Genomic DNA, 72,089 nt, shown 5'->3' on the forward strand with positions numbered 1-72,089 from the left:
CCCCATAGTTCCCTGATACATGTTTGGAGATTTTGATCACTCCCATCCATTGCATGATCCCAATACTTGTGTGCACAATATGCTCCCCATGAATGATGTGCCATATAATTGCATGCTAAATTTGTTCCCCCATTGTTTTATACATAATAACTATTCTTTCATGATGGATGACATGTTTTTATACCATGCATCAAATTTCTTTGAGCATTTGTTATCTTTTGCTAACTCACACGTGCACATACACATCATGATGGATGACGTGTACATTTACCACACACATAGTTTGTTTGGTTTGTGTCTCATTTAGGTACCCATGAATACTTGTAAACCTCACAATCCCATGAGTTGACAAAGCGAGCTCTAGAGAGAAATGATGACTTGGGATCCCATGGATTAGTTTTCCCACCGCTAGCTTCACGCAAAGACTTCGCACATTTCTTCTACACGGCCCTCACTTGGCTATGAGTTATTGTCCATTACATATTATATGCCCATCTTGCCATGTTCACTTTGCATGACATGCTTATTCATATACCTTTACCATGCATTTGTGACCCATGCTTTGCATTACACATGAGGATTGATTCTACTACTTGTATGTGTATTTGCAAGCTTGGTGGAGATATTGCTTGTTATTGCCATGTTCCATTTGTGACCCATACCTATGATGATACTTTGACCATGATTTGCCTTCGTGCTTGTGATATGTCATGTGCATTTCCTATATCCACCATTTGCTAACATGACATGATTGCCATGATTTCCTCTAGTATGTTGCATACTCTCACTACTAGCTTACATGACTTGATTACTATGATCACTAGCCTTGTTGCATCACCGATGATTCACACTTGCTCGTTTCATGCGGTTGATGACAACCATCTACATGCTTTGCACATGATTGTTATTGCTTATTGTCATATATCTCCATATGTTGCCTCTCTCATGCTAGATGATTTGCCATGTATTGAGTGCAACAATGATTTTAGTCTTGCTAATGAGATTGCCCCCATAGCATTCACATATATTTGGATCTTTTGACATATTTCTGTGAAGCATGCTTGCCTTACTTCTTTGCACCATATACCTAGTGCCATGAATATTGCCATTGTTGCATCATATTATTCATGCACTTGTGCTTCTAATAGTTATGTGCAAGAGAAGAGAATCATCATGATGGATGATGTGTTTATCTACCATGTGCATACGTTCTTTCTTTTGTTGTGTGCATGTGTAGGATAGTTGGACTTCATGTCGACTTCCACTTCACTTGAGTTAACCATCAGAGCTCTTGAGAGTGAGCCTCATACATTCTACCCTGACTCGCTTCTACATCGCACTTGCTTGTCTTTAGGCATTGTGAAGGACACACAAGGACATACTTTCGAGGAGATATCCTTCTCTCTTGAGACCCCCGACACCATGAGGAAGAATATTGTGGATCATACTACTTGTGTTGCTTGCACCATGAGACTTATTGGTCATCTTGGACTATTTGATTGTGCACATGTTAGAGATCTTGCTTCCACTTGTCATTTTCTCCTTTCCATGCCTCGTGACATATATACCTTGTGTGTTGCATCCAATTCTTGGATTAGTTGCTCCTATCATATATTCGGATGCAACAATGTCATTTCTTCACATATGCCATGTCCAATTGATCGCTACATGCTTGACATGATTGCCTCACACATGATGAACAATTTCTCTTTTCTATTTTGTTGAGTGCCACAATATTTTCACCACACCCTATGCACGTTATGCTTGGAATGTCTTGCACTTGACCCATGTGTTTAGACACTTCATTTTATTTGATGTTGTGAAATGCTTCTTATGCCTACCATAGACCTTTCATTGAGCGATGTGTGCATGTTTGCTATGACATTGAGGAAGATGTGTAATCTCTCGTTATACATATTTGCATCACTACCTCACATTTACATGCTTGTTCACATGATGACCTTGATTGTGCTCAAATTATATGCTTACATGCCATGTCACAATCCTTTGTCACAGCATATGCTATGCTTGATGACGACACTTGTTGGGTGAATCATCGCTTGAATGCTTGGTTTTGCACTAACGCTAACCACATTTGTTTTCCAAGTGTTTGTTGTCCTTGATCCTTTTGAAGGAACCACACAACGGTGCAACATTGAGTACTTGGTGATCATCCTCTACAACACGGAGACACCATCTCTTTCCCATGGTGATTTGGTTTTTGATACGAGGTCAGATCTTTCCCAAGGTGGAGGGGATGATGCGAAGCATCTGATGTCTACTACGCAACTTTATTCTTGTAGACTCGTGTTGGGCCTCCAAGTGCAGAGTTTTGTAGGACAATAGAAATTTCCCTCAAGTGGATGACCTAAGGCTTATCAATCCGTGGGAGGCATAGGATGAAGATGGTCTCTCTCAAACAACCCTGCAATCAAATACAAGAAATCTCTTGTGTCCCCAACACACCCAATACAATGGCAAATTATATAGGTGCACTAGTTCGTCAAAGAGATGGTGATAAAAGTGTAATATTGATGATAGAAACATATTTTTATAATCTGAATAAATAAAAACAGCAAGGTAGAAAATAGTAAACATGCGCAAAAACGGTATTGCAATGCTTGAAAATGAGGCCTAGGGTCCGTACTTTCGCTAGTGCAATCTCTCAACAATGCTAATATAATTGGATCATATAACTACCCCTCAAAGTGCGGTGAAAAATCACTCCAAAGTTCCTATCTAGCGGATAACATATGAAGAAATCGTTTGTAGGGTACGAAACCACCTCGAAGCTATTCTTTTCGATCGATCTATCCAAGAGTTCGTACTAAAATAACACCAAATAATTTCAGATTCGTAATACTCAATCCAACACAAAGAACCTGAAAGAGTGCCCCAAGATTTCTACCAGAGAAACAAAAGACGAGAACGTGCATCAACCCCTATGCATAGATTACCCCAATGTCACTGCGGGAATCTGCGAGTTGAATGCCAAAACACATATCATGTGAATCAATATGATACCCCATTGTCACCACGAGTATTCATATGCAAGACATATATCAAGTGCTCTCAAATCCATAAAAGTATTCAATCCGATAACAACGAAATCTCAAAGGAAAAAACTCAATTCATCACAACAAGATAGATAGGGGAAAACAACATATGATCCGACTATATTAACATAGACCGCGATACATCAAGATCGTGACATCTCAAGAACACAAGAGAGAGAGAGAGAGAGATATTAAACACATAGCTACTGGTACAAACCCTCAGCCCCGAGGGTGGACTACTCCCTCCTCATCGTGGTGGCCGCCATGGATGCTGAAGATGGCCACCGGTGATGATTCCCCCCTCTGACTGGGTGCCGGAACAGGGTCTAGATTGGTTTTCGGTGGCTACAGAGCCTTCCGGCGGCGGAACTTCTGATCTAGGTTAGCCCCGAGGGATTCTGGTATTTTTGGGAATTTATAGGGTAAAGAGTGGGTGAGGGAGGCCACCGAGGTGGGCACAACCCACTTGGGCGCGCGTGGGCCCCCGGCGCTCCCTCGTGGGTTGTGCCCCCTCGGGGTACCTCCAGGTGCTGCTCTGGCCCATCCTAGGTGTTCTGGTCCATAAAAATTCTCCAAAAAGTTTAGCGGTGTTTGGACTCCGTTTGATATTGATTTCCTGCGATGTAAAAAACAAGCAAAAAACCGCAACTGGCACTAGGCACTGGGTCAATAGGTTAGTCCCAAAAAATGATATAAAGTTGCTACAAAATGATTGTAAAACATCCAAGAATGATAATATAATAGCATGAATACTTCATAAATTATAGATACATTGGATACGTATCGGCATCCGCAAGCTTAACTCCTACTCGTCCTCGAGTAGATAAATGATAAAAGAAATAATTTATGAAGTGTGAATGCTAGCAAAGTGCATAAGTTTGATCAATGATAATTTCAATCACTTTTCCTAGCATCATAACAACAATTATTTCGTATAAACTTCTCATGTTGTAGTAGCAACCAATTCACATGTGAAGGTTCAAACAATGAATTATCATGAAACTCAACAACCTATGTTCTTAGTCACCAAGCAATTGCAATTCAACTTATTCAATGGAGTTTAAGTAAGAGCTTCACATACTCAACCATCATATAGTCTTCTATGATTGCTAACACTCACCGCATACACATGAGCAACATGTTTCTACCGGACACACGGAAAGATAGGGGATTATTGTTTTGCCTCCCAACGTATTCACCTCAAGGGTGATGTCAACAATAATAACTCATGCTACCCATATTCAACTGGACATATGTGCCTAGATCTTTCCTCACCACATGATGCTTGCCAAAGGGAAAAAATAAAAAGGAATAGAGAGAAAAACTTTGACTCTTGCATGAAAGTAAATACATAAAAGTAAAAGACAGGCCCTTCATAGAGGGAAGCAGAGGTTGCCATGCGCTTATTTGTTTGTATGCTCAACCTCTTAGTGCAAAAGAATGTCACGTTATATTGCCCCTTATGATAGCAACCTTTATTATGCAGTATGTCGCTTTTATTCTTTGCCATCACAAGTTTGTACAACACTCAATTTTCTCTTAGACTAAATGATATAACACTTTTAGAAGCAATTTTTATTGCCGTATTGTAGTGATGACAACTTACTTGAAGGATCTTGCTCAATCCTTAGATAGGTATGGTGGACTCTTGAAGATAAGATTTGGGTTTAAGGGATTTTTGGATGGACAAGTAGTATCTCTACTTTCTGCGGAATTTTTGGCTAGAAAAGATGGGGGGCAAGCACCACATGTTGAAGGATCTATGACAATATAACTTCTATGTGAATATGAACAAACATAAACCATTACGTTGTCTTCCTTGTCCAACGTCAACAATTTTGGCACATAATATTTTGACGGGGGCTCACAATCACAAAAGATTTCCAAGATAGTGTATTTGCATGTGAAAGTTCTCTTCCTTATACTAATTATTCGTGAATTGTGTGTATCACCAATATTGTGATTGTCAAGCCTCAAAAGATTTCACTTTCTAAACCCAATGTGAAGCTACCACTAGGCATGATATGATTTAAACTTCATGACATTCAATTTATTCAACAGTCTACTCATAGCATATAGGTGAAGCACAAGAGTAAATGACAAGCTACTCCAAAAAGATATAAATGAAGATCATGGGCATAATATTTCTTTCTCTCAAATTAATTTAGGTGAATCAATAGAGAATTTCTTCAAAAATACTAAAGCACACCATGCTCAAAAATATATAAGTGAAGCACTAGAGCAATTCCAGAGAAAAGAGCTTCGTTGACGGGATGTGAATGCCACTTACCTAGCCTCCCTGGCAACTATTTGGGGACTCTATTTTATTTAAAAAATTTAAGTATTTTATTAAAACAGCAAGCAAAATGAAAATAAAATGACATTCTAAGAATAGCACAACTCATGTGAAGAAGCAAAAACTTAGGATCAACTGATACTAACCGATAATTGTTGAAGAGGAAAGGTGGGATGCCTATCGGGGCATCCCCAAGCTTAGATGCTTGAGACTTCTTGAAATATTATCTTGGGATTCCTTGGGCATCCCCAAGCTTGAGATTTTGTGTCCCCTTAATTCTTCTCATATCATGGTTTTCCTAAATCTCAAAAGCTTCATCCACACAAAACTCAACAAGGACTCATGAGATAAGTTAGTATATAGCAATGCAAAAACCTTATCATACTCTACTGTAGCAAATCACTAAAATTATTATTCAACATTGCACACTAAACGCCTTTGCATATTTAATAATCCTATCCTCAAATAGAATCATTAAACAAGCAAACATGACAGCAGTCTGCCAAAACAGTACAGTCTGTAAAGAATGCAAGAGTATGAATACTTCCCTAACTCCAAAAGTTATGAAATTTTGCCACACTGTAGAAAATTTATCAGAGCTCATTTTGCAAAATGTTTCAAAATTTTATCACATTATGACTTTTCTAGGGAATTTTTGCAACAGCAACTTTCTGTTTTCAAACAACAACATGTATACTTGCAAAATAAGAATGTCAAAGGCTATACTTGATATTTTTATTGAAAATAAAGATGCAAAACATTATTCTAAATAACAGAAAGCAAATACTAACAAAATAAAATGATGCTCCAAGCAAAACACATATCATGTGACGAATGAAAACATAGCTCCGAGTGAGGTTACCGATAATGTTGGGGACGAAAGAGGGGATGCCTTCCGGGGCATCCCCAGGCTTAGTTGCTTGGATCTTCCTTGGATATTAACTTGGGGTGCCTTGGGCATCCCTAATCTTAGATTCTTTTCACTCCTTATTCCCCTCATATCGATATCTCACCCAAAACTTGAAAACTTCAATCACACAAAACTTAACAGAACTTTGTGAGATAGGTTACTATGATAAAGAGCAAACCATTTCACTTTGGTACTATCAAAGACAAGATTCATAATTGTTTCCAGACAATGTCTACTGTAGCATATCATTTCTAAAATTTGTATTGAGCAATATAAGCCATAGAAACTAGAAAACAAGCAAACTATACATTGAAAAAAGAATCTGTCAAAAACAGAACAGTCTGTAGTAATCTGTACTCCAACCATACTTCTGCTACTCCGAAAATCCTGAAAAATAGGAAAACCTGGCAATTTTGTGTATTAATCTTGTGCAAAAATAATCAGCATTTTATCACACTTTTGTTAAAAATGAGAATTGTTTTGCTGAGTGAAAAAATTATTGTTTTTAGCAAGATCAAATCGACTATCACCGTAAGCCATCCCAAAGGTCTTACTTGGCACTTTATTGAAACGAAAGCAATAAAACATGATTAATACATTAGCCTAATCATGTGAACACACAAAAACAGTAGGTAAAAGTTTTGGCTTATCTCCCAACAAGCGCTTTTCATTAATGCCTTTTAGCCAGACATGATGGTTTCAATGATGTTTTGCATAAAAGATAAGAACTGAAACACAAAGAGAGCATCATGAAGCACATGACTAGCACATTTAAGTATAACCCACTTCCTATGCATAGGATTTTGTGAGTAAATAATTTATGGGAGCAAGAATCATCTAGCATAGGAAGGCAAAACAAGCAAAACATCAAGATTTTCAACACATAGAGAGGAAACTTGAGATTATTGAGATATCTAGAAGCATATGTTCCTCTCTCATAATAATTTTCAATAGCATCATGAATGAATTCAACAATATAACTATCACATAAAGTATTATTTTCATGATCCACAAGCATAGAAATTTTCTTACTCTCCACATAAGCAAATGTATTCTCATGAATAGTAGTGGGAGCAAACTCAACAAAATAACTATCATGAGATTAAAAATTAAAATCACGATGACAAGTTTCATGCTTATAATTATTCTCTATAACATATATGTCATCACCATAATCATCATAGATAGCAACTTTGTTTTCATAATAAATTGAAACCTCTTCCAAAATAGTGGATTCATCATTAAATAAAGTTATGTCCTCTGCAAATCCACTTTCATCAATATAATCATCATAAATAGGAGGCATGCAATCATTATAACAAATTTGCACATCAAATCTTGGGGGACTAAAAATATCATCTTCATCAAATATAGCATCCCCAAGCTTATGGCTTTCCATATCATTAGCATCATGGATCAAAGAATTCATACTAACACCATTGCAATCATGCTCACCATTTATACCAAACATTCTATTGAATTCTTCTTCTATCAATTGAGCACAATTTTCATTTCCATCATTTTCATGAAAGCCATTATAAAGATGAATAATATGATGCAACCTCAATTCCATTTTTTTGTAGTTTTCTTTTGTAAACCAAACTAGTGATAAAACAAGAAACTAAAAGATTCAATTGCAAGATCTAAAGATATACCTTCATGCACTCACCTCCCCGGCAATGGCGCCAGAAAAGAGCTTGATGTCTACTACGCAACTTTATTCTTGTAGACTCGTGTTGGGCCTCCAAGCGCAGAGTTTTGTAGGACAGTAACAATTTCCCCTCAAGTGAATGACCTAAGGTTTATCAATCCGTGGGAGGCATAGGATGAAAATGGTATCTCTCAAACAACCCTGCAATCAAATACAAGAATCTCTTGTGTCCCCAACACACCCAATACATTGGCAAATTGTATAGGTGCACTAGTTCGGCGAAGAGATGGTGATAAAAGTGTAATATTGATGGTAGAAATATATTTTTATAATCTGAATAAATAAAAACATCAAGGTAGAAAATAGTAAATGGGCACAAAAACGGTATTGCAATGCTTGAAAATGAGGCCTAGGGTCCGTACTTTCGCTAGTGCAATCTCTCAATAATGCTAATATGATTGGATCATATAAACACCCCTCAAAGTGCGATGAAGAATCTTTCCCTAATAATAAAGCACAGATTGACTCCGTCGGTTTCACTGTCGCTTTCCTTTAATAAAGTGATAAATAATTACCCACCACTGCCATCCATATAGGTGAAAAAACCGATTCATTAATATGTAATTACAAAAGTTCATCCCTCATTGTCCCGATGAACCTCGATATGCCTCGACCAGCTTGCATGGGCCTCAGCCCATCAAACGATCGGGCAAATAATAGAACAGGCGGGCGGAAGTGGGCGTACGAACAGAACCAACTAATGATCGTGTGCAAGAAAGAGGATTTGATCATCTGCTACATAATCCCGCCTCGCTACCTTATAGTAAAATAAACCAATTTAAATACTGCTGCAAGTTGAAATCAATAAACCAGCTGGGATCAATAGGAAAGGGTGGGCAAAGAAATTAATACTGAGGAAGAAGGTGATCAAGATTTGAAATCTCAAAAGAAGGAAGATGGATGGATGGAAGATTCTGAGAAAAACAGATATGCGATGGTGAAGCAGAGGCATGGCGGTGTGCAGGGACGGGATAGCGGTGAACTCCAGTGGATCCTATGTGGGGGTGGGTCTCAGAAAGAGATGTGAAACGGGAGGAAGAAATGGGAAAAAGGACAGAGGGCGTAGAAGGGCGCCGCGGTGGGGAGAGCCCATGATGTTCTTTCTTTATTATTTGGGATGTGGATGTGGAACTGACATGGTAGCTAGCGCTAACGCACACATGTTGAGGGGATGGATACTGATACGTCTCCAACGTATCTATAATTTTTGATTGTTCCATGCTATTATATTATCTGTTTTGGATGTTTAATGGGCTTTAATATGCTCCTTTATATTATTTTTTGGCACTAACCTATTAACCGGAGGCCCAATGCCCGTTTCTGTTTTTTGCCTATTTTAGTGTTTCACATAAAAGGAATATCAAACAGAATCCAAACGGAACAAAACCTTCGCGAGGATCTTTCTGGGAACAAATGCAAACCAGGAGACTTGGAGTGGAAGTCTGGAACTCCGTGAAGCTTCCATGAGGTAGGAGGGCGCGCCCAGGGGGGTAGGCGCATCCCCACCCTCATGGGCCCCATGGAGCTCCACCAACGTACTTATATCACCTATATATACTCTTATACCCTAAAAACATCACGGGGAGCCACAAAACCACTTCTCCACTGCCGCAACCTTCTGTACCCGTTAGATCCCATCTGGGCCTTTTCCGGCAATATATAGGAGGGGGATTCGATCATGGAGGGCTTCTACATCAACACCATAGCCTCTCGTGATGTGTGAGTATTTTACCACAGACCTTTAGGTCCATAGTTATTAGCTAGATGGCTTCTTCTCTCTCTTTGGTTCTCAATACAAAGTTCTCCTCGATGTTCTTGGAGATCTATTCGATGTAATACTTTTTGCGGTGTGTTTACCGAGATCCAATGAATTGTGGATTTATCATCAAATTTATCTATGAACAATATTTGGTTCTTCTCTGAATTCTTATATGCATGATTTGATATCTTTGCAAGTCTCTTCGAATCATCGGTTTAGTTTGGCCTACTAGATTGATCGTTCTTGCAATGGGAGAAGTGCTTAGCTTTGGGTTCAATCTTGTGGTGTCCTTTCCTAGCGACAGTAGGGGTAGCAAGGCACGTATTGTATTGTTGCCATCAAGGATAAAAAGATGGGGTTTATATCATATTGCTTGAGTTTATCCCTCTACATCATGTCATTTTGCCTAAAGCATTACTTTGTTCTTATGAAGTTAATACTCTAGATGCATGCTGGATAGCGATCGATGTGTGAAGTAATAGTAGTAGATGCAGAATCATTTCGGTCTACTTAATACGGACGTGATGCCTATATTTCATAATCATTGCCTAGATATTCTCATAACTATGCACTCTTCTATCAATTGCTCGGCAGTAATTTGTTCACCCACCGTAATACTTGCTATCATGAGAGAAGCCACTAGTGAAACCTATGGCCCCCGGGTCTCTTCCTTATTATATTGCATCTTTTTATTATCGCATCTCGTTTACTATTTTGCAATCTTTACTTTCCAATCTATACAACAAAATACCAAAAATATTTATCTTACTATCTTTATCATATCACACTTTCGTAAGTGACCGTGAAGGGCTTGACAACCCCTTTATCACCTTGGTTGCGAGGTTCTCGATTGTTTGTGCAGGTACTAGGTGACTTTCATGTTATCTCCTACTGGATTGATACCTTGGTTCTCAAAAACTGAGGGAAATACTTACACTACTTTGCTGCATCACCCTTTCCTCTTCAAGGGAAAACCAACGCATGCTCAAGAGGTAGCAAGAAGGATTTCTGGCGCCGTTGCCGGGGAGATCTACGCTCAAGTCAAGACATACTAAGTACCCAGCATAAACTCTTCTCCCTCACATTACATTGCTTGCCATTTGCCTCTCGTTTTCCTCTCCCCCACTTCACCTTTGCCGTTTTATTCGCCCCTTTTCCGTTCGCCTCTTTTCGCTCGCTTCTTGTGTGCTTGTGTGTTAGTGATAGAGGCGAGGGTCCCGATCTTTCGATGAGATGATAACTATCGATTTGGTGGAGACGACTTTGACGATCCGACTACAAACGTGCACGACGTTGCGCCTTAGCAATCGCTAAACCAACCCCGAGAGGTTATTGACCACGCAGGAGCACGATCAACCTGACCACGAAGGTCTATTCCTGTAAGCAATCGAAGAACAAGCAAGAATATGATTAAGCAATCTGAATATTGCGAATATGGATGAAGTATTGATTAAAGTGGGGTTTCATAAGCGGTCTTGGTCTGGTCATTGGACACAAACGAAGTACACGAAGTTGCAGCGATGGCTAACTTTTAACTAAATAAAACCCAAGTCTAAACGAAGCCTTAAGGGCTATATATATAGGGAAAAGAGAGGGGATTTTGTCCACCCTTGGCAAGGTGGGACTAAAACACCTCCTAAGTCGTTTCCCCTATAATATGGACTCTAAAAATAGATTACATGGGCCTGGCCCAAAATAAGGTGGCGCAACACCAATAATAAGCTATGGAGGAAATTTATGAAAGGCCATCTTGTATATTTCGTCCATCTTCTTGTATGTCATCATGGTGGCTTCAAAGTCCGGAAATCTCCACTTGAACCTCCGTTCTTGTTCTCTTTGCACGCACCTTCATCTCCGTGCTTGACCATGCTCCAATGTTCATCCTTCTTGTCCATGCTAGGCCCTTCAATTGCAAGCAACACAAATGTATCTAAGTTAGGCAGCATCATATTCTCATGAACACTAGAAACATTACCAAGAAACAAAAGTACCTGATAATTTAATTGGCGTATCTGAGCTCTAGCAACTGTTCCAAGAGGTAAAACAACAGGGGATATGGGTGTAACTTTGGTAGCCATGTCCTCATTAGTTAGATCGTTTATTTTCCCTCATGGCTAGTTCTCCTATCATTGTTAACACTCCCGATAATGAAGTTCTTAATTTTAAACAAAGGGAGGGAGAAAACCTAAAAGATGCTTGGTACAGAATTTGCAGTGCTCAAAATAGATCTACTAAAAAACAATCTACTTCCGTTCTTCTTCGCAATTTTTACGTAGGCATCACTCCTTTGTATAGATATGTTCTTGACACCATTACTGAAGGGAATTTCTTAGGAAGCAATACTTTTGATTCTTATAATGCTATGATAGATTTGTTAGTCCCACCACCTCTTTTGGTCAATGGAACTATTTTAACTTTGGAACATGTGATGCAAAAGGCTTGATATTATCGAAAATAAAATTGCCACTGTAGAGTTAATCAAAAATTTGGATAAAAAGATCCACAACCAAATTACTCAATATGGATCTAAGGTAGGAGTTACTCTGAAAAATCTGAAGGAAAAGGAACCCATAGTCAATGAGAAGATAGATCAAGATTCCACTAGAATTGATAAGCTCAAAGATATTATTAGCAACTTGGGGTCCGCTTTCTCTGCCGTTAAAAATACCTCAAGTCCTCCTCCTACCAAAGTTGCCAAATTTATCTATGTTCCTAAAAATAAGGGTGAATCTTCTAGTAAGAAAAATGAAGATCTCAAATCAATAAGTGTTCACCCCAACTTTTTATATATCATTAAGGAACCTTTTGCTACAAATGAATTTCTTGATTTCCTACCTAGGAGTTTGATCATTAGCAAAAACAAAGAACCTCCTAAGGGTTATAAGTGTTCAATTGAAGAATTGCATACCGAAGATGACAATACCTAGATATATTCTTACCTTTATGCCTAGCTAGGGGCGTTAAACGATAGCGCTTGTTTGGTAGCAACCTAATTTTATTTTTGTTCTTTACTTTTTGTTCCTGTTTAGTTATAAATAATTTATCTTGCTTCTGTTATGATTGTGTTTTTTATGTTTTAATTAGTGTTTGTTCCAAGTAAAGCCTTTAGGATCTTCTTGGGTGATTGTTGTTTGATCTTGCTGAAAAAAACAGAAAGTATGTGCTCACGAAAATAATTTTCATTTTTTTCTAGAGAGCGATAAAATACCAATTCCAACTACAGTAGATCAATATACAAATTATTTAGGTCATCCTAATTTTCAGAATTGTTGGAGTTACAGAAGTATTTGAAACCTCCAGATTGCTACAGACTATTATGTTTTGACAGATTCTGTTTTTTTCGTGTGTTGTTTGCTTATTTTGATGAATCTATGGCTAGTATCGGGAGGTATGAACCATAGAGAAGTTGTAAGTCAGTAGGTTTAACACCAATATAAATAAATAATGAGTTAATTACAGTACATTAAAGTGGTGGTTTGCTTTCTTATACTAACGGAGCTCATGAGATTTTCTGTTGAGTTTTGTGTTGTGAAGTTTTCAATTTTTTAGGTAAATATTTGATGGATTTTGGAACAAGGAGTGGCAAGAGCCTAAGCTTGGGGATGCCCAAGGCACCCCAAGGTAAAATTCAAGGACAACCAAAATCCTAATCTTTGGGATGCCCCGGAAGGCATCCCCTCTTTCGTCTTCATCTATTAGTAACATGAAGTGTTTTGCTTGAGGCTATATTTTTATTCACCACATGATATGTGTTTTGCTTGGAGCATCTTGCATGATTTGAGTCTTTGTTTTTTAGTTTATCACAATAACCCTTGCTGTACACATCTTTTGGGAGAGACACACATGAATCGGAATTTATTGGAATACTCTATGTGCTTCAGTTATATCTTTTGAGCTAGATAATTTTGCTCTAGTGCTTCACTTATATCTTTTTATAGCACGGTGGTGGTTTTATTTTATAGAAATTATTGATCTCTCATGCTTCACTTATATTATTTTGAGAGTCTTTTAGAACAGCATGGTAATTTGCTTTGGTTATGCAATTAGTCCTAATATGATGGGCATCCAAGATGGGTATAATAAAAACTTTCATATAGAGTGCATTAAAAACTATGAGAAGTTTGATACTTGATAATTGTTTTGAGATATAAAGATGGTGATATTAGAGTCGTGCTAGTTGAGTAATTGTGAAATTGAGAAATACTTGTGTTGAGGTTTGCAAGTCGCGTAGCATGCACGTATGGTAACTGTTGTGTGACAAATTTGAAGCATGAGGTGTTCTCTGAGTGCCGTCCTTAAGAGTGGCGGTCGGGGACGAGCGATGGTCTTTTCCTACCAATCTATCCCCCTAGGAGCATGCGCGTAGTGCTTGGTTTTGATGACTTGTAGATTTTTGCAATAAGTATGTGAGTTCTTTATGACTAATGTTGAGTTCATGGATTATACGCACTCTCACCCTTCCACCATTGCTAGCCTCTGTTGTGCCGCGAAACTTTCGCCGGTACCATAAACCCACCATTCACCATCCTCAAAATAGCCACCATACCTACCTATTATGGCATTTCCATAGCCATTCTGAGATATATTGCCATGCAACTTTCCACCGTTCCATTTGTTATGACACGCTTCATCATAGTCATATTGCTTTGCATGATCATGTAGTTGACATCGTATTTGTGGCATGGCCACCTTTCACAATTTTTTATACATGTCACTCTTGATTCATTGCAAATCCCGGTACACCGCCGGAGGCATTCACATAGAGTCATATCTTGTTCTAAGTATCGAGTTGTAATTCTTGAGTTGTAAGTAAATAAAAGTGTGATGATCTTCATTATTAGAGCATTGTCCCATGTGAGGAAAGGATGATGGAGACTATGATTCCCCTACAAGTCAGGATGAGACTCCAGACGAAAAAAAAGAGGCCATGAAAAAAGGAGAAGGCCCAAACAAAAAAAGAAAAAAATAAATAAATGAGAGAAAAAGAGAGAAGGGGCAATGTTACTATCCTTTTTCCACACTTGTGCTTCAAAGTAGCACCCTGGTCTTCATGATAGAGAGTCTCTTATGTTGTCACTTTCATATACTAGTGGGAATTTTTCATTATAGAACTTGGCTTGTATATTCCAATGATGGGCTTCCTCAATTTTCCCTAGGTCTTGGTGAGCAAGCAAGTTGGATGCACACCCACTTAGTTTCTTTTGTTGAGCTATCATACACTTATAGCTCTAGTGCATCCGTCACATGGAAATCCCTACTCACTAACATTGATATCTATCGATTGGCATCTCCATAGCCCATTGATACGCCTAGTTGATGTGAGACTATCTTCCTCCCTTTTGTCTTCTCCACAACCACCATTCTATCCACCAACTATTGGTTTTGTCCATGGCTCGTGCTCATATATTGCGTAAAAGTTGAAAACGTTTCAAAAGGCTAAGTATGAAACAATTGCTTGGCTTATCATTGGGTTTGTGCATGATGATAGCATTTTGTGTGACGAAAATGAAGCATGGCCAAACTATATGATTTTGTAGGGATGAGCTTTTCTGGCTATGTTATTTTGAGAAGACATAATTGCTTGGTTAGTATGCTTGAAGTATTATTATTTTTATGTCAATATTAAACTTTTATCTTGAATCTTTTGGATCTAAACATTCATGCCACAATAAAGAAAATTACATTGAAAATTATGCTAGGTAGCATTCCACATCAAAAATTCTGTCTTTATCATTTACCTACTCGAGGACGAGCAAGAATTAAGCTTGGGGATGCTTGATACATCTCAAACGTATCAATAATTTTTCATTGTTCCATGCTATTATATTATGTGTTTTGGATGTTTAATGGGATTTAATATGCTCTTTTATACTCCCTCCATTCCTTAATATAGTGTGTATAGTTTTTGGCATGGAAATTAAAGAACGCATGTGGAGGGAAAATTTCACAAGCTTTGGGCGAGAATACACCTGACTAATTGACATGAGAAAATAGAGGAGCTTTCCTAATATAAGGAAAAGTAATCAAATCCCTAAAAACATGATCTAGACGAGTGGTGCATCGCAAAACACCTTATATCTTGGAATTTTTTCTCAAAAATCTATACACCTTATATCAAGGAACAGAGGGAGTATTATTTTTGGGACTAACCTATTAACCGGAGGCCCAGTGCCGGTTTCTATTTTTTTTGCCTATTTTAGTGCTTCACGAAAAAGGAATATCAGACGGAATCCAAACGGAACGAAACCTTCGCAAGGATCTTTCTTGGAACAAACGCAAACCAGGAGACTTGGAGTGGAAGTCTGGAACTCCGCAAAGCTTCCACGAGGCAGAAGGGTGTGCCAGGGGGGTAGGCGCCCCCAACCTCGTGGGCCCCACGGAGCTCCGCCGACGTACTTCTTTCGCCTATATATAATCTTATACCCTAAAAACATCAGGGGGAGCCACAAAACCACTTTTCCACCACCGCAACCTTCTGTACCCGTTAGAACCCATCTGGGGCCTTTCTGGCGATCTGCCGGAGGGGGATTCGATCGCGGAGGGCTTCTACATCAACACCATAGCCTCTCCGATGATGTGTGAGTAGTTTACCACATACCTTCGGGTCCATAGTATTAGCTAGATGGCTTCTTCTCTCTCTTTGGTTCTCAATACAAAGTTCTCCTCGATGTTCTTGGATATCTATTCGATGTAATACTTTTTGCGGCGTGTTTGCCGAGATCCGATGAATTGTGGATTTATGATCAAGTTTATCTATGAACAATATTTGGTTCTTCTCTGAATTCTTGTATGCATAATTTGATATCTTTGCAAGTCTCCTCGAATTATCGGTTTAGTTTGGCCTACTAGATTGATCTTTCTTGCAATGGGAGAAGTGCTTAGCTTTGTGTTCAATCTTGTTGTGTCCTTTCCCAGTGACAGTAGGGGCAGCACGACACGTATTGTATTGTTGCCATCGAGGATAAAAAGATGGGTTTTATAACATATTGCTTGAGTTTATCCCTCTACATCATGTCATCTTGCCTAAAGCATTAGTTTGTTCTTATGAACTTAATACTCTAGATGATTGATGGATAGCGATCGATGTGTGGAGTAATAGTAGTAGATGCAGAATCATTTTGGTCTACTTAACACGGACGTGATGCCTATGTTTCATAATCATTACCTAGATATTCTCATAGCTATGCGCTCTTCTATCAATTGCTCGACAGTAATTTGTTCACCCACCGTAATACTTGCTATCATGAGAGAAGCCACTAGTAAAACCTATGGCCCCCGGGCCTCTTTCTTATATATTGCATCTTTTTATTATCGCATCTCATTTACTATTTTGCAATCTTTACTTTCCAATCTATACAACAAAATACCAAAAATATTTATCTTACTATCTTTATCAGATCTCACTTTCGCAAGTGACAGTGAAGGGATTGACAACCCCTTTATCACGTTGGTTGCGAGGTTCTTGATTGTTTGTGTAGGTACTAGGTGACTAGCGTGTTATCTCCTACTGGATTGATACCTTGGTTCTCAAAAACTGAGGTAAATACGTACGCTACTTTGCTGCATCACCCTTTCCTCTTCAAGGGAAAACCAACGCATGCTCAAGAGGTAGCAGATACGTCTGCTCACACGTATGATGAATAAAATGGATCAGAAGTACAATACTAAACTAGCTTTGTGTGCCATACATGTACGTGCATGATACAGAATTGGTGGTTTGTATTTTTTTCCTGAAATCTATTTATATAATTCTAAAAAGTGTCTGCATGCTTTCAAAACTGGTTGTGCAACTTAAAATGTGTTCGTGCTTTCTGAAAAAGCGTGATTTTTCAAAAAGTGCACTTGCATTTTAATATCTTTGTATTGTTTTTCTGAAAAAGAGTTTATGTGTTGAAATATTATTGACATTTGAAAAACACCCTTTTTAAAAATGTGTTCATGTAATTCTAAAAGTGTTTGCATTTTAAAAGATGTTTGTAATTTAAAAAATGTTATGTGATTCAAGAAAATGTTCGTGTTTTAAAAGGAATGTTGATGCATTTTGAAGGAAATAAATTAAAAGTGAGTTGGACTATGAGGGACGGTGTATGGAATAGGTGCATGGTGTAGCTCGTGTAGGGTGGCCCTTAGGTCCAGCTCGGTTGAGTGTTAAGTCTATTGTGTGGTGGCCAAGATCAAAGGAGATTTCCTTCCTTGCCACACATGGGCCCCAAATTCCTGATTGATGTTTCTTTACGAACCCTTAATTAGAGATGTCGAATAACCCGTGTTAATTTGTTTCTTGATCCATCATGCGTGAGATTGATGCATAGTGCCTTTTCACATATTTTCTCTTGACATCAAATGTGATATGGATATGTTGGTCTATGGTATCTGCTCACATACCGAAGCACATGTAATGATTAGAATCCATTCAATGAAAGAAGATTTCAAATCATGCACGAGATTGATCTCATCATTCAATATATACCAGCCACTACAAGTCTATATCGCCCTCAGTGAGAAATTTATCTATTACTCACACCAATATACTAATCTAGATACCGTCAACAATTTGGACATTGTCCCTTATCCAATTGTTTCGTTGGCCACAAATCAAGATATGTGCCATTGTGGACGTAAACCAGAACTTGCCTACTTTGGCATCACCTTATGAGGTCATCGGAATGCTGCTCCTAAGTAAAAAGTTTTGTGTCATTTTTTATCATTTTGTTAGCGTCATCCTTACAAGTTTAGAGTAGCGAGCCTCCGAATCTTCTTCTTCCACCTTTTTTCTCACCCTTCATTTCACATAAACCATATTGCATTTATATAAATTTTTTCCACACTCCCGTTGCAACGCACGGGCATTTGTGCTAGTCACTCGAAGGTTCCTGTCTAGCGGAGAACACGAAGAAATCATTTGGAGGGTATGAAACCACCTCGAAGCTATTCTTTTCGATCAATCTATCCAAGAGTTCGTACTAAAATAACACCAAATAATTTCAGATTCATAATACTCAATCCAACACAAGGAACCTCAAGGAGTGCCCCAAGATTTCTACCGGAGAAACAAAGGATGAGAATGTGCATCAACCCCAATGCACAGATTACCCCAATGTCACCGCGGGAATCCGTGAGTTGAATGCCAAAACACATATCATGTGAATCAATATGATACCCCATTGTAACCACGAGTATTGATATGCAAGACATATATCAAGTGCTCTCAAATCCATAAAAGTATTCGATCTGATAACAACGAAATCTCAAAGGGAAAAACTCAATTCATCACAACAAGAAAGAGAGGGGACATATGATCCGACTATATTAACAAAGCCCGCGATACATCAAGATCGCGACATCTCAAGAACACGAGAGAGAGAGAGAGAGAGAGAGAGAGATTAAACACATAGCTACTAGTACAAACCCTCAGCCCCGAGGATGGACTACTCCCTCCTCATCGTGGTGGCCGCCGAGGATGATGAAGATGGCCACCGGTGATGATTCCCCCCTCCGGCAGGGTGCCGGAACAGGGGTCTAGATTGGATTGCGATGGCTACAGAGCCTTGCGGTGGCGGAATTTCTGATCTAGGTTAATCCTGAGGGTTTCTGGAATTATTTGTAATTTATAGGGTAAAGAGGGGGTGCGGGAGGCCATCTAGGTGGGCACAACCCACCTGGGCACGCCTGGGCCCCCAGGCACGCCCTGGTGGGTTGTGCCCCCCTCGAGGCACCCACAGGTGCTGCTTTGGCCCATCCTGGGTGTTCTGGTCCATAAAAATTCTCAAAAAGTTTTGCGGTGTTTGGACTCCGTTTGATATTGATTTCCTGCGATGTAAAAAACAAGCAAAAACAACAACTAGTACTGGCCACTGGGTGAATAGGTTAGTCCCAAAAAATGATACAAAGTTGCTATAAAATGATTGTAAAACATCCAAGAATGATAATATAACAGCATGAATACTTCATAAATTATAGATACGTTGGAGATCTGTCAGCATCCTACGGACATCACCATGTCAAGCGTTCATTCGGCAAGTGACACGTGCGGCATCTACTTCACATACATAAAGGTGAATCACCTCCTTTACATGTGTTCACTTGACCCCTTCGAGGATGGTATACTACTTGACACCCCTCTCGTGTGCATGCATAGGTATTGTCAGAGCTTAACGTGCAGGTTGCGTGGAAGGAGTAGCAGTAGGGGACATTGAGAGAGAAGAGGAACAAGATCAGGGCAGCAAGGATGAGAGAGGCGCGCGGGGTGGTGATGGAGGAAGTGGTGCTGCGACTAGTGGTGGAAGGTGCTGGTGGTGTGCCGCCACGCCGGCCTGGCCGCGGCGGCGTCCAGATGTGGAGAAGTGTGGTGAGAGGGAGAGAGAGGTGTAGCCAGACGAGGATATACATCAAACCTTGCCGCATGTCTATGCATTGTTTGGGCCTACCCCAACGATGCTGAGCAACGCATATGGACCAGGCCCAGGGGCTCCTGTCTGTGTATAAAACATGGGATTTTACACCTTGAATTATGCATAGATAAGTTGCAGCTCGTGTGCTGGCCGGGGAACCTATCAAGGATTGTCAAAGTACCAACAAATAATCAAGTCAAAAGAAGTAGATCTTTGAGATACCAAGGAGCGCATCAAGAAGACCAAGACTCAAGGCCAATGAACCTACTTGGCTAAGCAGAAGAACAAGGCAGAGCATTAGAAGCAGCCTTTGCCAACAAGGCCGAGCCGGCAAGGTGAAGGCCGGGCAAGCCTCATGGCTAGCAAGATCTCGCCAACCACCAGCGCTCCTCCTCACTAGGCAGCTAGTCACTGATTGGTGATGTGTCGAGCCCGCGGGCAGATAGGTGGGGTTTGCCGGCATGTGTCAGCATGCTGGAAGAAAGATTACCTTTATCGACACTCGTCCAAATGGTGTGTCACGTTAATAGGCCTTAGCTAGGCAAGCGGTGCGACAACCTTGCCGGGGCTTCTCCTCCGTGCAACACTAGTGGTGTATTAAATGCATTTTATCCTAACTAGCAGAGTTAGGTATGATAGCACATGCTATCTAATCATCATGTAATTACCCCTTTTCCACTGTGGTAACCCCTTGAGCTATAAATGGAGGGCCAGGGCTTGAACCCATTCTAACTCTACGCACGCTTGCATGCATAGCTGCCTTCTCCTTGCACCTTGCCAGGGGAAAGCGCTCCTTGTATTTGTGCTCACATTTAATCAATCCACCAAGGCAGGAATAGGGTGTCACACCTCAAAGGTGGCCCCAACCTGGGTAAAGATCCTTGCTCCTTCTTCTAGACCTTCTCTTTGCGCTTTGTGCATTCCCTTCACCGAACCACAAAGGGGCTAGATCACCCCATAGATAGTTGTTCCACACTGGCAAGCAGCATCCTGCAGTAGTGACTTACTCCTCATCTTTGCATTCAACGAGGTTAGTGAGATCCTAACGAGCTTGGTTCTCAATTTTAGAGGCTGGAGAGGAGGAGAAGGTACTTTGTCATGCTTTGTCCCTGGAGAATCTGTTGGCTGTGAAGTTCCCACTTTTTCCATGATTGACGGAGTCGCCTGTCCGGAAGATGTATGCTGAGGCGGTTGCTGCTCAGAAGCTTGACGCCCGGAAGACTGTTGTCGCGCGGCTTTCTCCCAGGGAACCCTGATGTTTCTCTCTATGCCAACAGACTCATCGCTTACCGGCTCGGTTCATGTCATCTTTTTCCATTCTAGCTTCCTCGAAGCTGTAGCCCTTGTTCGGGTAGGAGGAGCAGGAGGCTCATCCTCCTCTCCTTCCTCTTCCTCATGCTCCTTAGCATGTTCCTCTTCGCCTCCATGCTGATCGACATGTTCCTCTTTGCCTCCATGCTCTTCGACACATTCCTCTTCGTCCTCACATCGCTGGCATGCTCCTCCTCCTCTACATCGCTAACCACAGCCCGGGAGCATGTTGCTTTTATTACTTCATGTGTCCTCAAGGCAATGAACTGCACATCATCATCTTTGGTAGGGTGGACCATGTAGTTATCCTCTCAAACTGGTGTTTCTGCCAAGTTGTCGAACAATTCATCCACTTTAGCTTTCTTGGGTACCCTCCAGTGGCCCTCAACACACCTAGCATTGCATGCCGACATCATTGCTAGGATAGAGTCCTTGGTGGTGTTGTTGCATAGCGGAATCAGTTTCTCCAGCAAGGAAAACTTGCAACCTAGTTCAAGAGCTGGCAAATGAACCATTAATGCTCCATTACCATCAAGATGTTGTGGAGGCCTAGGTGCAGCCGCATCATGTCGGCAGGGTTATTATACTCCCAACCTCGTCAGCCTCCTCTTTGCTGCGATGGGGCCAAGGCCCATGTGCCCTTTCGCCCCTCACTTACCCCTTCATGGCTACTACTATATATACTCACCCCCTCCTCCTTTCTAGTGTTAGCATTGGTTTAGCTCATTTAGAGATAGAGCTTAGCTCATCCTTGTGGTTCTACTCCATCGAGAGAGACAGTGGCCTCTACGAAGAAGATCGACGCTTGCATTCAAGGCCCCTCATGGGAAGATCCCTTGCGGACTCAAGGCCTCCTCACGGAGATGAACTAGCTACAGTTTGTATCGTCCTTTGTTGACTTTGGATCGTGTATCTTTCTTTGTGTTCATAGATCTAGCACATATGTAACCATTTCTCGTTGATTTGAGTGTTTCCTCTCGTTTCCCCTCGCGTTTTCCCTCTTGTGTTCTTCGTGTTCTTCACGGGATCCCATCCAAATCATGAAAGATCGGCCATAGGGTTTCCACGTTACATCACCTAGGTTGGAGTCCGGGGGCCGGAAGGTCCGGGCAAGGTTCCTGGCTGAACTAATAGAGGAAAATGTGTCTCGTCTTCCGATGAGATGGTGATTATCGTTTTTGGAGGAGTAGACTTCGACGATCCGACTACAAACATGTGAGGATGCCGCGCCTTAGAAATCGCTAAACCAACTCCGAGAGGTTATTGACCACGCCGGAACATGATCAACCTGACCACGAGGGTCTATTTCCTTCAAGCAAACAAAGAAAGGCCTAGGGTTTAAAAGAGTCCTTGTCTTGTGCGCCAAGTCTTGTGGAATCCTCCTTGTATTCGGCATGGGCTGCCCGAAGTGGCCCATTAATGAATCGTCATGGGGGTCCTCGGCCCGACCCACTGATCGGGAGACAACGTGGTGAGTACCCCCTAGTCCAGGACACTGTCAGTAGCCCCCTGAACCGGTCTTCAAGTTGGGGACGCTCCTCGATTCTTCTGAACGGTTCTTCATCTTCGGTCGTCGGTCTTGAAAACCGGTTCAACAAATCTTCTCATCTTCGATCTTGAGGATCACCGAAGTGAATCCAAAGAGTTTACACGTCGGGTATCCGAGGAGCCCCTTCAAGTTCTCGGCCTTTATCAATGCCTTGTTATTTTTATGCCACGCTTCAGGTTTGAAGTTGCTCCTGTGCGGTGGTGTCCTCTTGCATCCGAGCTCCAACACCGGACTGCATTCGAGGTATCTTTTGCAGCTGAGCACCAATGTCGGACTGCATCCGAGCTCCAACGTCGGAGTGCATCTGATCTCCAACGCCGGACTGTATCCGAGCTCCAATGCCAGACTATATCCGAGGTGTCATAGATCACCTTGGCTTTAAAAAGTTTGAAGGAGGTTATCTGAGCTTAACGCTGAAAAGTTCTCTATGGAGCCAGCCGCTCATAGCTGAGCTTTTTATGCCTGACTGCTTCCGAGGTGATGCACCACCTCGGGCTCGGGCTGATTGTTTGCGGATTTTATTTCCAATTGATGCAATTTATTTACTGAAGACATATATAGCCAGTAGCCCTCAAGGTGTGTGTGTGTGTGTGTCGGCCTAAAATTCGAGATGCACATTAGAGGAGATAATGATAGGCGGACGGGCCCTTGAGAGAGGGTTTTGAGAAGTCGCCGCAATATATTAGCTTGATGCCGGATAAGTCCCAGTTGGTACCTATTGTTGTCTGAAGACGCATTTTCCCATAGTTCGGTCAAGCTGAACACTGAGCACTTTGAATTTTTTGCATCGAATAGGCAATGCAGTAGCCCCCGAGACACTGGTCGGGTGGCAACACCAGATTAGGGATCGATGTGCCCCTTAATATTAGTAAACGATAAGCCTGAAGCGCAGTAGCCCCCGAGCCTTAATGTGGGCACGGGTGGCCGAATTAAGGATCGATATCCAGAGTAAAATCACAAATTTTGTGTAATGATTCTATGTATGTACTCTACATCATTAATGCTCGAATCCGCATTGTACAAAACTTTGTTGACCGACCATCGGCTTCAACCTCCTCGGCCAGTAGCCGGGGAGTGTTTACCCTACTTTATAAAGCCTTTATGAGGGCAAAGATTTATGACAAACAAGGCAATCCAGCCATATGGTTTTATAAACAAAGGTATGCAGAGAGAATGTTATATTATTATTTAATGTAAGAAACGTCTTCCAAAGAAAATAGTCCCGCTATCGGTTCCTTTGTTTGGGTTGTCATGCTAACCATGATCATGAAACCTCACCTTCGATCAATGCGGGAAAAAAATATTGAGGATTTAGTGTGGGGTAAGTTCCCGAACTATGTGGTCTTTAGCGAACCTAAATTTTCACTTCTTTCGTTGCCGACCAATTATATCCTTTAAGATGGTTAGCTTTCGGCTTCACCCAGTCTGAGGCACTAACTCGGTGACCCGGTAGTAACAATCACAGATGTGCTCCCTTTACCGCCTAGCCAAATGATCAGGAACGTAGGGACAAGCACAGGAGTGAGGCAACCCAACTTGGCCAAAATCTTAAGTCAAATTGATCCATATTTATGGCTTTATAACAATGATTACGAAAGGCAGCGCTTGTATACTGAATACACATGCTGATGATATGTTTATTTTGACTCCGTTGCGACCGTTTATCAGTTGAAAGTAGCCCATCGTCGGCTTCCACCCCCTTGTAGATACTACATAGGCTGTTTCCGCAATAACAAAACAACCGTTAGCCAACGTCTCGGTGCTCGAAGGCGGTTGTGTTAGCGGAAACGAGGCAATCAGATATGCGGGCTTTATAACTTTCACTTAGTCATAGGATCTTTAAACTAGGGAAGCTAGCTACAAGCCCCCAGTTAGTGTTCGGCACCGACCGAAGTCTAGCCATTAACACTTCGGCCAATGTTATGAAAGGCCCATTGTTTATCACGGGGTAATCGGTATCGATCTATAGTTTGACATTGTCATCGGATCGCTAACCAGTTTACGCCCATTGTGACAGTCAGCTTTCGGCTTTCTCCACTGAGGTGCTTAACCATTCGAGCTGCAAGCACAATTGGAGTGGTTCTCCCTTTGCACACCTAGCCAAACAAAGCGGGACATAGGAGGCAAGCACAGGAGTCGGGCAACCCAACTATTGACCAAAGACACAATTCAAAACCGATGCATACATAGAAATATCCGAGAATGTTTTTGCCGAATCTCTAAAGGTGTCCAGCGTTGCACTGCGAGACTTATGCTAGAAACAAACAAGTAGTTTAAAAGTGCCATAGGCTTGGAAAACCAAAAAACTTCAGTAAAAACTTTATGCCCGAACTAAATCAAGTCATTTGGTGCCAATCCGAAAATTGGTGTTACTTTTGTGCTTTTGTCGTGCATTAATATGACACATCCGATCTCAAGACTACAAGAGGGTCAGCCTACGGCTGCAACCTCCTATCCTAAAGGCGGAGTATTACTTGTTAATCTAGTTTAGCAAACTAAACTCGAGCGTCATTAGAGAGAAAACAGACTATCCGGCTATTGACCACATACTCGAGTCGAGAAAGGAGTTATAGAAAAAGACTTTGCAATGACTTAGAAGAAGAACACTTATTATAAAATGTCTCATATAAATTTAAGACCCCAGTTAACACGAGCAAAGAAAAATGGTTCTTAACGAACCTCGTTTTTGACAAACATATTTTAACATAAATATAATGTTTGGTTGAACCGAACAAGAATTAAAAAAACTAAGAATGGAAGCGACTTAGCTGGTTAATGTGCTCGATCTCGATGCGCGGCCCGAGCTTACGGCGGGACGAGGTCCCAGCCCCCAAGCCGGTCCCGAGGTGGTGGAGCGAAGAGCTCGACATAGCACGATTAATGTGGCGAGGTGGAACCCCTAGTCCGTCCAAGGCGACGGAGCAGGCCGGCAGTATGACGCCGAAGTTTCTGGCGTGGGTTAATGAAGCGATGACGAAGCCCCCGATCTAGCCGAGGTGACGTGGTACGTCGGTACGCTGAGGTGACAGCGCTGCCCAAGACGGATCATTTACCTGTGCACAGAAAATAGTGCAAGCCGAAGATAGTAGTAATAATAAAAAATAAAAAAAATTCGTTGCATAATTAATAATTTATGCAAAGTGGGTAATAAAATAAATAGGGCCAGTGTGCCGCACACTTGATGAGGTAGAGCTCTCTCAGCGATGCCGAAGTCCCCGAGGCAACCGAACATGTCGGTATGGCAATTCGACCAACAAGGTGAGCACACGAGCCGATTTACGCCGATTGTGACGACGGCGTCAACTTGCCGAAGTGACCGCGTGACGTAGTCGAAGTGGATTACCTACACATGTAAAATAGTGTAGTCCAAAGAATATTAATATGAATATAGAGAAAAACATCGCATATTAATTTATGCAAAATATTTTTTTAAAGAGATGTGGTCTGGCTTCGAAGCCAATGTCGGTGTAGGGCGCTGGCGTGACAAAGCCTTTATTCACAGGGCGGTCCGAGTCCCCGATGAGGCGTTTGCTGAACTGCGGACGGGAAACTGACCGAACCATCACACAACCATCGTTAATGCAACCATCACTTTCCAGACCTGTGTACAAATGATGGAACAAACCAGAGTAATAATTCCTCGAAAAAAGTAAACCCAAGCATGAAAAAATTATTAGGATTAATAGCACCTGGTTTATCCGTTGTAGCAATCTAAAGAAAGGTTACTCCCAAAATTGGGACTCGATCCGCACACCCATTACCTGATGGAAGATGAAGTGACGTCATGGTGATGCTGGCAATGGTTGGCTCGCCGAGGCAAAGCCCCCGGTCCAGCTAACGTGACGAAGCTGGTCGGCTGGTGACGCCAAAGTCTCTGGAGTAGGTTGATGAAGAGATGGTGAAGCCCACAGTCTAGCCGAGGTAACGGAGCGGGTCGGTAAGGAGACGTTGCAGCTGCCATGTCAGCTGAGGTGTTGAAGCAGTTCAGCGTGATTGACATCGGCTTGAAGAAGCAATAGCGCGGCCGTTCCAACGCAGGTCGTGACTTGTGATGCGGTCAATGTCGGCTTGATGAAGTGACCGTGCAATGATGCCGGTGTGCCAGCTCCGTGTAATCTGTGGGGCGGCGATGTTGGTGATGATTTGTCCTTCGCGATGCCAAACTCTTGTTTGGCTCGCCGAGATGATGGCCAAAGAAGTTGAGCTTGGCTCAATAAAGCGACGACGTGTCTATCGTAGGTCGGTACTCGGGGAGCAATGTTCCCGACTGGTTTGATACCAGTGTGATGGTGAAGAATACCTCAGAGAAGGCTTAAAATTTTATGGGCACATGTTTAAGAACAATGCACAATACCCTAGAAAGAGATTTTTCCAAAAAGGTTGTCCAGTATCCCGTTCATGAAAAAAGATGAACTCAGATTGGATTCGTATTTGCGAAGAAAACAAATCCGAAAAGTGATGCACTAATCAGAAGGTTCCCGGAGTTTGAACGGTTGGATCGAGCTGAAATTGTGAGAGGTGGCAGAGATGGAAATTCCCCAGAAGATGAACGGTTGGATCTTCCAAATAAACTACGAGCTAGGATTTGGAGACCACGCCCTAAACTCGTCTAGATTCCCGTCCATACTCGATAGCCCTCTAGTATATCATAGATCGTTGGAGATTCCTCCATCGGAAGGCGACGAAATTTTACAGGGTCGTTGTATACTCAATTCGGCACAATTATACCAAAGGGTTTGTCAAATCGACTCCCGTGGAGATGGTGACAGCGAAAACAAGTCTGTTGTACAAAAAAACTATGCGATCACACGAAGGCAATGTTGACGACTAGCCACCAGGCTCCATGGACGACTTTTCCATGGTCTTGGTTGAGATTTGAGCTACTGATGATGAAATTATCCGTCTGATCTTGATGATCTGATGTGGCACGCAGTCCTCGGTCTAGCTGGGGTGACCAGTCAAGTCGGCGACAAAGATGCCGACATCGACCATAAAGCTCGGCTCTGATGCGTAGATCGCGCCGGAGACGATCTGAATTCCAATCGCACCGTGGCGACTGCCAGCAGGCTCTTAATGAAAGCACTAATGTCGGTTCTATATCCAGCATATCTCGTAGTAAGGGTCCTAAGTTAGGCTTCTTGGAGCGATGGTAATATGGACACGGGATTTTATCCAGGTTCGGGCCCTCTTGATGGAGGTAAAACCCTACGTCCTGCTTTTGATTGTATTCATATGGGGTGTAGTACAGAGTACATGCATCTACGACGAGATTGTTCTAATGAATATTAGATTGTCTATTGACTAGCCTGGCCTCGGTTTATATATGCACCGTAGGCCTAGGGTTTAAAGGAGTCCTTGTCTTGTGTGCCAAGTCTTGTGGAATCCTCCTTGTATTCGGCATGGGCTGCCCGAAGTGGCCCATTAGTGAATCATCATGGTGGTCCTTGGCCCGACCCACTGGTCGGGAGACGACGTGATGAGTACCGACCTTGTGACACCCCGATAGTTAAGTTATAGTAAACCCTTGCTAATCATGCCAGGTCATCATAATTAAACTTTTGCTAAACCTCACTTGTTTCAAACTGAGATCAAATTCAAATTCAAATAACAAGTCAAATTATTATTTCTTCAAACTATCAAATAAAAATGTTCGATAGGTGGCAAATATTCATTAAGTAATGAACATGTTGGAACCAACCTCATTTGGTTTCCCAAATTGCCCCTGGAATTCATTTAGTGGAATAACAAGATTAAACAAAAGCATTTTAATTCAACTATAAATTAGAACAGTTCCAATTGGCCTCAAACTTTTCGCGCAACCTTATAGTGTTGGCTAGGAATTATGTGCAAAGTTTCATAATTAACAAAAATAACTTGGCAGCTAAAAAAATAGAAAAGTATAAATAAAAGGAAAAGAAAAAGAAAATAACAGAAAAGAAAAGGAAAGAGAGAACCCCCCCCGGGCCATGGCCTAGCTAGCCTCTAGGCCAACCAGGCCGGCCCGGCCGGCGCCTACAGCCTCGCTGGGGCGATCGAACCCTACCGATCCCCTCCCCAGGACCCCCACTCCTTCCCCCGATCCCCACTTCTTCCCCCACGCTCCCTTCTCCCTCCCTGGATCTCGGGGGCACCCGACGCGCCCGCGCTCACCGAACCATCGCCTCCGCCCGCGACCCCTCCCTCCATCCTAGCGCCGTCGTCCTCGCCCAGGACTTGTCGCCTCGCGCCTCCACAGCCTTCGACGCCCGTCCCCACTGTCCCGGACTGCTCCCCTGCACCTCGGGTGCCCCGCACCGTCCTTTGCTTGTCGGGGAGCCATGGCGCCACCGGCCTCCCCAAGCGCTACCCCGACCATATCGAGCACCCTCTTGAGCCCCCTGTGAGATTTCAATCATCTGTGGCCTTTTCCCCCTCCCTTCCGCGTCTCGTAACCCCGTGGACGACAAGGTCGTGTTTTCGACCGCCTGCGTCCATGCCGGCAGTTCCCCGTGCGCCCTGCCTCGCGTCCTAGACCGCGCCCGGTCACGTGCCCGCCGTGCTGACCGCGCCCGGCCCGCTCACCCCCTCCCGCTCATATCTCCGCTGCCACCACCGCTCGGCCATCGCCGTAGCCGTCGCTCCAGCCGTCCCTTGCATGTGCCACTGCATGCGCATCGCTGCGCTCGTCCGTGTGGCGCTCGCGGCTGACCAAATGGTCGCCGAAGTGGGCCACTCCGCGCATCTCGCCCGCTCTGCTTCTCACTTCTCACTGGAGAGCACCGCCAGCACGCGCACGTCTAACACCGGTCCCGGGACACTAACTCGTTGGCCCCAAAGATTAGCCTATAACCCCCCACTAAACCTCACTGACTTTGGGCCCCGCCGACCCTAACTAACCCTATTAAGAAAAATAACCCTAATAACTAATTAGACTACAACATGCAGGCCCCCTCCACTAATAAAAATGGCTTAGATTAAACTAACAAGTTAATAGTCACTAACACGTCGGGCCCACTAGCTAATTAGTTTAATTGAAAGAAATAAAACCTGTTAATGAATTCTCTCACTGACCAGTGGGGCCTGCTGGTCGGGTTTGACCAGTCAACAATCAAATTTTGGACTGTTGACTGGGCTGATGACTCAACCCTGGCCCACCAGTCAGCCTCTGCTGACTAGGCAGTTGACCCAGTCAACTGCCCCCTGTCAGCCTCTCATGGATATGGCCGGGTACACTTTCTGTGTACCCATAGCATTTCAACATTAAATTTAATTTTGAACTAAATTAAATCTAGTAAATGAATTAAAACTTTAAAAATTAATATAAAATAATTCGAAGGTCAGATGAAAAAACTTTGGACATGAAAGTTGCTCAGAACGACGAGATGAATCCGGATACGTAGCCCGTTTGTTCACCACACATCCCTAGCATAGTGAACACGCAACTTTCCCCCTCCGGTTCATCTATTCAAAAACACGAAACACCGGGGATACTTTCCCGAATGTTTCCCCTTCGCCGGTATCACCTCCTACCGTGTAGGGCACACCTAACACCATTACTTGTCATGTCATGCGTCGATATGCATCTGTTTGCATTTTATTCATTGTTTCTTCCCCCTCTTGTCTCCGGTAGACTACGAGACTGACGCCGCTGGTGGTGCCCTGATCAACTACGTTGTTGACGACCCCTTCTTGCCAGAGCAACTAGGCAAGCCCCCCCTTGATCACTAGATATCGCCCACTATGGTGCTTATCAATGATCCAATCTTCTCCTTCCTATCTCGGTGAAGAAGTTTTTCATCTCTTCATTGTCCTCTATCAATCATCGTTTTCGGTGGCAGAATTTCACCTCAGTTTTGAGATGTCTTCCACAAGCCCACTACAAGCTTATTCGTTTCATTGTTGGTTTTCCAAGAACTCCGTTATAACCTTCTTGGAAGGGTGCTTTCCAAGCTCATTTGTAGCAGAAGTTTGGCATTTTCTTCTCCATTCTTTTATTCCAATGATCGATATTCTATTATTTCTTCCAGAGGCATGGTGATGTTGCTCTTTTTCACTCGTCACCTCCAATCGTGAGGATCATGTTCTTTTTTCCTTTGCTTATCCATTCAACCGGAGTGTCGTGCCCTTCATTCAAATTCTCTCATCTTATCAAGTTCTGCCTCCCTTCTCAACTGGAGTGCAGTTTGAAATCTTTCTTACCCCTTGTGCCATTCTGCAAATAGTTCCGGAGGCAGTGTGTTGTTGATCTCATCAAGTATCCTCTCATCTTGTCAAGTTCATGTTGAATTCCTTCCATTTACAGTTGGAGTGTTGTCCAAATTATATCATTCTTATTCCTTCTCTATCTTGTTTTAAGCGGAGTGTTGTGTCTATCATTCCTTTTCTAACCGGAGTCGCATCTAAGTGTTTTCATTTTGCCAAGTTCATATTCTTTACCTTCCATTTTCCAACCGGAGTGTTGTCGTAATTGATCTTTTTCGTTCCTTGTACATCTCGTTTCATCTGGAGTGCTTGCATGTACTTCCTGTCCATTGGAACCTTTTTTTTCTTATGTCTTTCAACCTACAAGGTTCTAGTAATGTTCATTGTTCCTCTTTTCTAACGGAGTGTTTTCAACTTTGTTCATCTTCGTTGTATTCTTTCTTTCAATTTGTTTCAACCTTGCAAGGTTCTTTGGTTTCACTCATTTGTCCAAGAAGCAACTTAGTTTTACCTCTTCTCTTCCTCTGCCGTTTCCCTCCGGTGCCATCCCTAGATCTCGGGACGAGATCCTCTTATAGTGGTGGAGTGTTGTCACGCCCCGAGACCGATGCGCCAGGTGTCTTCCAGTATTCGCTGTTGTTGCCATGACATTTGCTTGTGTGTCGCATCTTGCCATGTCATCATGTGCATTGCATCATCATGTTTTCAAAACTTGCATCCGTCCGGGTTCCCCAGTTCCGTCCGTTGTCCGTTCTGAGCCCAGACACACTTGCACACGCCCGCGGCACGTTCGATATATTATTTTATAAGTGGTAGGAAAATGTTCTCGTAATGGGTTGAAAGTTGGCATGCGGTGTTGTTATGTTGTCAGTAGGTCGCCTGCCAAGTTTCATTGCATTCGGAGTCCGTTTGACGCCCCAACGGATAACTATAGCGACATTATAGCCGGTCTAATGTCGGACGTTTTCGGTCTCCGGAAACGTCCGCCGGGTTGCATTCCTCTTCTCTCCTATCAGCCCATCGCACTCTGCACGGCCCACCTACAGCCCATCTAGTCCCCTCTGTCCGAAACCGTCGGATCGCGATCGGAGGCTCTGAAAACCCCTCCTAATCCCCCCTAACCCTAAACCTTCCCTATATATAGACCCCCTCTTGCCATTTTGGGCAACCTAGACCCAATCCACCTACCTCTAGCCTTCCCCCACCTTAGATTCCACGCCCAGCCGCTCCCCCGCCGCCAGTTGTCGCTGCCAGGCAGGCCAGCCGCCACCCTGCGCCGCCACAGCAGCCGCCTGCGGCCAATCCGGGCGCGCCACCTGTCCCGCGCGGCTCCACTCCGCCGCTAGCCCGTTGGGGCCCGCAACAAGCCCGCCCGATCCCATTGGGGCCCGACCGCATCGCCTCCCGCTCCCTCGCTCCCGATCTGGTTCGGGAGGAGCTGAGCTCCTTTGCCCCAGCGCCGCTCGACCTCCGGCAGCCTCGCCCGCGAGCTCGTTGCCGGACCTGTGTCCCGTCAGGCCAGTGCCCCGCCGCCGTCTCCTCATCCTCTCCTTTTTCCATTCCTCTCGCTCTCCCGAGCTCATCTCTCTCTGCCTCCCGTTCTACAGTTCGTAAGGGGACCGCCAGAGTTCGCTGCTGCCACCCCAAGTCGTCGCCGGTCCTGCTCCGGCCAGATCCGGGCATGGCACCGCGGATCCGAACCCCCTGCGCCCGTTCCCGTCCGCAAAGTCCTTCGCCTCGCCGCCCCTTCACCCGTTCTTTGGAGCTCTGCTCCAGGCGCCGCTGCAGGTCGCTGCATCGAAAGGAGAACGAGCGCACGAGCAGCGCTCGTGTTGACCACGCCCTGGCCCAGCGGCCTCGCTCGACCTGCCTCCACCAACTGGGCCTCAGCCCATGGTGAGCCACCACTGCGCCTCCCTTCCATTGTTGGGCTAGTTAGATTCGGCCCAGTCCTTGTTTTTTTTCCTGCTGAACGAATTTAGCTATTATCCGCAGGATTGCAGTTTTATAGAAAAGTCCCTCTAGTTCATGCATTTAATAACTCACAAATGATGCATCGGTTTAAAATGATTTATATATGAAAAATGACTACAATTTCATCTAGTTTCATAATATCCAACTTTCATGCATGTTTAAAATGTTTAAAATTGTTGTTTGCATTAATTTGCTTAATGCCATGTTAAAATGTTTTATTTCATAACTAAATAACCATAGCTCAGTTTTAAATAATCTTTATATGCAAATGGGGTAGAAAAATGCATAGATTAACTTGGTGGCATTACTTTGCATGCTTAAAAACTATAAAATATGCTTTAGGACAGAACAATACCAAATTCATAATATGCACATGGGGATTTTCCGGAATTGTTGTTTGTTGTTCCGGCCTCATTTAAACTTGCCTAGATAGGTAGTTTTATTATGCTTCACCTCTTGCCATGTTTAAAAACATTTAATATTGATGAGTACATAAAGGAGAGAGAACTAAATAAGTCATGTGGTGTTTCCTCAGTATGCAACTCGTTGCATATTGAGCTCCATTTAACTTGTAGTTTTGTTTGTGCACTTTGCCATGCCATGTTTCATTAAATCGGACATTCATCATACTTGGTTGTGCATCATGCCATGTTTATGTGATGGTTGTTTACTATGTTGCTTGCTTCTTTCTGGGTTGCTACTCTCGTTAGCTTCGGTTTCGTTCCGGAGTTGTGAGGATTCGTTCGACTACGTCCGTTTGCCTTCTTCATGGACTCGTTCTTCTTCCTTGCGGGATCTCAGGCAAGATGACCATACCCTCGAAATCACTTCTATCTTTGCTTGATAGTTGTTCGTTCTATCGCTATGTCACACTACCTACCACTTGCTATATCATTCCTCCCATATTGCCATGTCAAGCCTCTAACCCACCTTCCTAGCAAACCGTTGTCTGGCTAAGTTACCGCTTTGCTCAACCCCTCTTATAGCGTTGCTAGTTGCAGGTGAAGCTGAAGTTTGTTCCATGTTGGATCATGGATATGTTGGGATATCACAATACCTCTTATTGTAATTAATGCATCTATATACTTGGTAAAGGGTGGAAGGCTCAACCTTATGCCTAGTGTTTTGTTCCACTCTTGCCGCCTTAGTTTCCGTCATACCGGTGTTATGTTCCTTGATTTTGCGTTCCTTGCGCGGTTGGGTGTTGGGGACCACTTGACAGTTTGCCTTGAATAAAACTCCTCCAGCAAGGCCCAACCTTGGTTTTACATTTGCCTAACAACCTATTACCCTTCCCTTGGGCCAGCCAACTGCCCAACCCGAGGGTCATCTTTATTTTAAACCCCCCTCCGGACCAGTGCTTCTCTAAGTGTTGGTTCGAACTAGAGTCCTTTGCAACGCCACCTCGAGGAAACTTGAGGGCTGGTTTTAGTTGTACGGAGTGCTCATTCGGTGTTGCCCTGAGAACGAGATATCTGCAGCTCCTATCAGGATTGTTGGCACATCGGGCGGTCTTGCTGGTCTTGTTTTACCATTGTCGAAATGTCTTGTAACCGGGATTCCGAGACTGATTGGATCTTCCCGGGAGAAGGAATATCCTTCGTTGACCCTGAGAGCTTGTGATGGGCTAAGTTGGGACACCCCTGCAGGGTATAAACTTTCGAGAGACGTGCCTGCGGTTATGTGCCAGATGAGAATTTGTTAATGTCCGGTTGTAGAGAACTTGACACATGACTTAATTAAAATGCATCAAACGCGTGTGTAGCCATGATGGTCTTTTTTCGGCGGAGTCCGGGAAGTGAACACGGTTCTTGTGTTATGCTTGAACGTAAGTAGTTTCAAGATCACATCTTGATCACTTCTATCTTCTCGACCGTTGCGTTGCTTCTCTTCTCGCTCTCATTTGCGTATCTTAGCCACCATATTTGCTTAGTGCTTGCTGCAGTTCCACCTCATTACCCTATCCTACCCATAAGCTTAAATAGTCTTGATCTCGCGGGTGTGAGATTGCTGAGTCCTCATGACTCACGATACTTCCAAACAGTTGCAGGTGCTGATGATACCAGTGCAGGTGACACAACCGAGCTCAAGTGGGAGCTCGATGAAGATCTTGATCGTTGTTATGCGTCTTTTCCGGTTGATCAGTAGTGGAGCCCAGTTGGGATGATCATGGATCTAGCATTTGGGGTTTGTCTTCCTTTATTTTGGTTCCGTAGTCGGACCTTTGATTGTACTTTGGATGATGTATGTTTAACTTGTTATTTGTGTGAAGTGGCGATTGTAAGCCAACTCTTTATCCCTTTATTATTTAGTACATGGGATTGTGTGAAGATTACCCCACTTGCGACTAAACTACCATGCGGCTATGCCTCTAAGTCGTGCCCCGATATGTGGGAGATATAGCCGCACTGTGGGTGTTACAAGTTGGTAATCAGAGCCATCCCCGACATAGGAGCCCCCTGCTTGATCGAACCGCTGACATTGTTGAGTCTAGAACAAAATGTTTTGAGTCTTAGGATTATATATATCGGAGAGTAGGATTCTTTTTACTCCTCAGTCCCTTCATCGCTCTGGTAAGGCCTCCTGACGTAGAAGTTTTGACTTCCCTCTCCTCAAATTTCATGAAATTTTTTTAGGATCACATGGGTATCTTGGAATCGTTCCGATATTCTTGTGACGAGAACATTGTTCTTGGTGCCTCCTGACATTTAGGGGTTTTGGCAGTGTCCCGGGGAGTTGAGCTCCGAGGTGTTGTTGTCACAATTTTATCGTTGCAGTTCTGGAATACCTGAGTTTGTCGACATTGAAAATCTCTTTTATGCAGTTGTTGGTGAGATAACCTTGACGCCTCCCAGTACTGGGGCGGGAGTTCGGGAGTATTGCCATAACTCGTATAACGGATGCTTTTTGAAGGTAGAGGTACACGATTTCCAAAGGTTTCTTGGTTATGTGTTGAAGGATGGATACAGCTGATGTAGGGATTGTTAGTTTGGGTGAGATATTATGCTTCCCCTGTATCCCCAACACCTGATTGCATAACCAGAAAGTTTCGGGAGTTTATAAGTGGGAATTCAAGGAGCTCCTAGGATATCTTTTCGACAGTTGTATGATATGAAATTGGGGTTCGACGTTTACTGGTCCGCCTATCCACGGTTGGTTTTACAGTGGTCTCGTTGTGTCTTAAAGAGTCCTTGGCTATGCTGACTCAGGGACGCTTCGTATGTCATGTGCACTGCCTTGTACATGATGATGTTGTATGATCGAGCCCGTGTGGGCCCCACCACGAAAACTTAGGACAAAATCTCTATCATATGTTTATTCCGTCTTATTCTGCAAGCCAATCCTTGTTTTGTTTTCAGTTGTGGTATTCGAGTTCCTTCGAAGTCAAGTGTTGATTCCATACCTTCCCTAAGCGGTGTTCTCATACTGCTATGTGAATACCAATCCTTCTTGATCATCGAGGTTGTCATGTTAATTCTTTTCCAACCAACGTGCTTCTCTTCAAGTGGATCCGGTCATTTCAACATCCGCAAGATCAACTCTAAGTTTTCTCATCGGTATCTTTTCCATCCGCCCAAGTTGTCTTTGTTTTTCCCGCCCTCCCACCCTTTTTCTTCAAGGACTCAGAGATATCAAATCAAATATCCATGTTATTCATGTAAAGTCTCTTCATTCTTTTCAACAATGTTCTTACCCGGTGGTTCTCATGAAGATGCTTTACAAGTTCATCATTCTTCGTTCTCATTTTCTTTCCTGGCGGAGTTTATTCAAGCTTCAGTGCTTATCATATCTCTTCTTTTTGTTTCACATATTTTTCCCATGTGAATTTCTTATCCAAGGCTCTCTTATTTATTCACCTCTCCCAGTTCTTGTCTGGAGTGTTGAAGATATCTCAAAGATTGGCATTTCCATTCTTAATCCGTTCAAGCTATTCCGAGGTTGTTATCTCATTCAAGCCATTTAATTCAACCGGTGCAATCTCTCTTTTCAAGCAATCTTTTCAACGATATATCTTTTGAGTGGGCCCTAACCCACATGTCTTTTCCTAGGATCTTACCTGACTCTTCTATTTTTCCCGGAGCTTCTAAAATTCTTTCAAAGTTGATGTAAGAATGAATTATCATCAGTCATATGTCCTTCTCTAAGATCTTTCAAATTCTTTTCGTTGTTGATTCAACCTTTATATTCTTCACTATTCCGGAGTGTCTCAACAATTTGTGGTGGTGTTTCTCATGGTCATTCTCTGCATTTGAAGACTGAAGAAGAGTTTCTCTTAAATCTTGCTCCATTCTCTTCAAGATTCATGGTTCTAGCTTGATGCCACCCTCTCATAATTGTTTTCGATTGTGAGAATTCTTTTCAACCATTCGGAGGAATCCAGGAGTCTTTTCGTTTTGATTCTCCGGAGCCCATCATCCCAGAATTATTCATTCCAGCTTTCAGCTCTCGTTCTCCAAAAATCCTATCGGTGCATCATTTAAATATTATCTATTCAAGCATCTTCGTTCATTTTCTAATTCTTCCCGGTGTTTCACTATATTTTCTTTGATCGTTTTTAGTTCTTACGGCTGTTTGTTCAAGGTTCCTCTTGATACGTTATCATATCAATCCATTCGTTCTTTCCAACCGGCGGATCTTTGAAGTCTTTTCTCAAGATTGCGCTATATCTTCGTTAATCCTTATCAACAAAAATAAGTAGTATGCCAAATCCGTTGCTTGTCATTAATTTAAATTGGTGAGGGATGAGCATAACATAATTCTTATTCTTGCTTCATCCAAGTGATTGATTCATTCTTTCATATTTTTCTCAGAGTTCCAAGATCTCTCAATCATATCACCACGAAGCTCCATCTAAATCATTGCAAGGCTTCACCTTGTGTTCTCAACTTCTCTTTCTTTCTATCATCCTTTTATTACCCGAGTTCTTCATGGAGGCTCTACATGGTGGTTCGTCAAGGATTCTTTTCATTCTCAATTGTTCTTCAAGATTTCTCTCGACGTTAAGATCCGCCAAGCTATACTCTAAAATAAACATGGTGTTCAACAAATGTATTGTTTTGAGGAGTTCAAGCATTCTTCATCTTGCATTCCGAAGTGCAATTCTTTCTACCTTATCTTGAGGTGGTGGTTTGCCATTTTGACAGTTTCCTTCATGCTTCATGATTGACAAGTTGTCAGAAATGAGATTTTTAAACCCATCATTTTCAATTCGTTCATGAGAGCCTTTGCAACCCAACAATCTCTTCATTGGAATCATCTTGGGTTATATTTCACCTAAAGCCTTCCCTAAGGAATGTTGCTATTATGGTGCTTATCAATGATCCAATCTTCTCCTTCCTATCTCGGTGAAGAAGTTTTTCATCTCTTCATTGTCCTCTATCAATCATCGTTTTCGATGGCAGAATTTCACCTCAGCTTTGAGATGTCTTCCATAAGCCCACTACAAGCTTATTCGTCTCGTTGTTGGTTTTCCAACAACTCCGTTATAACCTTCTTGGAAGGGTGCTTTCCAAGCTCATTTGTGGCAGAAGTTTGGCATTTTCTTCTCCATTCTTTTATTCCAATGATCGATCTTCTATTATTTCTTCCGGAGGCATGGTGATGTTGCTCTTTTTCACTCGTCACCTCGAATTGTGAGGATCATGTTCTTTTTTCCTTTGCTTATCCATTCAACCGGAGTGTCGTGTCCTACATTCAAGTTCTCTCATCTTATCAAGTTCTGCCTCCCTTCTCAACTGGAGTGCAGTCCGAAATCTTTCTTACCCCTTGTGCCATTCTGCAAATAGTTCCGGAGGCAGTGTGTTATTGATCTCATCAAGTATCCTCTCATCTTGTCAAGTTCATGTTGAATTCCTTCCATTTATAGTTGGAGTGCTGTCCAAATTATATCATTCTTATTCCTTCTCTATCTTGTTGTAAGCGGAGTGTTGTGTCTATCATTCCTTTTCTAACCGAAGTCTCATGCAAGTGCTTTCATTTTGACAAGTTCATATTCTTTACCTTCCATTTTCTAGCCGGAGTGTTGTCGTAATTGATCTTTATCGTTCCTTGTACATCTTGTTTCGTCTAGAGTGCTTGCGTACTTCCTGTCCATTGGAACATTTTTTCTTATGTCTTTCAACCTACAAGGTTCTAGTAATGTTCCTTGTTCCTCTTTTCTAACGAAGTGTTTTCAACTTTGTTCATCTTCGTTGTATTCTTTCTTTCAATTTGTTTCAACATCGCAAGGTTCTCTGGTTTCACTCATTTGTCAAAGAAGCAACTTAGTTTTACATCTTCTCTTCCTCTTCCGTTTGCCTCCAGTGCCATCCCTAGATCTCGGGACGAGATCCTCTTATAGTGGTGGAGTGTTGTAACGCCCCGAGACCGATGCGCCAGGTGTCTTCCAGTATTTGCTGTTGTTGCCATGTCATTTGCTTGTGTGTTGCATCTTGCCATGTCATCATGTGCATTGCATCATCATGTTTTCAAAACTTGCATCCGTATGGGTTCCCCAGTTCTATACGTTGTCCGTTCTGAGCCCAGACACACTTGCATGCGCTCGCGGCACGTTCGAAATATTATTTTATCAGTGGTCGGAAAATGTTCTCGGAATGGGTTGAAAGTTGGCATGCGGTGTTGTTATGTTGTCAGTAGGTCGCCTGCCAAGTTTCATCCCATTCGGAGTCCGTTTGACGCCCCAACGGTTAACTATAGCGGCATTATAGCCGGTCTAACGTCGGACGTTTTCAGTCTCTGGAAATGGTTGTCGGGTTGCATTCCTCTTCTCTCCTATCAGCCCATCACACTCTGCACAGCCCACCTGCAGCCCATCTAGTCCCCCTTTGTCCGAAACCGTCGGATCGCGATCGGAGGCTCCGAAAACCCCTCCCAATCCCCCCAAACCTTAAACCTTCCCTATATATAGACCCCCTCCTGCCATTTTGAGCAACCTTGACCCAATCCACCTACCTCTAGCCTTCCCCCTCCTCCGATTGCGCGCCCAGCCGCTCCCTCGCCACCACTTGTCATTGCCAGGCAGGCCAGCCGCCACCCTGCGCCGCCACAGCCGCCGCCCGCGGCCAACCCGGGCGCGCCACCTGTCCCACGCACCTCCACTCCGCCGCTAGCCCGCCCGAGCCCATCGGGGCCCGACCGAGTCGCATCCCACTCTCTCGCTCCCGATCTGGTTTGGGAGGAGCTGAGCTCCTTTGCCCCAGCGCCGCTCGACCTCCGGAAGCCGTGCCGGCGAGCTCGTCGCCGGACCGGCGTCCCGCCATGCCAGTGCCCCATCGTCGTCTCATCCTCCTCTCCTTTTTTCCATTCCTCTCGCTCTCCCGAGCTCATCTCTCTCTACCTCCTGTTCTGCAGTTCATCACGGGACCACCGGAGTTTGCTGCTGCCACCCCAAGTCGTCGCCGGTCCGTCTCCGGCCAGATCCGGGCATGGCGCCCCGGATCCGAACCCCCTATGCCCATTCCCGTCCGCCAAGTCCTTCGGCTTGCCGCCCCTTCACCCGCTCGTCGAAGCTCTGCTCCAGGCGCCGCCGCAGCTTGTTGTATCGAAAGGAGAATGAGCGCACGTGCAGCGCTCGCGTTGACCGCGCCTTGGCCCAGCGGCCTCGCCCGGCCTTCCTCCACCAACTGGGCCTCAGCCCGTGGTGAGCCACCGCTGCGCCCCCTTCCACTGTTGGGCTAGTCAGATTCAGCCCAGTCCTTGTTTTTTTCCCGCCGAACGAATTTAGCTATTATCTGCCGAATTGTAGTTTTACAGAAAAGTCCCCCTAGTTCATACATTTAATAACTCACAAATGGTGCATCGGTTTAAAATGATTTATATATGAAAAATGAATAGAATTTCATCTAGTTTCATAATATCCAACTTTCATGCATGTTTGAAATGTTTAAAATTGATGTTTGCATTAATTTTCTTAATGCCATGTTAAAATGTTTAATTTCATAACTAAATAACCGTAGCTCGATTTTAAATAATATTTATATGTAAATGGGGTAGAAAAATGCATAGATTAACTTGGTGGCATTACTTTGCATGTTTAACAACTATAAAATATGCTTTAGGACAGAACAATGCCAAATTCATAATATGCACATGGGGATTTTCCGGAATTGTTGTTTGTTGTTCCGGCCTCATTTAAACTTGCCTAGATAGGTAGTTTTATAATGCTTCACCTCTTGCCATGTTTAACAACATTTAATATTTATGAGTACATAAGCGAGAGAGAACTAAATAAGTCATGTGGCGTTTCGTCAATATGCAACTCGTTGCATATTGAGCTCCACTTAACTTATAGTTTTGTTTGTGCACTTTGCCATGCCATGTTTCATTAAATCAGAGATGCATTATACTTGGTTGTGCATCATGCCATGTTTATGTGATGGTTGTTTACTATGTTGCTTGCTTCTTTCCGGGTTGCTATCGTTAGCTTCGGTTTCATTCCGGAGTTGTGAGGATTCATTCGACTACGTCCGTTTGCCTTCTTATTGGACTCGTTCTTCTTCCTTGCGGGATCTCAGGCAAGATGACCATACCCTCGAAATCACTTCTATCTTTGCTTGCTAGTTGTTCGTTCTATCGCTATGTCGTGCTACCTACCACTTGCTATATCATGCCTCTCATATTGCCATGTCAAGCCTCTAACCCACCTTCCTAACAAACCATTGTCTGGCTAAGTTACCGCTTTGCTCAACCCCTCTTATAGCGTTGCTAGTTGCAGGTGAAGCTAAAGTTTGTTCCATGTTGGATCATGGATATGTTGGGATATCACAATACCCCTTATTTTAATTAATGCATCTATATACTTGGTAAAGGGTGGAAGCCTCGGCCTTATGCCTAGTGTTTTGTTCCATTCTTGCCGCCTTAGTTTCCGTCATACCGGTGTTATGTTCCTTGATTTTGCGTTCCTTATGCGGTTGGGTGTTATGAGAACCCCTTGGCAGTTCGCCTTGAATAAAACTCCTCCATCAAGGCCCAACCTTGGTTTTACATTTGCCTAACAACCTATTACCCTTTCCTTGGGTCGGCCAACCCGAGGGTCATCTTTATTTTTAACCGCCCCCCCCCCCCGGCCAGTGCTTCTCTATGTGTTGGTCCAAACTAGAGTCCTTTGCAGCGCCACCTCGGGGAAACTTGAGGGCTAGTTTTAGTTGTACGGAGTGCTCATCCGGGTTGCCCTGAGAACGAGATATGTGCATGTAACGCCCTCGATGCGGCTATATCTCCCACATGTGGAAGCACGACTTAGAGGCATAACCGCATTGAAAGCAATGTCGCAAGTGAGGTAATCTTCACACAACCCATGTAATACATAAGGGAAAGAGATACATAGTTGGCTTACAATCGCCACTTCACACAATACATGAATAAAGCATTACATCATCCAGATACAATCAAGGTCCGACTACGGAACCAAAATAAAAGAAGACTACCCCAAATGCTACACAGATCCCCGATCGTCCCAACTGAGCTCCACTACTGATCAACTAGAACGAAACAACACAAAGGACAAGATCTTCATCGAGCTCGTCCTTGAGCTTGGTTGCGTCATCTGCACGGTTCAACGGCACCTGCAAGCTGGTTTTGGAAGTATCTGTGAGTCACGGGGACTCAGCAATCTCACACACTCGCGATCAAGACTATTTAAGCTTATAGGAAGGGTAAAAGGTATGAGGTGGAGCTGCAGCAAGCGACTAGCATATTTGGTGGCTAACATATACGTAAAAGAGAGCGAGAAGAGAAGGCAAAGCACGATCGAGAAACTAAGATCAACAAGTGATCCTAGAACAACCTACGTCAAACATGACTCCAATACTGTGTTCACTTCCCGGACCCCGCCGAGAAGAGACCATCACGGTAACACACGCGGTAGATGTATTTTAATTAAGGTCAACTTCAGGTTTTCTACAACCGGACATTAACAAATTCCCATCTGCCCATAACCGCGGGCACGGCTTTCGAAAGTTCAAACCCTGCAGGGGTGTCCCAACTTAGCCCATCACAAGCTCTCATGGTCAATGAAGGATATTCCTTCTCCCAAGACAATCCGATTAGACTCGGCATCCCGGTTACAAGACATCCTTGACAATGGTAAAACAAGTCCAGCAACACCGCCCGAATGTGCCGACAAATCCCGATAGGAGCTGCACATATTGACGAAACACCACATGACTTATTTAGTTCGATCTCGTTTATGTACTCAACAATATTAAATGTTGTTAGCATGGCAAGAGGCGAAGCATAATGAAACTATCTATCTAGGCAAGTTTAAATGAGGCCGAAACAACAAAACAACAAGTCCAGAAAATCCTCATGTGCATATTTTAAGGTTTGGTACTGTTCTGCCCTAAACCATATTTTAGAGTTATTAAACATGCAAAGTGAGGCAACCATGTTAAACTAGGCATTTTTCCACCCCATTTACATATAAAGTTTGTTACAAACCGAGTTACGGTTAAATAGTTATGAATTAATGCAAACAGCAAGTTTAAACATTTTTAACATGGATGAAAGTTGGATATTATTAAACTAGGTAAAATTCTAAGCAACTTTCATATATAATTTATTTAGATCCGATGCATGGTCAATTAGTTATTAAATGCATGAATGCTGAGGGTTTTTCTGCAAAATAGGCAAACTCTAGATAAAAGATAAAATCACAGCAACAGGAAAAAAACATATCGGACCGAATCTGGAGGATCTGGGCTGGATGGAAACTGCTCACATTGGGCCAAAATGGGACGGATTCGGTGCTGGACTAGAGTGGCGATGCGGAGCTGGGCCACCCCTTGCACTGGAGCTGGGCCTCGATGGAAAAGAAACGGTGGCCGGCTTGGTCAAAACGGAGGGAGTCAACGCGGTCGCATCGAGCGACTTGAAGCAGAGGCGTCGTCCTCCTCTTTTCGACAGGACAAAGAGCAGCGGTGGCGCTGAGGACTTCGACGAGCGGCAGGAGTGGATCCGGGCGAAGAGGGCCTTGGCGCGGTGCGGAGCTGGTCAGGGACGGGCAGCGCCGAGTGGGTCTGAACGGAGACAAGGTCTTGGCGATGCAGGGGCGCGTGATGGCCAGTCCACGCGGAAGTAGGGGAGGTCAACGCAGCCATGGGAAGGGGCGACGCGGTGGAGCCGCGGGGTCGGCGACGATGCTGGGCGTGGGAGGCCGCTTCCAGCGCGGACGAGGCGGAGGAAGGCAGGGCGCGGAGCTCCCGTTGTGTGTCCATGGCGATGCACATGACGGCGGCGTCGTCCTGCTTCTGTAGAGAGAGTGACGTGAGGAGAGAGGCATGGCAGGGGGAAACGGAAAGAGGGGAAGGTGAGGAGGAGGAGAGGCACGACCTTGGGGCCCGGCGTCCATGGCGGAGGAGCTTCAGCGGCGGCGTTCATCGTCGGACGACGAGGCGAGGAGGGGGCCAGGGACGAGGCATGGCTCGGGCAGGGAATGATGGGGGGCGCGAGGAGATCGAGGGGATTTTCTGGTTGGGGATTTGGATCGAGGGGGAGATCCCGAGGGAAAAGCGAGAGAGTGGCGGCGACGCTAGGTAGGATCCCTAGAAATTAGGGATTTGTCTCGGTTTAGACTAGTATATATAGCGGGTAGGTTAGGCTAGGGGCTATCTCGTCCCTTCGATCGTAATCGGACGGACGGAAAAAAATGTTAGGAAGTCTAAATAACAAAACGGAGACGTTTTGTAGATGTTTGGGGATGATCCGGACCCAACGGTGACGACTGACCGGGTCGAGTCCGGGACAGCTTCAAACGCACGCGCGAGGAGGTCCGATGCACTGTGCAAAGAGGGGTCGGCATGGGCCTAGGTGGACTGTGGAGAGCGGGTTAGTCTGAGAGAAGAGGGGAGAGATGCAGCCCGGCACGATTTCCAAGGACCGAAAACGTCCGACGATAAGACCGGCAATACTGCCGCTATAGTTATCCGTTGGGGCATCAAACGGACTCCGAATGCGATGAAACTTGGCAAGCGGCCTACTGACAACAAAGCAACACCGCACGCCAACTTTCATCCCCTTCCGAGAACATTTTTCGGCCACTTATAAAATACTATTTCAGACATGCCGCGGGCGTGTGCAAGTGTGTCTGGGCTCAGAACGGACAACAGACGGAACAAGGAGACCGGGACGGATGCAAGTTTTGAAAACATGCAGATGCAATGCGGATGATGACCTGGCAAGATGCAACACGCAAGCAAATGACAAGGCAACAACAACGAATAACTGGAAGACACCTGGCGCAACGGTCTCGGGGCGTTACAGTGCAACTCCTATCGGGATTGTCGGCACATCGGGTGGTCTTGCTGGTCTTGTTTTACCATTGTCGAAATGTCTTGTAACCGGGATTCCGAGACTGATCGGGTCTTCCCGGGAGGAGGAATATCCTTCGTTGACAGTGAGAGATTGTGATGGGCTAAGTTGGGACACCCCTGCAGGGTATAAACTTTCGAGAGCCGTGCCACGGTTATGTGGCAGATTGGAATTTAGTAATGTCCGATTGTAGAGAACTTGACACTTGACTTAATTAAAATGCATCAACCGCGTGTGTAGCCATGATGGTCTCTTTTCGGCGGAGTCCGGGAAGTGAACATGGTTCTTGTGTTATGCTTGAACGTAAGTATTTTCAGGATCACTTCTTGATCACTTCTAGCTTCTCGACCGTTGCGTTGCGTCTCTTCTCACTATCATTTGCGTATGGTAGCCACCATATTTGCTTAGGGCTTGCTGCAGTTCCACCTCATTACCCTATCCTACCCATAAGCTTAAATAGTCTTGATCTCGCGGGTGTGAGATTGCTGAGTCCTCGTGACTCACAGATACTTCCAAACAGTTGCAGGTGCCGATGATACCAGTGCAGGTGACGCAACCGAGCTCAAGTGGGAGCTCGATGAAGATCTTGATCGTTGTTATGCGTCTTTTCCGGTTGATCAGTAGTGGAGCCCAGTTGGGACGATCAGGGATCTAGCATTTGGGGTTTGTCTTCCTTTATTTTGGTTCCGTAGTCGGACCTTTTATTGTACTAAGGATGATGTATGTTTAACTTGTTATTTGTGTGAGGTGGCGATTGTAAGCCAACTCTTTATCCCTTTCTTATTCAGTACATGGGACTGTGTGAAGATTACCCCACTTGAGACTAAACTACCATGCGGCTATGTCTCTAAGTTGTGCCCCGACATGTGGGAGATATAGCCGCATTGTGGATGTTACACCAGAGGATCCCGAGTTGTGTTGTGATACCTTCCCGTGAGTTGTTGATCTTGATCGTACACATTTGCATGCATGATTAGTGTAGAGTCAAATCGGGGGCGTCCCATGTTGGTATCAAAGCCGACTGCCTGTAGGAATCCCCCTTCCAAACTCCTTGGCCGAAGTTGAGTCTAGTCATTGCAAAAGTTTTACTAACATGGTTGTGTGGCTTATGGGCCCACGTCGCCATTGGGTGATATTAGGATCTTTTACTCCTCGATCTATATTCTGGGACTCTGATCTCTACTATTCGGGTTAAATGAATTTGCTAACTCTGACATTAGGATCTCGTGACCGCATCCACCCGAAGAGCCCCTTATTGTGGAGGATCGCCTGCTGCGTTAGAAGATTCCGAACATACTCTCTGATGTTCTCTCGAGACTCTGTGCCCGTCGCTTTTGCAATACCCTACCACCGATCATCCCTATGGATAAATACTTACACATGTCCTTCTTACTTTCATTCCCAGCTGCTCTTGTTATTATAGGATGCATCGAATTATTCTTCGTCTTTTAAGAATCTCTTTAGCCACTGCCTTATAAATCTTTGCCGCATGAATACCCCTATGAATAATTCCTCACACTTATGGAGTATCCGCTCATTCCTAGTTGTTCATGTGTTTCAGAAAATTCTTCAGAATACTGTTTGATCTTCTAAAAATCCTCTACATCCTATTTCTCATGGAATTCTTGCATACTTGCATTCTGGTTAATTCCATTTGTCTAGCAATGTTCATTAAAATCCTTTGTGATTCTCATTCTAATCCTGTTGATTCAACATGTGTGTGGATACTTGCAATCCTCAGTCAGATCCTAGAATTCATCCTTCTGGCTCAGAGGTCATTCGCATATGAGCTGGTTCATGACCAATCAATCCTGTTGTGCTTCTAAGTAAATTGAGCTTATTCATTTTTTATCCGAACATTTGCCTCTGTTCCCTTGATTTGGAAATCCTAATTCTTTTTGCATTTGAGCTTCGAATCAGTCAGTTGTTTCTATAATCGAATCTCCTTGCATTCTTTCTTACTCTGGTTGAGTACCGATGCTCACACCAGATTCCTTGAGGACCACCAGTTCCTTGTTGGACTTTATCCGACAGTGCCCTTCATATTCAATAGCCTTGTGAGCCTTTTCACGGTTATATAATGCCTTTGGTAAGTTGTATCCTTTGCTTTATCAAACATGCTCTAATTTCCAGCTTGTATTATTTAGTTCGAAGTTTGTGGTATATGTTCCTTACATGCCCCGATGGGTTGAACCAACACCCTCCCTAATCTCTGTGAACCGAAAGATTGATGGGTCATACTTATCTAGTATCACACCAGGTAAAACTCTCTACAGTTAATGTCATTTTTGAAACACGAGAAGTGAATGAAAGGTTATACATTAAAGAAGTAGGAGTCGACCTTGAACTCTGTGTTCATGCCCATGGACACGAGGTAGATCTTATCATGGAAGATTCTCTTAAATTAATTATTCCCTTGGTATAAGTTCATCTTATACCTGGGATCTGGTCTTTTAGAATCGTGGTTCCGGCCATATTGATATTCCTTGATTCCTTTTCTCGGACAAGTTAAAATACTTGTCTTATGTTGATCATTACACTTGTCCAACCTTTGTTCTGCCCTACTTTTGAGTATTACCCCCTGGTATCTTGATAATATCACACGACCATGTTTCTTATTACAAGCCTTCTCCAAGTATTACATTCTCACTGATTTCAATTTGTCCCGGGTTATGAGTTGTTAGACACTCAATGACATCGATAACTGAATGAAGTCCACATTGCGATTAAACAACTCTTAGTAGTCTTCATTCCTTACGAGTTTGAACGTGATCATGTCACTCCCAGCTGGTTGACTACTTCTTCATCGTCTTGCTAATAAAAACTTGACCATGCTATCTATGTGTCCTTCATTTCCGGAACACAATCCCGATAGTGTGCTAAGCTTGAATCGAGCTTTCAATACCATGTTGTTTGTCTCGACAGGAAATTTTGATTTTGAGCATAGCAAACAGATTTGCTAACATCTAGATCATCAATATCAGATTTGGTGGCAAGTAAACATGCACTTTTCAATTTAATTTCAGAAGCCACACTAGATGGTTTATTATTAGGCTTCATTTGTTGCTCAAATTCTTTTGCCACAATCTGATTTTCACTCTTATTTTGCTCCTGTTTTTCTTTATTAGCTCTATTAATATCATCTTTCAAAATGGAATCAGGAGTCATAGGAAGCAAAGTAATATTTTTGTCCTTATGAACAAGAGTACACTGATTGTTTCTACCATGGTGTACAGAATTTTTATCAAATTTCCATGGTCTACCAAGTAATAAGGAACATGCTTGCATAGGTACCACATCACAATCAACATAATCAACATGTGTAGAGATACTAAAATGCACACGAACTGCACGTGTTACCTTAACCTTGCCGCTGTTGTTGAACCATTGGATGTAGTAAGGATGTGGATGTGGTCTTGTGGTGAGAGATAGCTTCTCCACCATCTCCATGCTAGCTAAGTTGTTGCAACTCCCTTCATCTATGATGACGCGAACAGAACGTTCCTTCACAACTCCCTTTGTACGGAACAAATTATGCCTCTGATTTTGCTCAGCTTGTGTAACCTGCACACTCAAAACACGTTGAGCAACTAAACATTCATACCTGTCAGCATCTTCAGCAGCCATGTATTGCGTCTCATGATCAGAATCATCTCTAGCATGTTCTTCATGTGTAATAAGAGCCAAAGTCTCCTCATCATAGTCACTAGCGGACTCATACCCACCATCCTCAGTAGCAATCATCACAGGCTGAGATTTGCATTCTCTCGCAAAATGTCCTCTTCCCTTACAACAACGAGAAATAATATCACTTGTGTGCCCTGTGGATGCCATGGAAGAAGAAGAGCTCTACGCAGGCCCGACAGGTGTTCTCTTGGCAGATAGTGGTGGTTGTGCCTGCTTTCTTGTATCACAGCTGGAGGTGGCACCTGATGGAGGTGCTGGTCCAGTCGAAGTAGAAGATGCATGTGGTGTCCATGATGAAGATCGACCTGCAGAAAAGTTAGTTCGCGCCAATGCCTGTCGATCCTACACTTCACGTTCAGCTTTACAAGCAAGATGGAATAAACGAGTGATATTAGTATACTACTTATACTCTAGAATGGTCTGAATCTCTCTATTTAATCCACCCATAAAACGTGCAACCATAGCTTCAGTCTCCTCAGCAATACCACATCTAATCATGCCAGTTTGTAATTCCTGATAATATTCTTCTACAAAAAAAATTCCTTGTCTTAAACGCTGCAATTTTTTAAGCAATTCACGTTGATAATATGGTGGAACCCAACGAGTACGCATATCAGTTTTCAAAGCAGCCCAAGTAGTTGGAATAGGATATAATCTACAATGTTCAGACCACCAAACACATGCAAAACTAGTGAAAGCACAAACGGCAGCAGGAACACGTCTCTCCTCAGGATATTGTAAGCATGTAAACCGTTGTTCAGTTTCTAACTCCCAAGTAAGATATATATCAAGAACGTATCTACCCTCAAATGGTGGAATATTCAATTTCAGTTTAGGAAGATGGTCATGATCTCGTACCTCAGGTGGTGGTGCAGCCCTGCCGTTGCGATGATATGCATGAGGACGACCTGGTGGTGGTGGTGCTGGTGGTTGCACGTAGTTCTTATTTTGATCAACCTCATCCTCGTAATGGTCCTCCACCTCTGCAGTAGCAGAAGGAGCTATAGAACCACCAACAGTAGGTATAGCAGCACCAGAAGTTTGACCAAGCTCAATGGGAATGCGTTGTGCTCGTCCCACTTGATTTGGAAGATGATGTTGTTGTTGTAGAGGTGCGACAGGTGCAGCGGGCGGTGGAAGATGCGCGAGCAATTCATAAAACTTGTTATCGAGCTTTGTTTCAAACGCCTACTCAATGCCATCTATCTTCTCCATGGCCTTTTCAAATCTATTTAGCACATCTTCCACCTGTCCACTCATCATTTGCTGAAACTTATCATGCAACTCCTTATTCGTCATGTTCTCCTAGTCGGCCTCATCGACTTGTGATCCTGCCATGGTTAGCAGCAATAGAAACACAAAAGAATATGATCCTACAGACTACTAGAAAATGGTGGAAGTGGGTGTCACAAATCCATCAAGCAAATCTCAACTTCTTACCAATTCTTACCCAGCAGTAGGCGGTGATCGGCAACCGTTGTAGTCAAAACTCTCAAAGCTTGGATAGAGCGATTACTAGGGAGAGTCAGAACGGGCCGTATGGGGACACGAAAAAAAGTGCCCGACGCCCGTTGTGGATGGAGCTGCACGCATGCCATGGAAAACAGGGCAAAAGCATAGACGATTCCACGATCCGTACACGGACCACGCACGACGTAGATGTATGTGGAGCTGGGAAGGCTTATAATATGGTAGCAGAAGAGGTCAGCAATAATCAATTTAGATATGCAAAATTGAATAAACGCTCAACAATGGTACTCTGCTGGTCCTAGGCTAGACCGTACTAGAGACGCGGGCCTAGAACACTAACAAAATCACGGCGCTGCATGTAAACAAGGGAGGAGCACACTCTGAATTTTATTCTTTTTTTTCACTTTTTTCCTCTCTTTTTTGCTCCGCAACATTTTTTTTTGAAAAATTCTACAAATATCCTAAAAACTGCCTTGCCAGAATTTTCCAGACTTAGTTTTTTTTGACTTTGGAACTATTTTTCTTCTGCGGATGGCTCGAAAGTTGGGGAGTCCTACTCTGTCATGACTCAGAGTATCGCGTGATCTGGAAATCGAAAACAAAGCAACAATTACTGGACTCGGACTGATGGCGGAGATGAATCTGGTGGAATTCCGGACTGGTGGTGGAGATGAATCTGGTGGAACTCAGACTGGTGGTGGATATATGTTGCAGGTGGACTCGGACTGGCGTGATTGCGACTGATATTTGGTGGCGTATATGGACTTGGATTGGCGGTGAATATGTGGTGGTGGTATATGGCAGTGGCGATGAAGTTGGTACGGTGGTGGTATATGGTAGCAGTGATGATGATGATGCGGTGGTGATATATGGTAGCGGCGACGTGACAACCTGTGAACAGAACTCGAAACTCTAAACGACTAGGCGCTAAGACTAGCAACTTGGCAGGACGATGCAACCGCAAATTCAACAAAGAAAATACAGAAAAGATTATGCAAAGGCTTAGATTGGTTCGGATAGGATGAACTAACCCTATTTTTTTTGGCTTTTTCGTGGACTATAGGTATGAAGAACAGACTCGATCTAAACTAGGAAAAACTGTAAAATCTCACCGAGCAACCTGGAAATCTGATACCACTTGATAGAGGCAAAGGTGTCCCGTCTTTCGATGAGATGCTGGCTATCATTTTGGAGGAAGTCGGCATTGACGATCCAACTACGAACATGCGAGGACGTCGCGCCTTAGCAATCGCCAAACCAACTCCGAGAGGTTATTGACCACACCGGAGCACGATCAACCTGGCCACGAAGGTCTGTTTCCTGCAGGCAAACGAAGAACAAGCAAGAAACTAAGATGGCAATCTAGATATTGCGAATATAAGATGAAATCTTTATTGATCAAGGTGGGGTTCTGTGACGCCTTTGTCTGGTCGTTGAACACAAACGAAGTACGCGAAATTGCAGCTATGGCGTACTTTAATCTAATCAAACCCCCCAAAGTCTAAACGACGCCCTAAGGGCTGTATATATGGAGGAAGAGGGGGGGGGGATTTCGTGGCCCTTGGAGGAGGGGTCCGAAACCAACCCTAACTCTTGTTTCCCCACACATACAGACTCTAAAAATAGCCTATACTTAAGTATTTCGAAAATACATGGGCCTGGCCCAATAATAAGGTGACGCAGCACCTAGAATAGCCTCTGGACAAAATTTATGAAGTGGCATCTTGTATATTTCGTCCCATGCATCATGCACTCATTATGGTGGCTTTAGAGTCGTGGAATCATCACTTGTAACTCTGTTCTTGTTCCCCTTGCACATGCCATCATCTCCATGCTTGGTCTTGCTCCAGTGTTCATCTTTCTTGTCCACGCTAGGCCCTTCATTTGTAAGCAAAACAAATGTATCCAATTTAGGCAACATCATATTCTCATGAACGTTAGAATCATTACCAAGAAACGGAAGTACCTGGTAATTCAATTGGCGTGCGTGAGCTCTATTAATTGGTCCAGTATGTATAGTAGTAGGGGCTGTGGGTGTAACAATGGTATTGATGTCCTCATCAGTTTGCCTCGAGCTAGAAATGGAAAATATTTGATATTTGTTTTTGTGGACCATTTCTCTAAGATGGCAAACTTTATTCCATGTAACAAGATAGACGATGCTTCACATGTTGCAAATCTCTTTTGTACAGAAATCTTGCATCTACATGGAGTGCCAAAGACTATCATGTCGGACTGCGACGTCAAGTTCCTTAGCTACTTTTGTAATACACTTTGCGCCAAGCTCAGAATCAAGCTCGTATTCTCTTCGGCATAGCATCCAGAAACCGGTGGCCAAATGGAGGTCATGAATTGGACGCTATCTACGCTCCTGCATGTGTTGATCAAGAAGAACATCAAGGAGTGGGAGGAGTGCTTACCCATCGCCGAGTATGCCTACAACCACACAAGACACTCGACTACCGGCAAGTCCCCCTTCGAGGTCTACGGCTTCAACCCGTTGTCCCTTTGGACAGTCTTCCACTACCTCTATAAGAGAGCATCAACACGGACACGAGCGCACGAGCAAGCTATCTCAAGAAGTTGCATGAAGAAACAAGACAAGAAATCGAGCGCCAAGTATACCAACTCGCGACCAACATCAACAAGCACCTCATGATATTCAACATTGGAAAACTAGTATGGATACACCTTCGCAAGGAGCGCTTCCCAAATGGACGCAAGTCCAAGCTACTACCACGAGCCGACGGACCCTTCAAGGTGCTAGAACGCTACAACAACTATGCCTACAAGATCGACATCCCACGAGAAAAGTACTCTGTTAGCGTCATCTTCAATGTCAAAGATCTCTCTCCCTACAATGATGATGAGGCTTTCGATATGAGGTCGGATCTGTCCCAAGGGTGGGGGGACATGATGCAGAGCATCCTATGGTCATCCCCATGGACCTACCTTCATTTCCTATTACACCACATGGACCGATAACTAGAGCTCGAGCAAGAGCTATCGAAACTAAGATGAACTCGCTCCTCTCCGAACTACCACATTTCACATGTGAGATATGGCTACTACCTCAAGCGGAGACCTTGTGTGTGATCAGGTACTCAGAGGGAAGCCATGGAGCAACTACACCCAATGAACAAGATGGCAAGGACACCGAGTGCAAAGACCAAGAAGAAGAACTCCCAAAAAAACTACAACCACTAGACGACCGGTCCCTATCGGACGTCTGACGCCTGTAGACTCCACCAACCAGAAGGATCGGCTGACGAGTGCTACAACAACTGGATGACTGACCTAGTCTGGATGACTGACACCTTCCAACACTCGGATGACCGAACACCTACAGGAATCCCACATCCCTGTCACAGAACCAAAATGATGGAAATCCGAAGTCCTCCGGACGTCCGACCGCCTCCGGATATCCGGCTTCACCTGATCGGAGCCAAAATGTCGAAAGCCTGAGCATTACCGGACGTTCGGACCCTCGCAAGCCACCGGACCGGTAACTCTCCAACGTCCGACGCCTATGTGCGCGCAGCCACTCGGGCCGAGGCTCATGTACCCCTTCGCCCCTCTAGAGTATATATACTCCTTCTCCCCTAATGTTTTAGGGTTAGCATGGGTTTAGCTCATTTTGGAGATAGAGCATTGCTCATCCACTTGTACCCCTACTACTTTGGAGATCAAGGCCTCCTAAGACAAGATCCCCCAAGTGGATTCAAGACTCCCTCTTGTGGGAAGATCCCCTAGTGGATTCAAGACCTCCTTCTAGGAGATTAACTAGTTGCCTTTGTATCCCCCTTGTGGGGTTTGAATCATATATCTCTCTTTGTGTTCATGGATCTAGCACATGTGTGACCGTTTCTCATAGATTTGAGTGTTTCCTCTCGCCCCCCCCTCATGTTTTTCCTTGTGTGTTCATCGTTTTCTTCAGGAATACTCCTCCAAAGATCAGCCCCTAAGGTTCCACCCTACATCACAGGGGTTGACAGAGAAGCAAACACGCTCTCAGAAGGCTGCTCTTCCGTTCTTGTGGCACGCCCTTGATGATCTTGAGCCTCTAGGTCTTGTCGGTGTTGATGCCGGTGTGTCGTTGCCGGAGATGGTAGCTCGGAAGCATGCAGACATGAGTGTCTTCTCGAAGATGAGGAAGACCTCTCCCCAGTGTTGATGAGGGCCTTGAGCCCCTCCATGTGCTTGTCCATATTGGCATCAATGAAGTTCTTCATGGCATGAAACTCATCGTTGTGGTTGTAGACCGAAGGAGGTGTGTCATCCCTATCCATAGAGCACTAGAGAAGGTGTTAGAACGAGATGGATTGAACATACCAAAGTTACCTCTTTTCAATGTTGTAGATGGACCTCAATGACCACAATGTTTACAAGGAAAAAAATGCACTTGGTGAAGAACCTTGCCAATCCTCATAGCCTACACAAATGGCTTATAGTAGAGCTCGGTGAGGTTAGTGGCACAAACTCATGCAAAATGAAGTCCAAGATATTATAAATGTTGAAATAAATCTAAAAGACTCAAAATGCAAAGTAAGTGATCACAAACATATATAGATGAGGGCAATAAAGAAACACACGCGGTGGGATAATGGGGAGTGTGCAATTATAGGGATGAGCAATACAAAATTGCCTAACAAAGACTAAGCTCGTGTTGCACAAACACTAGGAGAGCACTAGCTTGATTGCACACTTTGGCATGATTCACCACTTGGCACCAACCTATACACATGCAAGCAAAATGTTTCCTATTCCATGTATCCTCATGCACAGGTATCTCCTTTTCATGCTGAACACTCTTTTTCTTATAAGCTTATGATCATTCTTGCTTGCTTAAAAGCTTTTTTTGTCTTTTATCTTCCTTTCCACTATTCTTTTTATCCTCAACCAAATACATGACACAAGTATCACAAGATATGCACGGGAGCAATCAATTGCACTATGTGATATATCAAAGGATGCAATGACATGATATTGTATCACTATGGTGCCCAAGTTTTCGTGAAGCCCGACAATACTCGAATAGCTAGTCTCAATAGGTATGAAGGTATTCGCAAAGATGGTGGGGTTATCAATGTGTAATGGCAAGGAAGGATACCTTTGTTACACTTAACCTTTCACGAAGTCAGGGGTAACCGACCTTGCTTCCTGTTGAAGATGGTCTCAAAGGGTGGATGGCTGTTGTTGATGTGGAAGCTCAGTAGTTGATCTAATCGATGAAACAATACAATCCTCCGGTGGTTGATGATCAATTAGCCATCCCTAAGTAGCCGAAACACCTTAGGAGACTCAAAATCACAACTCAAACAATGACAATTGCAATGGGAAACAAAATGGGTTAGGTTGCGGAAGTTTTGTGTGGTGGTGCAAAATATGGTGGGTGGCCTATGTGAAGATGACAAGATGCACAAAATTTGATAGTCAAATGATGGTAAAACCAAGATTTGTAGTTTGAGCATGTTGATAGCTTTCCAAAAATCCAAAGAACACCCAAATCGGTGTTCGAAAGTGGGAGATATATATGGCTGAAACTGTGAAGTGGTGGCGGCTATTTCTATGAGGGCCGTGCGCACAGGGTCCCATGCGCATGGTACAAGTTTGTGGGCATGGGGTGTCCAGGAATTTTGTGGGGTCCCGTGGGCACAGGCTCTCGGCCCCATGGGGGTGGCGGAAATTTCATGATTTCAACTCCAAATTTGAAGGGGGAAAGAATATTGAGGCTATGGGGACACAATAGAAGGTGGATCTACTTGCTAAACACCCAATCCATGGACTGAAATCAACAAAAACTCACAAGGAACAACAAATCATAAAAAAATGGTATGTCGCTTTTTGTGGGGAATTTTGGAATTAGGTCAAAAAATCGAAACTAAAGGTTAGAAGTGGGGGTAGGGCTCGAAATTCATGATAACCTATGCTTTGATCCAAGATGTTGTAGGGCACAACCCTAGGTGGCCCGATGTTCATGAATTGGATGTGGATTTGAGGAATAACACCAACAACACAAGGGGAAAACACAAGAAGAACACTCTAATAGACAAGATTCATACCAAGTACTACTCAAATCACAAGAATACACCGTTGCATCAATATCCAAGAACAACAAGGGAAACAAACATACAAGGTAGTTCATCCAAATCTCTACAAGAGATGGGTCTTGAATTCCATGGAGGAATCTTCCCTCAAGTGGGTCTTGGCAACCTTAGATGATCGTACTCACTAGGAGTCTCACTAGGAGGCCTTGAAATCCAATGTAGTCTTCTCTCTCTCAAGACGAATCTCACAAGGGGAGATACACGATATAATCTCTAATGTCTAGATCTATTCTTAGCTATCCCAAAATGGAGGAGGAAGGAGAGTATATATAGGTCCATGGCATGAAAGCATAAGGAGGGGCCAAATGGGAATGCATGGGAAAAGCCCAATGAGTGCACACAGGTTGCCCCATGTGCACGGGGTAAGTAGAACTCGTGAGAATAGGGGATCCAGCAACCTGATGACTTAGCACGTGTGCATGGGCTTGTACCATGGGCACGGGGGGGGGGGTCCAGTGTGCACGGGGTCTAGGGGCCCACGCGCATGAGGTATCCTGAAGCTCGCAACATGTCGCCTTCTCGTGGACACCCGTCGGTGCAGGTGGAACCTCGCCTTCTTCTTCACGGTTCCTTATTTGTTTCCAAGATTCCCTCTGTGATAGTGTAGTTTTTCTCTTCTGCATGAAATCGTCGTCTCTATGTGTGAAGCTCCAATAACGCTGATGCATGCACAAGGGAGGAGTGTCAAGTAGTATAACATCCTTGAAGGGGTCAAGTGAACACGTGTAAAGGAGATGATTCACCTTTATGTATGTGATGTAGATGTGGCATGTGTCGCATGCCAAACGGACTCTTGACATGGTGATGTCCATATGATGCATCACATCACACATGAATAATCATCAAAGTAGACAAAAACATTATTACCTATGAATTTTCTAAGAACATAATTCACCAATCACATAGAGGTACTAGGAACATTGGATAAACCAAAAGGTATCCCTAACTAGTCATATGGACCAAATTTGGTTTTGAAAGCGGTTTCTGTTCATCTCCTTCTTGCATCCTAACTTGATAGTAACCACTTCTCATATCTGTTTCAGAAAATATGGTGGCACCACTCTATTGATCAAGCATATCATCGAGACTTGGAATCAGATGTCTATATCTAACAGTAATGTTATTTATGGCACGACAATCAGAACACTTTCACCAAGTACATCCATCTTGGGAAGAATTATTACTAGAACTATTGAAGGACTAAGGCTCTCGCATACATACCCATTCTTGAGTAAGTGTTGAGCTTGATGTTCAGTTTTGTCTAAGGAGGTGCGTTAGTAGAGGTGTGTTGGGCATGAGGTCAATGTGGTGTATGATCCCTCATAGAGGACGTACTCCTGGAGTTTGCTCGGTATGAAAAATGTCATCGAATTCCTTCAAAGGCACGCACACTGGCTCTTGTCATAGTTGAACTGGCGCTTGGGGGCCGGTCTAGTATCCATGGGGATGACCAACCATCGGCCCAAAAATATGGTGGTGCAGCACCTATAGAAGCTATGGACAACAATAATGAAAGCGTGTCTTGTATATGTGTCACGATGGTGGCTCTAAAGTGCTGAATTCTCCACTATAAACTTTGTTCTCGTTCCATGAGCCCACACCTTCACCTCCATGCTTGATGATGATCCAATGTTCATCCTTGTTGTCCATCTTCAGACAATCGTTCCTAAGCAACACAAATTTATCCAATTTAGGCAGCATCACATTCTCATGAACATTAGAAACATTACCATAAAACGGAAGTACTTGGTAATTTAATTGGCGTACACGAGCTCTAGTAATTGGTCTAGTATATGTAGTAAATGGGCTACATGTATCAATGCGGTAGTGAAATCCTCATTGTGATGCCACTAATTGAGGATATATCTGTTGTGTTTGCTACCCAACGCCATCGGTACGTTTGTTAATAGTGAAGTTCCAGACCAATGCCACCAACTCTTATATACTACCGGTATGGATGGCCGACACCACTTGTGTCCCTTCATCACTAGCATCAAGCTAGCAGTCTGGCTTCAACGCCACTAATGTGCACACATGCACACACTTAGAATGATGTTTCGATGAGAATAAAAAAAGATACAGAAATGAGACGATCATACATCGATAAACCTTTTGGTCAACTAGTTAATTATCTTTGATAAGATCAAGTTGTCCACTAGTATACATGGGTGTTTTCTGACTTTGCAATTTTGTATATTGAACTTATTGAGAAAGTCCTAACTGACAGGCCAGGAAAGGTATGCTCACTTGTTTGCTTAATTTACAAGCGAGGAAAGAATTTAAGTTCACACATCATAGTCATCTCATACTTCTCTGACATCTGTCTTCCAAACTTGTCACTAGAAGGAGGGTTAGTGATGCAGAGCATCCTATGGCATCCCCATGGACCTACCTATGTCTCCCACGACACCACTTGGACCAATGACAAGAGCTCTAGCAAAGGCTATTGAAGATAAGGTGAACTCGCTCCTCTCCGAACTACCACTTTCTATATATGAGACATGGCTACTACCTCAAGAGGAGACCCTATGTGTGATCCGGTACTTGGAGGAAAGCCATGGGACAACTAACCCCAACGGACAAGACACCAAGGACACCAAGTACAATGACCAAGAGGAAGAGCTATCAGGAATCCACACCCAGCGGACAACCGGTACTCGTCGTACGTCCGACGCCTGGGGGCGCCATCCAGCGAGCCGAGTCCCAGCCTGCGCATGGTCCAGCGGCCGGACGACCGGCACTGACCGGACGCCTGACATGCTCCAGCCCCAGACGACCGAGCCCCTCCGGACGATCGGCACCACCATCACAGAACCAAAACGTCAGAAGTATGGAGACCACCGGATGACCGACACCCCGGACGTCCGACGCCGGCCGAAAATCCGACCCGACCATCCCGAGCCAAAACATCGGACTTCCAACAAGTACCGTACGACCGGACCCTCACGAGACACAGGACGACGGGTAGCTGTCAGATGTTCGAGGGCTGTGTGTTGACACCATGTTGGGCCAAGGCCCATGTACCCCTTCATTCACTTAGACTATATATAGTGCTCTCCTCCTCCCTCTTTCTAGGCTTAGCAAAGGATGGGCTCATTTTATAGATAGAGCTTTTCTCATCAACTTGATACCTTCTCCATTGGAATTCATGACCTCTACGGAGAAGATCCCCCAAGTGGATTCAAGACCCCATCACAGGAAGACCCCTCAAGACCACCTCACAGAGAAGACCTTTCGTATTGTCCTTTGTTGCGTTTGAATCTTGTATCACTCTTTATGTTCAAGGATCTTGCACATGTGTGATAGTTCCTCGTTGATTTGAGTGTTTCCTCTCGTATCCCCTCATGTTTCCCCTTGTGTTCTTCATAGGATCCGCTCCAATCGTTAAAGATCAGCCCTAGGGTTTCCACCCTACATCATCTTGGTATCATGAGCCAGGTTGATCGCGAATTTGGAGCCCCTACCCTTGTTTTCTTGATTTTCCCTAATTTTTTGTGATTTGATTATGTGATGAAGTTTTGTTGGATTTGATTCATGGATTTTGTGTGTAGTGGGTAGATCTAGCTTTCCCCCATCTTTTTCCCCGTTTCCATCCACAAATTCGTCCAGTTTTGCCCCTCCACCACGAACCCTAAAAGTGCATCTCGTGCCCGAAATCGCCAAGGCACCGGACGCCCGACAGTCTCCGGACATTCGGCCACCACTAGACGTCCGACGTTTCCTGACGACACAGAAATTTTTGACCAAAAAATTTCAGCCACCGCCGACACTTCCGCATTGCCACTCCATTTCCACTTCCGCATATGCAACCCCCGATTCCTCTACCACTTCCACATACGCACTTGCATACGACCATCGATTTCCGCAACAACCATAGCTTACCCATTTCCCAACTCCGAAATTTTGACACGTTTTGTTCCTTTGAGAATTTGAGTTGCAGTTTCCGTTTCCTAACACATTTTGGCAACTTAGGGACGGTTCGACATCGGCATCACCGCAGCTCATATTCTCCACGGACTCTTCATCGATAGCAACGGCTCCACCATTTTGACACCTTCAACCATAAGCAAGGATGGTAACTTCGACGACATCTTTGTCTACTCCCTTGCCATTGCATTGATAACCCCATAGCCCATTTTTGCATACCTTTACTATCAAGACTAGCCATTAAGTATTGCCGGCAACGTTACTTGTGCACATTAGTGATCATACCTCCCATTGAATACATACCATATCATCTTGGTACATATCTTGGTATCATCCTTTGTGTCACAAGGTTGTCATCGCATATACACAATTGCTATCTTGGTTCGTCAAGTTTTGCATAAGAGGACAAATAAAGAGCTCAAAAGAGAAAGATCCAAACAAGCTTTTAAGCAAAAGGAAAAGATAAGCAAAGATCATTAAGCAAGAACCATAGCATCATACTACATTAAGATTGTCATACACGATTGTAACACCCAAGATGAGGCTATATCTCCCACTTGTCCGGGCACGACTTAGAGGCATAACCGCATGTTGGTTTTGTCGCAAGAAGGGTCATCTTCACACAATCCCATGTACAAGAACAAGGATAGAGATAAATAGTTGGCTTACAATCACCACGTCACACAATGATCAAACAATTCATACATCATTCAAAGTACACATATAGTCCGACTATGGACAAAACCAAATGAAAAGAAGATGACCCCAAATGCTAGATCCCCGATCATCCCAATTGGGATCCACTACTAATCATCAGGAAAAGATACGTAGTAACGGCCAAGGTCCTCGTTGAACTCCCACTTGAGTTTGGTGGCATCACCTGCACTGGTATCATCGGCACCTGCAACTGTTTTGGTAGTATCTGTGAGTCACGAGGACTCAGCAATCTCAAAACCCGCGAGATCAAGACTATTTAAGATTATGGGTAGGATGTGGTTATGAGGTGGAGTTGCAGCAAGCGCTAAGCAAATATGGTGGCTAACATATGAGTTCAAGAGTAAGATGAGGAACTATGCAATGGTCGTGAAACTAGAAGTGATCTTGAACTACTTACGTTCAAACGTAACCCCACCGTGTTCACTTCCTGAACCTCCTCGGAAAGAGACCATCATGGTTACACACATAGTTGGTGTCTTTTAATTAAGTCAAGTGTCAAGTTCTCTACAACCGGGTATTAACAGATTCCCATCTGCCACATATCCGCGAGCATGGGTCTCAAAAGTTTAAAACCCTATAGGGGTGTCCCAACTTAGCCCATGACAAGCTCACGATCTGCGGAGACAATCCTCCATCACAGGCCACCCCGAGTAATCTCGGAATCCCGATGCACAAGCTCTTCGAAGAAAGGAAAACTATCCCAAGGAGATCTCCCGGTGAGTCACATCTGTGTCCAGAGCTGCATGGTCTCTATCTACGGACTCATCCATCTATGCGAAGTGGACGATAGCCAAAGAGCGGCACCGCTGACTGCTAGGTAGGTGGACCAACACTCGTGTCGAGCAATGGCCCGGGGGTTGATTAAGAGTCCACGAGTTAATTCCTCCCTATGCGCAATTTTAGTTGTTATTAGGCAAATGGTAAAACCAATGTTGGATCTCCTTGGGAAAGATTTACTTTAGGCGAAGAGACAAGGGGGGCCCGTAACACCCCGACCATGTTAGGAACACAAAATTCAAGGAACATAACACCGGTATGACAGAAACTAAGCCGACAAGAGTGGAACAGAACACCAAGAAAAAGGCCAAGCCTTCCACCCTTTAACAAGTATATAGATGCATTAATTAAATAAGAGATATTGTGATATCCCAACATACCCATGTTCCAAACATGGAACAATCTGCACTGCACATGCAACTAGCAACACTATAAGAGGGGCTGAGCAAAAGCGGTAACATAGCCAAACAACGGTTTTCTAGGAAGGTGGGTTAGAGGCTTGACATGGTGATATGAGAGGCATTATAAACAAGTGGTAGGTAGTGCAACATAGCGATAGAGTGAACAACTAGCAAGCAAAGATAGAAGTGATATCGAGGGTAATGGTCATCTTGCCTGCAAAGTTCTCAGAGTTGTCGAAAGCTTGCTCCTCATAAACGTACTCAACCGGATCCTCGTTCACGAACTCATCTCTCAGCTCTATCCAAAGCAACAACACAAGCAACGGAACAACAATCAATCACGGTGCAATGCACAAGCAACATGATGCAAGACATGGCATGGAATGCAAGGTATGACGTGCAATGCATATGGGTACTCCGGAAGGGAAAGGATGATTAAGGAATCAACTTGGAAAATCAAGCATGCCATTGGAAAGATGGAGTGATTTCGGTTGAAATCAATATAAGGATCACCAGAAACGGATGCACGGTTTGCAAATGACAAGCAAAACAAGAATGGTGCAAAACTGAGCTTAACAACATCATAGCACTTAAGATGCAAAAATAAACTATGCTACAACACTCCAACATAGCAACAAAGCACATGGCAGTGAAGTACAAGTGAAGCTCTACAAATCATGAACACTGAGCTCCAGCTAGAACTCACTAGAACAAGCCAAAAATAGCATGGCAAAAATGCAAATGATAACAACTTCACAGACTTGGTGAAAATACTAAACATGGTATAAACAGCATCAGGTAGCAATGTTTAGAGCTAGAAAACAACATGCTACATGAACATATAATGGCTAACAAAGGCATGGCATGCTAGTACTAAAGGCAAAGAACAAAACTCCCTTACTGAACTTTAGCCAAAGATGCATAGACAAGATGGTAGCATCAATGCAAACATGGCAAGTGATATGATTGTTTACAGACTTGGAAGAATTCATGTCATGGCATAAACAGATTCATGACAACAACTTTGCAAGCTTGTGGCACTCATGACAGTGCACTTTATGGCATGGAATAAAATCTATCATGAAGTAGACATGAAAATGAAGCTATACATGTGTCTAGATACCACATAGCATGCTTGAATTAAATCATACATAAAAGACAAAATAGCAACATGATGTAGATGGCATGCTCATGAACTTGCTAAAATGAAAAAAACTAATGCCACCACTGGATTGGTGGGATTTTTCTACCTAAAAAACATATATAATATGTGGGGGTTACTGTAGAAAAATCATCACAAATATGCGAAACATAACCTACCTAAAAGGGATATTGACAAAAATGGAGTACTGCCAGAAATGGACAGGGCCCGAAGTGGAAAACTAGCATATTCCAGAAATGGAATTTCGCTGGGATTAATGAGTAAGAACAAAATAATAAAAAAAGGAGGAGGGTGCTAGGGGATGACAGGTGGGTCTTGGTTGTCAGTGACACACTAAAGAAAAATTAGCACCCCAAAAAAATATGTGTGGAGCCTGGGATTCAAACCCAGGTCTCATGGATTGCAAGGCAGGGACCGGACCAGGTGAGCTAGGTGGCTGGTCATGGTGAATAAAGGGCTTGGTCCCTTTTGAACTAGTCCAAAGCCGTACATGGCTTCTACCTCGTTGACAGAGACGTAGGACAACGCCGGCGAGCGACGATAGTGACTTCTGCACCAGAAGAGCACCGGCGGGGGTGCGGGACTGGGAGGTGGGACGGGCATGCGGGTCCAGCAGTGGTTGTGTGGGTGCAGCGCGGCTGCAGAGGCACCGAGCAAGGAGATGGCGCGCTCGGGCCCGAGCTTCGGCGAGGCTCGGGCTTCTATACGCGACGTCGAGCGTGCGATGCAGAGCAGGGAAGCACGCGAGGCTACAGAGAGTGCGTGCGGGCAAAGGTGCAGCAAGGCGTGGTGTGCGTGTGGGGTTCAACTCAAGCACGAGCTCATGGCGAGCTTGGCTTGGTTTCGACGGTGCAGAGGCCGAGCGAGCGACCTCTGAAGCTGGCGAGGCGACACGATGCAAGCGTGCACACGGGCAAATGCGGCGAGGAGAACGCAGCTAGGTGGGAACCGGAGCGCGGGGACGCAGGGGAGTGCGGCAGCAGGTACACACAATAAAGCTACAGACTTCGCCGGAGCACCGGGAGCACAACAAAGGCACGGATCGGTCGAGTCTCACAGGGTCCTAAATGCCATGGAAAGGAAGGGAGAGGTAGGTGCATTACCCAGCTCACCCTAGGACACGATGGAGTCGACGGAGATGAGCCGGAGACGACGCGAGGGAGCTCTGAACTTCAACGAGGATGCTGTTCGTGAAGCAGGGGAGGAAGAGGACTACGGGGAGGTAGATCTAGGGGCCGTGGCATCGCGTGCGTCGTGGTAGGAGGCGAAGAGGTACTTGGCGTTCCTGTCCGCGGCTGCCAAGGGGGTCGGAGGTGCGGCGAAGGAGCTACCCCGAGCTCGAGCTCTTGCTTGCTCGGTTCATGGTGGGCGCGGCCACGACAAGGGTGTGGAGGCTTTCCTAGGCGGTGGCGAGGGAAGGAGAGGGCCTGGATGGACAAAGTAGAAACCCTAGGGCACTGGTGACATGTTTATAGAGCATGGGGAGGCGCCCCGGCCGTCAAATCATCGAGGCGGCCGACGTGGCTCCTCTGGATGGTCTGCCGTACAGGTAGAGGACGACCCTCTGGCGAGTGGGCTGGATGGGCTGCGGCTGGAGCTGCTGGTGCGCTTGGTGGGCTGCGGGAGGCCCAGGTAGGCTGCCGCTCCCTTTTCCCTATTTCTACAATTTCTTCAGACAGAAAATACAAATGGAAAAGGTCAGGGACATAGGATAGAATTTTGGTAAATATGAAAATATTTCCAAGCTCCTGGGATTATCCACTAATTGAATAAATTGCATTGGGCATTTTTACAGGTATAAAAATAAAACAATTTGAATTATAACCAAACTTGGACCATTTTTGAACCTAACCAAAACAACTCCAAATGAGATGAAATTTGGCAGAGAGGTCTAGGACATGGTGATAGAATAATGAGGCAAAGCTGAACATTAACGGAGGAGGGTAAAATGCCTCTTGTAGAAACATGGAAAGGAGAAGGAAGTGGGAGGTGATGATGCAAGATCAAATGCATGAAGCATGCAACAACAGAACATGTATGAACTCACACCAAGCACATGGTGAGGATGAGAATGCAAGATGACATAAGCACCACACAACATGATATGAACATGATGCAAACATGTGATTTCAAAAAGAAATATGACAAGTAATGACAAGACAATGCAATGGGAAACAAAGCAAACCCACAATGAGACCCACAAAGAGGAAAACCACTTGGTATTGAACATGACAAGGTTGGATACATCTCCAAATATGGAAGTTTTACATCTGGGGTGTTACATCGATCATCTTGGTTCATATCATCGGAACACCATACATATAGCACAGTTGGGATAGAAGTCATTACATTTTACCTAGTAGGTTGTGCACAAGATTCCTATCCAGCTATTGTGCAATCGAGCTAGCGTCTCTCTAGCGTTGTGAAACAAGAGCATTTTCGTGGATTCCACATTTTGGCTCATTCCTTGGTTGCATGACCCCATCTATCTATTCATGTGTGTGTTTCCATGTACCATATATTGTTATTGGTATACTTGCACTACAAAAAAATACACTTCCATGATGATACGTGTTTGTCACAGTAGGTGATGTTTTTTGTCATGCATGTACATCCATGACGATTTTATGACAGAATCAAGATAGTCATACCTGTGTTGTCATAGAAGTGTTCCATGACAGTACCAAAATTATCATCACGGAAGTGTCCACTTCCATGACGATAAATGGCGCGTCACGGAAGTGCTTTCGTCAAGGGTAACCGACCCGTGGCATCCACCATAACGGGTCGCCATTAAGCTATCGGGTTCCGGTTTGGATCCGATAACCCGTTAACAACCCAGACCAATGGGGATTTTCCACGTGTAAAATCATCATTGGCTTGAGGAGACACGTGTTGGCTCCTCGGTGGGCCAGATGTCGTCCATCCAATGGAGGAGACATGCCTATGATACGTCAACACATGGCAGGGCCCAATACAGGCCCATATAGGTTAAAAAGGCCGGCCTAGTCAAAGGTCGTAGTATTTACTCAGGTACTATTGGGCCAGCCCAATAACGGCATGTTTAAACATGGCCCATTTACGAACCGAAGCCAGATCTGGCCCATTAATTATTGGCTGAATATATGGGCCCAATTACGGCCCAGTGACATTTTGGCCTGTTAGAGGCCCGATGTAGACATGGGCCCATTTCAGCCCTGTGTGTCTTTCAGCTTGGGAATGGCCAATGCTGTCAACTTTTCCAAACCTAGTATGGCACGAATTCGAAATAATTACCCATATGCATGGTCCTCAGTTCAAATCTTACAATGTACACGGAATTGAAACATCGATATTAAGTCTCGTACTATCTACATTCAAATGTTGTTTTTAGCCCCCCCCTCCTCAGCACACATGCTACATACTTCCTGTATCGGTCAATCTTCCTCTCCTAACAACCTTAGGAAGGTATCGGTTTCCGACACACGTTCATTCTTTCTCTCCATGTTTCGATCTCTAACTCTCTCAACTACACAACCCCCTTTTTCCCACTCTGTTACCAAATGCATTTACCTCACACACCCGCCATTGCACCCCATGTCGAGCTCTCCCTCCCTCTCTCCCCCTCCCACCCTCTCTTCTAGATACATGCATTCCTATCTAGTCCCCAACCTCTCGTGCGCACGCACACACGTTGTTTATCTAGGTCACTCTCTCGATACTGTCTCACTCTTTCTTCCGCACGACAGGCCACACTCAGTCAATCTCGCTCTCTTTATCCAAGTCTCGGTTAACCTCGCTTTCTTTCACACACAAATGATATATCTCCCTATTCGGCCTCGATAGATAATGTGCGTGAAAGCGAGGTCAGTCCATCCAAGCTGCCCCCACTCTTTCGGCCTCATGTCAGGCCACGCTCGCTCAATCTCTCTCTCTCTCTCTCTCTCTCTCTGTGTGTGTGTGTGTATGTCTCGATTGACCTCGCTCTTTCTCGGACACAAATGATATATCTCCATGTTTGAGCCCAAATCTACATATTCATATTGTATACTCTCTCATGAACATTGTCTATCCAGGTCACTCTCTCCAAACCGTCCCACTCTTTCGATCGCACGACGACCCACACTCGCTCCATCTCTCTCCCTTTATATATGCAACCGATTGACCTTGCTTCCTCCCGCGCACAAAATATATCTACATGTCTGTGACTGGATCATCTCTCAAGCTCTATCTTACAGCCCTCACCCTTCCCAAAAGCTCAATCGGACAATATCTCTCTAGAGCGACCACACTCACTTTGTCTCTCTATCTATCTGTGTCTCGATTGACCTCGCTTTCTCACGCTGTATCTTCCACACATTGAAGCTACCTCTCCATCCCTCGCAGAGTCGGAGCTATTTACATTGCGAGGGGGACCCCATCCTTGGATTAATTTGTGAAGGCATTTATTCCAGTGGGTTTAGATTATATTTTCGTAGCATTCGGCCCACAACTACTCCCAACACCGTTGCAACCCCTGCACCTCCCCCAACTGATTTCCCTCTGTCTCGGTCATCGCTCTCTCGCATGTCCTTTCTCACCTTCAACGTCACACCATGATATTTTTTGTAAAAATACTCTGTTGTTCTCTTTAATTATTATAAATAAGCTACAAAACTACACACCGATAGTCCACCTGTAATGAAACAAGTTTCGACCAACAAATTAAAGTGCTACAAACTACACACCGAGGGGCCCACCAGTCATGGAACAAATTTGGACCCATATATAAATTAAAAATTAAAAAGGACGATGATCGAACATCCGACCAGGGCCTTCAAGCCGCACGTCAATAGGCAACATAGTATAGCAACGTTTGTTCTACCCCCCTTTGTTGATATAAAGTTTGTATATTACCATTGCCTATTTAATCGATACCATGTTTTAATAATATTTTTAGTACATTAGTAGGACCGGCTCGTTGGCACGTACTATTCGCCTTCACTTACTGGTGGGTCCATGTCTGCTCTCTCTCTCTCTCTCTCCTCCCCTTCTACGTTTGGACGCACGGGCAAACACGAAGAACTCGCGGGCGATGTTGTCGTTGACCATATCTGGGCGCGTTCACAAGTTATGGCACCAATTTCACGTACTAGTACTACTAGTCAATGTGTATGTGCAATGCACGCTAATTTGGAAGTATATTAAGTGCATGCTGATATTAAGTAGTATATTATTTGTGTGTTATTATGTGATTAGCACTATTTTTGGCATGACATTAACTGCACGTTAAACGTGTTGAGTGCTTGATAATGAAGCAGTCTAGGTCATTGGATTGACATGATTTGCTATCGAGATTAATTGGATCTGCCCCTTTGGTATAGATGGTATAGATATAGATTATACATGTAACAAGTTTAGCAACAAAACTGACCATGACGGACAAGTTATCTAGTATTATTTATCTACTACTCAGTAAAATCAAATGCGTTGATAAATAGATGTATCGCCTAGTGGTCAACAAGGGGACTGGTCGTGCCCTACAAGTATTTGGAATTGACTTACCTAAGAAAATATTTGGAATTGACATGGTATTTGATATGAAATGTTTGTGATGAGAAGGAATACATGTGGCTCGATGACGTTTTATATTTAATTTGATACGGCTCGAGCAGAACATTTAATTTCATTCAGTCTGACTCCGACTTTACATTCATACGATGATCGATCTAAAATAAACGGAAATGATAAACATTCGGATTTTAAGCATGACAATCCGAACATTTTTCATGGCAAATTTAGATTACGCGGTGGCGGCGGCATCTTGCGGTGAGAAGCGGCTCCTCAGTCGTGCTCTGTGTGTCGTTGGGCCACTTACCGAAGGTGACGGCGACGGCGACATCTTGCGCCCGTTGTTGGTGTACTCCTGGACGTTGGCCCTAGCTTCAAGGAAGACCAGAATGTTTTGGACTTCGATCTCCAGGACCGAGTCAACTGTAACATCCCAAAATTTTAAATTTTGGAATGTTATAATAAATAGATAGATTTGATTGATTGTCTGAAAGGGAGTGAATTCGAAACTTTTGAAAGTTAAATGAGAGGGAATAAAAGGACTTTCCCAAACTTTCATATTTGCTTTCTGATCTCCATGAATTCAAATTCTTTTCAAATACAAAACCATTGAGCGAAGATGATATGACTTTTTCCATTTAAATTAAATGAAAGGGTATTTGAAAATAATTGAATTTCAATTGGAAATATTTCAATTCATAATCTTCATGCAGCTCAATGATTTTCATGAGAGAAGATAAAATGACTTCTTCAAATTATATGAAATATGAGTTGGGAGTTTCAAAGAATTAAATTCAAAGTTCTTCTGAATTTATTTTCAATTTGGAGTTATTTGAGTTTTATTCAAATTATTTTTCTCCAAAAATAAAAGATATGGAAATTAGGGTAACATGATTCCCTACAATAGAAAATTGGAGAAAAATTTATTTGAAATAATTTTGGTATTTTTTTAAAATGATTTTTGTTGGATTCTATTAGACCAGTAGCATTCTTTGATTTATCTGATTTTGTGAGGATTTTATTTGGCATATTAAAAATGTCCATGTTGTTGGAAATCTTTTTCTGAAAATTTTGATATATAATATGCCTATATAATATTTTTCTTTATTTTGCTTTTATTATTTTAATTGTCTGGAAATGTTTTTTTTAAATCCCCGACTGGGCCGGGCCAGCTCCCAGCCAGGCCACGGCCCAGCCCGACGCCCGTGTCGCCTTCCTCCTCGTGTGCCGGTGCAGGACTCCCGCCGGAGTCCACCGCACCCACGGCGCTGGCTGCCCCCTCGCCCACGCCAGGGAGCCGCCCCGCCCCATATAAGCGCCGCCTCCGCCGCCTCTCTCTCTCCTCGCCCCGCCCGCATCTCGCCGCTCGCCTCCTCGCCGCGTTAGGCCACTGCCGCCGCCAGATCCATCGCGCCACCGCCCGCTGCTGCTACCGCGCCGCACTCCACCCCTCCGCCCCGCGCCGCTTGCCGCGCCACCGCCACCGCGCCGCTCCCCGCGCTGCCCTCGCCTGCGCTGCCTCGCGCCGGTTGCCGCATAGCCACCGCCGCTGCCCGCCGCCTCACCGGAGAGCCGCTGGAAACCGCCGCCGCCGACGACCCGCCGACCGAACCGGTAGAACCGCTGCTTTGACCCGGTTTATTTAGGGTTATCATGGTTTTTTTAAACCCCGGTTTTCATATTTAAATCTATTAGTTAATGAACGTTTTCTATTTAGGAAGTTTTAGTGAACGTATTCGTTCTATAGATCTGTTTAGCAAACGTTCGTTCGATAGTTTTTTCTTTTTCTTATTAATTTCGGCCAGGGATCTATATGTGAGGATTTTCTTTACATATCAGCCCCTGGTTTTCAAATGACTATAACTTTTTACTCGTTAGTCCAAATCCAACGAAACCAACGACCACTTCTTCGTTGTGATCTCCTCTATCCAGTAAAACAACTTAAACATGTTTTTCAAAAGTTTATAATTTGAATTAGATCATATTTGAATTCAAACTTCGTTTGATCATAACTTGAGTTTCGTAGCTCCGTTTGAGTTGATTCTTTTTGCAAATCGAAGCTCTTGACCTAAACATTCTAATAAGGCCAAATTCACATAATTTTGGTACTGTTAGAAATTGTTTTATGTTGCAAGAGTTATTTGCTTGGTTTTGAAGTTTTCCGAATCGTCTTCTTCGTTCTTTCTGATCTTTTGGGTGATTGCTTATGTGTGGTTACTATTGCTTGCTTATGATAGATTGACCGGAGTGTGACAAGTAGAGCTATCAAGAGTTTTGAGTGCGAAACATCTTCATCAACATTGCAGGCAAGTTCACACTTTGATCATATTCCTTTTATACCCAGTTTTTATGCATTAGTTTCACCCTCAAACATTGCATGAGTAGGATTGATAACATGTGGGTATTGGGAAGTAGTTGATGAGGTAGAACCTATTACCCTATTACATTCAAACCCTTGGGAGTTACCATTACGTTATGCTTATATTGCCAGGCTATGCTCATAGACGTGGATTGGGTTTGAGAGTATTCATGACAGATGTGAGAGATTATTGTTAAAGGTTTAACTTAAGGTGGCTACTTTTATACACATCTGGGTGGATTGGTTGGGGCACCCTGGGGATATACCAGTGGACTTGCCCGAACACCTGGGGATATACCAGTGTTGTCCTAGGAGATCCCGGGGTTACCGTGTGATCCTCCTATGGTTCGCCACCCAGGCTCAAAGGGATCATAAGATTATTCATGCTAGAAACATCCGTGTGCAGCCACAAGCTATTATGGGCTCTAGCATAGTTGATTAAGTCGTGTGAACTCTTACAGTGGTAGACTAGCAGATGTAGGGGTTGTAGGTGGTACGGTCTACCCATC

The sequence above is a fragment of the Triticum aestivum genome, chromosome 2A, assembly GCF_018294505.1.
Source record: "Triticum aestivum cultivar Chinese Spring chromosome 2A, IWGSC CS RefSeq v2.1, whole genome shotgun sequence".
Taxonomy (NCBI): Eukaryota; Viridiplantae; Streptophyta; class Magnoliopsida; order Poales; family Poaceae; genus Triticum; species Triticum aestivum.